Below are 72,089 nucleotides of genomic sequence, written 5' to 3'. Positions count from 1 at the left end.
CTGTGACGCATATCGCTTTCGTGATGGCCTTGCAATATAATTATTGCCCATATTGCACGTTGAACCTCTTTCGTACCGTGCGTAGCCAACCGTGCTGGGGAAGGACAACAAACTAAACACAAAAATCAGTTCTAAAGAAATTACTTTTCAATTGAGATTATTTCAAAGTTGCATAGCCCCAGCGGCTTCCTAACGTCGCATGGAAGAGCGTTCCAGACGGCCACAGAAGCGCATCCAAAAGGACGCACAATGTAGTGAGCGTCTTTGTTCGACGGCTCGCCAAAAGCTGCCGCGAGGATGACCGGAGTTCATGGGATGGTTTAAAATACCAAATGTACAAAATTTTTGTTAGTATTATTATTAAACAATGACCATTGTCGACACAGCATAGAGAGTCTCTAAGCCAGCAGTGGATGGAAAAGAGGCTCTTTCACGATAGTTATTCTATTTCAAGGTGGGAAATAGTTCTTTAGCAAGAGTGCAGGAATTACATTTTCATACAATTTCTTTGCTCGGTCGTACGTGCAGCAGGTCTTATGAATCTGTAAACAATTAGAGAGGGCTTGCGGAAGAATGGATGAATATTTTTCTTGGTAAAATGCAAGTGAGGGAAAAATCTTCACTTCCCAGCTCCAAAGTCACTTGACACGGCACGAAAGCTATAAAAATAATGCTGACATGGACGAAGGGGGGCGTGCGAGTTTGCAGTGTTTTTCACATCTCGCAGCAACTGATAATCCAAAATACACAGACACTTACCGCATCGTATAATGTGGGATCTTGTTAAAGAAGAATCGTGTTGCCTCCACCCAGAACATCCGCAGATGCGTATCTGCATCCCATTCTCGTAAAACTCGATATTCGCGATCATTTTCCATGTATTGTGCACACGTGGGACGAGGGCACTTGCTGAACTGATACTCTGGTTTTGGTATTAATAAGCATAGAGCATGGGTACTGCATGTATCCGTGTCGTAAAAAAAGAGAGAAATCACCAAATTAAGATGGATAACACTGGTCAACAAAAAAAAACATTTTTTTTCTGGCCTGGACTATTGCAGCTGTTTTAGACTAATTTCAGGGTGCTGATTCCAAATCTGATCTCAGATTTGCTCTATCACATCTCATTTTATCCTATTGGCATACCCCATTTTCATTGATTTTACCCGAAATTAACTCTGTCACTTATGATTGCAAGTTGTTGCGAGTCAGTGACTGCTTTAGTTTTAAAATATGGTGCTGTATTTTAGGATAGTGTGTTTATAATATCATTTTATGTAGATATCCACATTTATTTAATATTTTTCTTCTGCAGCTTTTATTGAAAATGCAATATTTGATATCTCAAAAACCTGATGTGATAGACAAAAACTGATGCCAGATTCGGAATCAGCACCCCACATATTACCTCAAAACCATTGGAATACCTTATGCCAGAAAAAGTGTGTTGACCAGTGTAATCATTCCGCTGTGCCAAGCGGGGCGGTTACGCTGGGACTGGAACTCGGTGGAGCGCTTTTGAGACGCGGCTTTGCCACGACGAAGCAGCGGCGTCAACCGAAGCTTGACGCCACTCTTACTGGACTGTGAATGACAACGACGGGCTGGAAAGATGTTTTTTGTTTTACATTTTCTCAACCCCACCCCTGCTTCTATTTGGATGCGATTCAGGACCGCGTCCATCGCGGCCAAGACGCAGCTGCAGTGAGGGCCCCCCTCCTAGGTCAAAGCCCTCGAACTCTGGGGCGGCTGAGTTATTAGCACACGCTCTCGCCTTTCAGGTGCACGGCTCCGCTATTGGAAGCAGATGAGCGACTTTCACTTCTTGAAAACAAACCCCCCCTAATTGCTCAACTGTCTCAAGTGCGCGAGCCGTCCGCGCTCCGTCGCTCGCTCCTCTGCGTGCGTAGAGACGGCCATGCTTTCCGTTAACGGTGTCGGCTCTGATGGGATTGGGCGGCTGCGATGCACAGCAAAATGCATCGGCGATTTTCCTGCACAGCCACTTTGATGTCTCGGAAAAGGGAGCTGTTTGGTGTTCGAACATCTTAACACCTGCTTCATTGCCAGAAAGGGAAAATTTAAACTTTTCTTACGTTTCATCACTTTGCTACCAATAAAATTATATGGCTATCACCACTATTGTGCACGAGCTCTGTATTGTATGCATGCGTGTGTGTGTGATGAACTTCTAAACTTTGATTCTGATTCAACCGTGCTGATCGGAGGTGTGGGAGAGAAACAACAAAGTACACAGAAAAAAGCCCAGTTCTAAAGAAATTAGTTTTCAATTTAAATTTAAAAGAGCGTAGCTACAGTGGCTTCCTCATATCGGAAGGGAGAGCGCGTTCCAGACGGCCGCTGAAGCAGCGCATCTGAAAAGCGTGCGATACACTCGCCGTCTTTGTTCAAGGAGCCCGTACCGTTGGCACGATCTCGACCCGTCCAATTCTTTTGGGATAAACAACATCAGCTGCCCACCGTAGCATTTGTCACTCCCACAGCCAGATTGTCCACCCGCTGCCGGATTAGAGGCTCCCCAACACCGGTGCAGGCAGCGAGCGCTATTTGACCATACTTCACTGCGTAAGTATACATGTGTCGCAACCCTCCACCACCCGAACACGGCCAATCAGTAAAAAAATGTGTCACGTTGACAAAAGACAAAATAGTTCACTGCTTTAGCCCACCGGTGTGTTGAAGAGTGAATCCACAACAGTACGCCGTTTCGCTGGTAATTACATCCAACATATTTGGGCGATTTTCCAGACTAGAGAAGCCACCCACGTGCTTCCGGTTTTAAATAGTGCAGGATGACGTCATCATTGAACCCAAACAGGTTTGGAGATCGGAGGCAGAAGTGGGGGGTGGGGGGGGGCTGTATTGTAATTATATAACAGATTAGTAATCAGTTAATTAGTATGTGATTCCTCTATAAGGAATTGTAATATGTACTGTGTATTACTTAATAATACGCTTCCAGGCTGCGCTAAGTCTGTAGCTATCAGTGGTTACAATTATTGGTATTTCTCTCAATTTCGATGGATTCTCTAATTAGTCTTGGCCAGTAATAGTTCGTTTTGCATGACACTTCAACGTTATCAAAATCAATTGAGTGTCCTTGTTGGCAAGCATGTTCTGCCACTGCCGACAGTTGTGTTTGAGATAATTTAATGTTCCTTTGGTGTTCTTTTAGTCTTACGCTAATGTTACGTCAAATATAGCATTTACAGCATTAGCACTTCATCCGATATACACCTTCTGTTGATAACTTAGGTAATGCATCTTCAGTACAAGACACTTACGCGATCTAACCCAAAAAACCTTTATGATGAAAAATAGTGGTCGCGAAAGCCTACGTGTTATACTTCACTGGTTCAGTGCGGGTTGTTGACGGGTGGGTGAGTGCAGAACAACGGATGTTGATGCCCTGCTCTATACTGCCCACAATTCAATAAAACTACCGGTTACATGCTTGTCTTGTGCAATGTGCAATGAACCAGCGACATGTTAGCATTTTACTTTTAGTATAAATTATTTTTTTTCACGAACATTTTTTATTTGTTGAAGGGTTTTGTACTCAACAGCTGTTATAAGGGAACTAAGTGCCAATTGAAAAACTTTTCATCAAAAACATTTTGAAATGTTAATCCTCACCAGGTCCCATTGTGCTAAGTGCAGTCTCTAACTCATATTATCCACTCTGGCCTCCATTTACGTTCTGTGAAATGTCACATGTTATATATTTTTGTCTTTTAAGGCTACGACGTTATTGATGAATGTTATTTGTTTTAAAATATATAATGCATGGAGATCACATATTCTGGCTTATTTGTTCAAAAGATATTCTCAGATACTCACACACAATCGTACGTGTGTATGCTGGGGTGCCAATCAAAAGTCACGTTTGGATATGTTCGAGGTCACGCTACCTGGTTTCATTCATTTTCCTGCTAGGAGGCTGAAGCCACGGCGAATTTAAAGGCAATCCGTCGATATTTACCGGTTGCTCCATAGAGTTGAAGAATGCATCACAGTCAGTCCACACAGAGAGCCACGGTGTAGAGAATTAGAGGAGATGGCGAGATGTTAACTACCTTGCCTAGGATACAGGAGGTCGTGGGTTCGATCTCGATCCTGACGCCTGCTGTATAATTGGAGTTTGCGTGTTCTCCCCGTGGTCGCATGGATCAACATGCACTTCGAGTGTTTGGCTGCTATAAATGTCCACTTGATAAGCCACTTCATTGAGCTATCATTTGTGTGCCAGGTCGCTATATAGCTCAGTGGGCCTTACCTGGTATAAAAAATAGCAGTAGTTTTTAGATAGATTAGAACGACATTCTCTTCAATTGTCCACACGCGGAGTGAGTGACACCCTTGTTGTAATACATAGATAACCATACAATAATGAATTGCATTCATTAAATGACATTTTACACATTCCTGCGGAGGGAGCTGGTAGGAACGTTGGGTTGCTCGGTCAATGGCCAGGGTCAACGGAGGCGTGGTGTATTCCGCAAATATGCCCGACTGTGAGTAGGTTAAACGTTGAGTTTTATATGAGCACCAAGGAGTGACCAGCCCCTCCCCACCCAGCCCCACCCCTCCCACCCCCCACCCAGCCCCACCCTCTCCACCCAGCCCTTCCCCACCCTCCCGACCCCGCCCCTCCCCACCCTCCCCTCCCCACCCAGTCCCTCCCCACCCTCCCCTCCCCTCCCCACCCAGCCCCTCCCTCCCCACCCAGCCCCTCTCTGCACGACGGACGGACACAATAATCCCCTGTGGGCTGGTGGAACCAGTGGGTTCCTACCAGTATTAACCATATGTGGAACCATTGAGATGCATTGGATTCGGTCATTGCTGATTTTTTTTATTGACTTACCTTTTGTCCGACTCCCGTCTTGTCAGTTTAACACGTAGGCATTTCATTGTCAGAATTAGATTAACAATTTTTGCCAGTTCTATGAGCAAATGCTTCAGTTACATCATCATCCTCACCAGTCGTACATGCACGTGGTGAGGACTATTCTGTCACGTGTAGACGGTAAGGCTACATAATTAAAATGCCGTTATTTCAACAACTGAGATATTCCAGGCCTTGCTAGCCCCTAATATGGCGTGCGTGCTCGTTTCTTTCGCAGCATTTTCTGGACCATCACACGAACGTCCGCATTAATTATTATTATGACAGCTTATTTTTCTTTCATTTCCCAGAGTTCGGGTGTGGAGAAATGCCCCCGCTTTTAAGAAACGAAAACTAGCAGCGATTGTGGTGCACGATAAAAATCTAAAGCAAATATGTTCAATATTTTGCGTAGCACAGAGAGCAGTCCAGGCGCTACGGGCATTTAACTCGTGGGCAATCGAGGTGTGGTGTAGAGCGGTGGTGCAACGGTTAGGGCCTCGTCCGATGGATCCGGTGACCAGAGTTTGATTCCCGGCCACAGCAATGGTAATATTCACAGAACCGGTCTTGCCCTCTCAACCTCACCAAACGCCAATTTTCACTGACCAGCGGGGTGAAGTTACGGTGCATGACGTGTGGATTGTAAATCGGGTGAACATTATTTTATGTTCTTATTGAGGCGTTCACCCGACCGCCGTTGCAATGCCTCTGTTTACATTCCTCAGACCCTCTTGTATTTAATGAAAGGCATTAGAATAGGGATGTGATGTTTGCTTCTATATATATTTTTTCATTACCAGGAAAACAATCTAACAGAAATGTTTAAAATTGTCTTTCCACGAGCCCCGAACTTCTGCATCAGCACAAGTCCTCCACTGATGCCTTCTTGTAATTCCCCTCCATCCTCCGTTCCATCAGTGTCCCTCTCTTTCTCGGTCACCCCCCCCCCCCGCCGCTGTTTCGCTCCGCTAAAGCGTTGCCGTCGCTCAAAAAACACAAACCCGAGGCTACAAGACAAGGAAATAAAAAAATCTGCCCGCTCTCGATAATTAATTATTAGTGTAAAATTTTCCCATAAAACAAATTTCCGCGCAGCGATGCCCCCGAGCCTTGATGGTGTCTGCAAATTTCACAACCCGCCACAGAAAGCAGAGCTCCGCTCGTTCTTATTATTGGTCTTATGTTTGCGGAGGGCCAGCTGACTTAGTCAATCTTCTTCCATGTGACACGCAGGAAGAACATACCTTTTGCCTGGTTCTCCTTAAATAAAATAACAACAACCGCATTGTACAGCGTGTGAAAGAGCACACGCGAATTGTCAACAAACTGTAAAATGTCGTCACTTTGACACGCAACGGAATACTTAAGTGCGGTGATGAATGGGGGGGGGGGAGGGGTACTAACCCCACTTAATTACTTGCGTGCGTGCGTGAATACAAGTGACAGATGATTGAATTGGCTTGCACCGCCTCTGCAGTAGGGCGAGCGCAACTGCATTGGCACGTGGGAAACGTCCGCTTTGAGAGCGATGGCCCAGAACGCATTACACAGAATCGTGAAGGTCAATACGAATTTGCAGCCGGTGCAGCAGTGGAGCGCGCACTGCTGTAACCACCCCCATGCGTTTCCCTTCCCGTGATTTTCGTCAAGCCGGCGCGTACCTCGACCCGGTCACGTCTCCTCCGCCGCGATCGGTGAGGCGCGCGAAAAAGGGCCGCTCGTCCGCTTTCGGTGAGTTTCCAAAGCAGTTTCTAGTCGTGGCAAATTAACCACGACGTAAGCAAGCCGTGGTGCCGTGAGATTTGCAGTCATTGCCCTCCCCCCACCGCTCCACCGCCGTAAATATTATTTCAATGATGTTTTTGGTAAACGCAGGCCAAGCTTTGGCCGAGGAGGATTTTCTGATTTTTTTTTCCCAGAATTGTTCGTTGCAATTAGCGCGTTGGAATGTCTTTGTGAGCGATTGCCCTTGATTCGATGGTAGCTCGAAGCGACGATATTGGGCCACTTAAAATAAACTGCTCCACGAACGCCGTGCTTTTCAATAGAAATGTGTCTCGCGTGGTTTTCGTTAATATTTTCCCCCGCTCAATGTCGGGCACGGATTTCAATTGCTGCGATTTCCTGCCACGGGTACGGAAATGTATCATCGTAATGGAATATCCCGTGTGCCCTCAGTGACATTCTGGTGTGCGTTACACCAAACAATGCAACATCGTTCATAAATTTATCGAAATGATATTTCGCAACAAGAATCCCCGAGGCCAAGTCGGCTTCCCGAAACATATCACTCGCCCCGAAGCATTTTTATTTTTACATCGCTTATTTTGCATTCCGACGTCCGTTCCGGACAAAACAGTGTCGATCGCAGTTTGGAAATTACGTAAGCTCCGTGCAAAGGAGCCGCAAACAGCCGTCCATCGATGCCATCATCTGCACGGCCGTAAGAGGGCCCACGTGCAAGCGGATTGCGTCAAGGCCGCGGTCGCCTGTTTTCTTTTCCATTCCACCCGGCTCTTCCTCTTGATCTGTTGCCTCATCTGGCAGGGAAGTGGGCATCCCCGCACCAGGATGCAGTGACAGAATTGGGCATCTGGCAAGGACAACAACTCTCAGGCACGTGTCTGCTAGACCGCTAATGGCCATCGTAGTATTGGTCACTCGGCATGAATATCTCGCACGGAGTTGCCTGTCCTCTGATTGAATATACTTAAGCGAGCTTCCGACCATGGCGTGCCATACCTCTTCTGTTTGCCTTCCCGTGAGAAGATTATTTTAAATAGTTTCAAAGGTCACCCCTTTTAAATGAACGATAATATCACGATGTCTTTCCGTCAAACATCGCAAGCTTTTGTCTTCTGTTGTTCGTTTCAAGGTCACTGCATTTCGATCAGATCTAACACAACATCTGAGCATCCCACCCCCGCCTCCCATCACCCGTGACTATTTAATGCAACCCCTTTATTAGTAATCAACTGGCCAAGTGCTTTATGCAACTGTTAATTGTTCTCTGTTGCATCACTGCCAACGCAGCATCACCAAATCGTTTTCTCAACTGTTGGTCGACTCCAAATCCACGTCTTCAATTAAAACATTAACGGCGAAGCCGCGGTACACACTTCAAACAAATAACACGATTCGAAGCGAACGTTCATTTCGCAATGATTGACGTTCCTGCCAAAAAAAGAAAATAATCATTGAATCACTGACAAGTTAAAACGTAGGGAGAAAAAAATCGTATTGTTTTTTGAACTTCTACATTTTTCAATGAAGAACTTTTTTTTTCTTTTCCACCCATGGCCAACCCGCAGAAATGCACTTGACAACAGCTTCAGTGAAACGGGTCGTCTCGCTGGGATTCTAACGACTGCAGAGGTTCAACGTCGCTCACATCATCGCCTCCTCACGCTTTGTTTATTGGCTGACAGCAGTCTCTTTCTCTCGCTCTCTCTCGAACAGTGCTGAGCAAAATCTATAGAGCAAGTGCCAGGCCTGAACATTTTAAAAATAATAAATATCTGCTCTTAAGTGTGGCTCCAGCTTGCTACACTAAACACTCCCGAAGGGGATGCGGGAATAAAAAATACCGAATTGCTGATTTCAACCACAGGACCACCAGGCCGCACTGCAGAAACGGATACTTGCGCGGTCATTTGGCGATCCCAAAAGCTGCATTACTCTGATTCCCCACAGCATCCAGTAATTTTAGCACCATCATCATAATAATCATCATCATCATCCTCATCATCATCAGCCACGGTCAATTCGCTGCTGGGCGAAGGCCGCCCCAGCCACCGTCACCTCTCGCGCTCCTGCCACACGACAACCCGCCTACCATTTGCACACGAGCTGATTTCATTACTCCATCTCCTCGTTGGCCACCCTCTACAAGACGTCCCATGCTGTCACGCCGTCGTAATGATTGACCGTCGGTCGAATGGCTCCTCGCGAATGATACATGCCTCCTCAGCAGCCTGTACGACTACATGCAAGTGGTTGAAATGAAAATGTAGAAGTCCTGGCAGAGGTGGGACAAAGTCATTGTTATGCAAGTCCAAGTCGAGTCGCAAGTCATCAAATTCATGACTCGAGTCCACACCTCTGAGTCCTGGTATGAGACCAATTCATCGTCGAGCCCATGAGAACTTATGTTGCCCTTCCGCAGCAACACCATCGTACAGGAACAGGAGCAGTTCCGAACGGTGCCCTCTAATATTTGCTGTTCTGAGAGGCGTGAGGTATGGTAAGCCGTGGACGTTTGCCAGCACATATTGGCCACTGGCTCTCGGGAGGCCTAGGTATGAACACAGCCACAAACTTATTTTTTTACGCCCTCCAGAAAACCACACTCGCCCACGTGCGACTCTGCCGAACGAGCGAACCGCTCTGTTGGACGAGCGACAAGAAACTCCGAATCCCGGCCCTAAACCAGATCTGACATCAGGAGCTCTTGCGCTACTCTGAGAGAGCAGAACACATGGACGCTTAACTGGTGGACAGATGGCACGTCCAGATGTTATGTGAGTGCTGGCAAATCACTTTATGCTTGCGTGTGCCAAGTGGCCGAGTGTATTGATAGCCCTTCCAATTGCCTCTTAATTCCATCACCTAATGCCCCGTGTGTTTCACTCCGGTAATGCGTTCCATATGGAGATACTCCTTTCTATAAATGTGCAAACCTTAATTTCGAATGCTTAATTATCCCTGGGTTCTGTGTTATTGTTTTATTATTCATGCCGAACCTTGTCGGAGCAAAACTGAAAACAAACATTGGCTGTTATGAGTTCAGCGCTGCGTGAAGACCACACTTTTCAAATAAAATCCTTTAGAGACCCGACGGGGCTCTAAAGTCTGCGTACGATGTTTGTAATTAAGTTAAAATCGTTTCTAATACAATGAAATACAATTCAGATGTATAACGGGGTCTGCAAGCAACTCCATCTCGAGATGCTCTACAAAGACCGCGAGCGTATTTTATTTTATAGAGAGAACGAGGCAGTCGATCAGAGGGGCAGAGAGGACAAAAAGAACGAACGTTCTTGAGCCGAGACCTGAAGAAATTCGACATCAAGACTGGCTGAGGGAAGGCAGTTCCAGACTCGAATGGCAGTAAAGGAGAGTGAGCGATCCCCCACTGAGCGAATATTCACTGGGGGGCTTGGGTAGAAAGCCTTTGTGGCTGGAGCTGAGAGTGTGTGGAGGGGAGTAGAGTGAGATGAGAGGGGAGAGGTAGGAGAGTGTATGGAAGGGAGTAGAGTTACATCAGAGGGGAGAGAGAGGTAGGAGAGTGCGTGGAGAGGAGTCGAGTGGAATAGGGGAGAAGTAGGAAAGTGCGTGGAGGGAAATCGCGTGTGACAGTAGGGAAGAGCTAGGCAGGGTTGGTGAGTCTGTGAAGGATCTTGAAGTCAAGTGTGAACTTGAAGTCGACTTCGGACTGGATCGTACTGGGAGCGAGTGGAGCGGTCGTGGTGTGGGGGTGATGCGGCCTCCTTTATGGGTGCGGGGCGAGGAGTCTGGCAGCAGACTTTTGGGATCATTGTTTTTCTGCTGAGACCGCATCGAGAATAATCCACAAGGTTGGAGGCTTGTGCAACGGACTGATGTGTGAGTGCGAAGGTCGCATCATTTCCCACGAACAATGTCACGCAATCGACGAAGTCGTCCCTAGAGCAGACGACTCCTGTTTGATCTTAATCCACTTCCTGTTCGATCTGAATCTGCTTCCTGTTCGAGCTTAAGCCACTTCCGGTTTGATCTCAATCTGTTTCATGTTCGATCTGAATCCACTTCTTTTTCGATCTCAATCCGCTTCCTGTTCGATCTTAATCCACTTCCTGTTCGATCTCAATCAGATTTTTGTTCGATCTCAATCTTGGCCAGCACCGGCGACATCGAGACCCATCCTGAGTGAACCCATAATACATTTCACGTAGTTATTTAACTTGCGTGTCGCCACCATTAGGTGTGTGTGTGTGCGAGAATTAACATCTGTTGTTAGAAAGTATAAATTCCAGACATTTTCAATCTACAATTGGATGAAGACATCCCCAACGCTAAGTCGGACACGGCGGACAGTTGGAGTGCGGTTTGACCATACTTCACCACCCCGGTCAGTGTGGGTTAGTGAAGGAGAGGTTGCAGGACTGGTTTTGATATCACTGATGTTAGCCGTGGCCAGGAATCGAACTGGAGTCATCGGGTCCATAGCACGGCACACTCATCCAGCACCACGCCCGGCTAAACCATTTGTTTATTGACGGCAAATCAATGAGCAGGGACGGCAGTTTGTAGGATGGCGTGCGCAGAGGCGCGCTGCTGATTGTTGTTGAAAGAGAATGTCCTTCCTCCCACGACTCCTTCCTCTTCCCTCCTACACCTTTGCGTGGCCGCATTCTTCCTGCAAACAAGCAACCAACGCGGCGGATGATGCTGCAAACACTTAAACAAAACATCGACCGTGAATGTCAAACGGTCGTACTCGGGGGAGGGGTGTGGGTTGAGAGGGCTAGCGCGAGTGGTGGTGGTGGTGGTGGAATTAATAGAACGCAGGGAGAATAAAACAGGATGTTTTTCCTTTTTTTTCACGGCCGGTCTCAAAACTATTTTGCATTCCTGATAGCGGATAAGGACGGTGCCTGCACGCACAGTGACAGCAGCTGGCTGGGCTGTCCACAACAATCCCTCCTATCTCACCGCATCGCGCCTCCGCTGTTGTTGTTGCTGCTGCTGCTGCTGGTGTTGTTGCTGCTGCTGTTTTCGTTCTCGACGACTTCTGCTCCGGCTCTCTCGCACTCGCGTCTGTGGACATTTTCCGCGACGTTGGCTCCTCTCGTGCCGCGTGTCGTTCGGCACGATGTCCGACGTTTCGCTCCGAGGGCTGGATGTGTTCTTGGTGGCTTCTTTTTTTGGGGGAACGTAATTATTCCTTGCACTTAGAGGAAGGCGACCTGACGATGCAGGCAGTGACGAGAAGGAAACTGGCACTGTTTGGACACACACGTGTAGGATGGACAACAACAGGCAAAATAAAAAAAAAAGTGTGTTGTTCGGCAAAAATGGAAGGAACAGGAAAGAGAGGAAGACCTAACAGAGGATAGCTTGACGATGGCATCACAAGAGATTGGTGCCAGAAAGCCAAGTCACTGCGAGTGGCTCTCTCGCCAACAACACCGACTTGGAGTATCTTTCCTTTTTTTTATACCCCTCGAGCCTTCGAGATTTCTCGAAAAAAAGTCACGTTCGTTTGAGCGTTGAGATATCTCACTATATAGGTACTAATAATAGGGTTTTTCCCCTTTTTTCTGCCAAGAAAACTGAAACCTTTTTACAAGGAATCATGTCTACATTAACCACAATACTTGTGGTCAAAATGCAAAAAAAAACACTGATAAATATGCATTGTCATTGAAACTGATTGGTCCACACCAGAGACAGCTTTCTTTTGAGCCTCGTCTCAATTGGTGCTAGACCAGAGGACGCCAAAAGGCGTACAGCTCAAAGACAATGCACTATCAAAGTTATGAGACCACAAGTATCGTGGTTAATGCACACATGATTCCTGGTAAAAAGGTTTCAGTTTTCTTGCCAGAAAAAGGGGAAAACCCCTATTATTATATTTTGGTACAGGCAAAGGAGGTCTAATGATATGTAGGTACTGTTTATCGGGAAACAATTCAAACACGTTCGGTAAAACTTAGAATTGTCAGCTGAAGAAGTCATCGCTCAACCCTGTTTATTTTCTCACCTGTGCGTGTTAGCTTATAGGAAAATATATTTTATTTTAAATGTACTTATTTACACGTATTGCATAATATGTGCCTGTGCATTGTTTCAAAAGCTACATTTACATCTGGGTCACAAATAACTCTATTAATCGTTCAATTTTTTTGTCCGTTTTGCACACGACGACGAGTTTCACGGTCCAGAAATGTGGAGTCGGGAGACCGGCGAAACGGAACAAGTCGAAAGTCAAGAGGCACCATTTATCCTGAAGTTATCTCGTTGTGTTGGGGTGGGGGGGTAGGGGGGGTAGTAGGGGAAGGGAAATGTGTCTGTGCGTCCTCTGTAAATACGTTTGCTATACCGATGACAGATCAATCACTGGAGCCTGGGTCGGGGCTCGCAAGGGTTTTGGCCGTGTCCAGCGCAAAAGCTTCGCCAGGGACACCCCACCCACCCATCAACCCCGAGAGCACGAGGTTTTGGTTCGACGTCTGCGCGACTGCGAATATTACTGCGGCTTTGCGAAAAAAGTAATCAAGGCAACCCACCGATAGAGAGCCCACGGCGAAACCCACGCGCGTGCCGCCGGCAAAAGTTTTTCGCGACGCAAATTCATCGCGGCAATAAAATAAATGCGCGTTTTTTTAAATTTCTCCTCCTCTAGAATTATTGAAAGAATTCCAAATGGGAGTAATACCGCTTGGAATATATTTCAACAACAGCTCGGGGGAAGTGTTTAAACGTTGTTTGTTTTTTTGTTGTTGTTGAACATTTACTTCTCCATAAATCGGAATTACAGAAAAAAAAAGTATTTGAACTTTAAAACGTCCCAGCGCCGTCGAGGTGGGAGCGGACGGACGTGACGGCAAACTCTGCCGACGCGATCCCTCGGCATCAATCTTCTGTCGCGCGTGCCAAGACAGGGCCGAGACAATGGTAACCGGCACCTCGGGTGATTGGCAAAAGGAAATAAATAGATTGGCAAAAATAAATAAAAGGGCTCAAGCGATCGCTGGAACCAACAAACTCCCGATCCAGGTGGTTTTGTTCTCGCGAGCAGCCTGTGAATGTGGACACTTTTTTTTTTCTCCACAATGAACGCCTTTGGCCAAACCTGTACCCCGGTCGTAAGGCTTGCCAAGGGGGCCTGTGCTTCGTTACCTCAGGGTGTCAGGCCTCGCAAACCCTCACCATCCATTAGACCGCCAGGTGTTGCGATGTACATTTTCTATCATCTGGTTGATGTAAAATAATACTTGGGGGGTTAGTCCATTATTTATTCATATTTCAGCAATGCTCCAGCTTCAATTTTGCCACGCAAAAAAAATTACCACATCTGGTTGCGGTATTCCTGTCCCCCTCGTTGATTTGTTTCGTGGCGAAATGAATAGATGGCTAGGAAGAACCTGCCACGACCAGCCAGAGTGGTGTCCCTCTCTCACTTACCCCCCGCGCTCGCTCTGTCGCGCAACACTCACATGCCTCGCATCGTTTCAAGCGACACTCAAATGTTTAATTGGGTTAAAGGTGCAGCCCTTGCAATTGCTTGCTCATTGCCACTGCTGGAGGAAGGGCCTCTCTCTCGAGAGAGAGGCGTACAGCCACTCGAGAGAGAGAGAGCTCTGGAGGATATTTTGGCCTACTCTTCCACGCTAGCCAGGGAATACCCACACTTTAGAAACATGCGGTAGAGTTGTTTTGTTCCCCCCTCCACATTTATAAATATGGGTTTCGAGTGTTTTGGTTGCGATAAATGTCCACATGATAAGCCACTTCGTTGAGCTATTAACTTGTGATAACCAGGTCGCTTCTGAAAAAAAAACTGCATAGCACAGTGTGGCCTTGCCTGGTCAAATAAATGTAGTTTAGTTAATCCCACCACACGTGACCTGCCGATCGACCTACCGTGGTGTACTCATTGATGCCGCTGGGATACACAGCGGTCGGGGGGGGGGGGCGGGTTTAAGACGTGCAACTGCCGCGCCAGGAGATCGAACCGGCGCGTCCTGGACTTGCAAGCCCGGTGCGCTAACGAGTGCCATCGACGGCGGCATTTCGCAACGTTCGACGTCGTGGAAAGCAAATTCACCGTTGAGAATTTGCGCCAACGGGGTGTTTTAAATTTGTAATTAAAATTGTATTTTATTATTTTATTTTTATTTTCTATCTACGTGACTTGACCAAAAGAACCGAGAATATTAATTCCTGCGGTCACGAAAGTTTTAAGTAAAAATATGTATATATATATATTTTTTATTCATTAAGAAATATTTATTTATGTATTGCGATGGGCTGGGCGTAAGAGCTGCGCGACCCAAGGGAACTCCAACAGTCGTCAACAGCCGGCCCAACGAAAGCGTGAGGCCGACAGAGCGATCGAAGGTGGGGGGGGGGGGTAGCAGGGGGCGGTGGATCCATCACGACCCCCGCCACCGCATTTCCGTCACGAACCGAGGGACCCCCCCAGCCCCGCCCCCCAGCCCCTCCGCTCATCGTCACTTCACGGTTGACGAGACATTTCCGAAGATGGTTTTTAGTATTTGTAGCTGTGTTAAAAAATAAAAAAATACAAAAAAAATGCGGAGATGGTTGAGTCGCGATTGTCCGACAGATTGCACGGGACGAGATCGGTGGGGGGTGATTTTTACAACGCGTCGCGCGGCGTCTCTCTCTCTTCCCTGCGCGCTTTGTGCGACCCGGGCTGGTGTGGCTCGATCAAAACGGAAATTAATTGGCATCGCGACAGACACTTTACATCGGCAGCCCGCGGCGGTGTTTGGATAACAAGCTAACAAAAAAGTGGCGGCTCTTTTCTTTTTCAGTTCTACGAAAGTCCTCCCGGCTGCCACATTCCTCGCGCGATTCTCCACGGTGACATCGCACGCGTTGCTCTCGTCGTTTAGCTCATCTTCGTCGTTATGAAGAGTGACGGAACACCGTAACTGCGTAATGTACTGGCGAATAGGTCATTGCAACGTGTACGGTATTGCTTTCTCTCGTGCGGTCCTGGAATTTGTGTACGTTCAAGGTTATGCGAACGGGCGTTGTGTAATGCTCAGGGTTTTTTTTTATTTCTCGAGTGCTTTCCGGCAAGCACGTCAACCCGCAGCCCAGCGGGTTTGGGATTTTCGGTGACCCACCAACCCTCGTATTAGACATGGGTGGGAATTGAACCGAGGTCAAACATGGGCCGGCTTTCATTAAACACCAGCACCAGCAGCAGCAGGCAACGCTCTATACTCGAGGTAGAACGTGAGCAATTCCGTTCACTTCCTGAATTGCTTTACGGGCACGTACATGTATGTATTTTGAACTTCTTTCGCACCGTACGTAGCCAACTGTGCTAATCGGAGGTGCAACGTTTATGTACTCTGCGACCGCTGAACTCAACTTTATTCCCTGCCACAGCTGACATCAGTGGGATGTGATATCTGAACCGATCCTGGGCATCCCTCCTTCACTGAATCGCAGTGGCCAGTGTGGTTAACGAGAGGCAAGGCACCCCCATAACTGACGCAGCATTAGGAAGCCTTCGTCCAGGTGTGAATCAACAAAGGTCTGTCATTGTTTATTGTTCTAACCACTTAAATGTATTTTTGCACCAGCACGATTTCGGACTTGCTGCCGTTACATGTCGTAATGTTTGGCTTTTGAGGTCACGATATAATTTGTGATGTAAATTAATCCCGAAGGGACGTTCATTAAGGCTTGTGTTCCTCGTTTTATGAGGTAGGGCTCCCAGAGGCACCCACGGTCATTTTGCGCCGCTACCACAACAGGGCTCCTCGGGATGATGAAAGCAATGGTCTCAAGACGAGACCAGGAGGGCATTACCACCCAGGGCCAAGCAAACACAGGTGGCGTGAAGTCACACGAGTTGGGCCCCAATCGGCCACGGGAATCCGATCCCTGAATGTTGTCACGAAGCTGCCCGTTGTGCATTTAGGCTTTTAGGGGCGGGTGGAAATGTTTTCTTTCCCCGACAAACATCGGCCCGATGACCACTCCTGTGAAACGTTGATTAAAAAAAAATAAGCATGGGAGTGACGAGGTGAAAAAGAAATTGCGCTTGCAAAGGGCTCCTATTATTCTAATTAACGTAATTAAATCATTACTTCAGCTACAGAAAAGTCAGGGACCAGTGGGCCGTTCAAAATTGTTTCCTGAAAGATGGCGGAAAACCTCCCACCCCCCCAAAATTCCAAATTTCAAAATGATCACGTGGCCAACAGAAAGTCGAGCTTCTGAAGCATTTGCCAGATATTATCGTAATTTTTTTTTATTAAGGTCATCGAGTCTTTCACAATAACACGAAGCCACTTTTCTCCCGTTTTTTTGTTGTTTTTCAAAATCTGATAAGAAAGCGCAGAACTTAAAAGATTTTGGCTCCGCATTATAAAAATTGTCAAAATACGTTTCTCTTGAAGAGAGCAAGGCCACGCTGCTAATTGGACACGGTGACGTATTGGCATTTCCGTCTCGCTTGGAAGCGAGCGAGCTTCGTTAGTTTTTTTCTAAATTGTTAAAGCTGAAATAAGGCAGAGCGCAACTCTGACAGCAACCGTTAGCGAGGCCGTTCCCCGTAAGTGGCTGTGCTCGATGCCGTTATTCATCTGACAGTATAAATACGGGCCGAGAAAATTGGCACGCAATATATTCTACGGGACATTTTTTTTTTTTGCCAGTATCAAAATGATGAAAAAGAAACGAGGAGAGGATTTGCCCTTTCTGGCAATAAAACAGGAGGTTTTGAGATGTTCAATCACCAAATGCATCAAGTCTACACTCACGAAATGCTTGTGGAAAGAAATGCTAACAAACATGCTCTGATAATATATGCATCCGTCATACTTGCATTGCCTTTTTACCGGTGGCCTTTTGGCGTCCTCTGGTCTAATGGTGAGACGAGGTCGTTAACAGAAGGCCGTCTCCGTTGTAGGCCAATCAGTTCCGAAGACAATGCAGATATCAATTCTAGATTTGAAGCTTTCGTGACTGCAAGGATTCATACTCTGAGGTTTTTTCGGTAAAGTCACGTAGGTAAAAAATAAAATAATAATAAAATATTTAAATCACGACGTTTCGGAGGCAACACAAGTCTCCGTCTTCAGGTGGGACCGTCACAGCTACATTTATACTGTAACAGCTCACTTGATACAGTAACAGCAAAATTTATACAGTAGCAAAAAATGTATACAGTAAATTTAGCTGTGACGGTCCCACCTGAAGACAGAGACTTGTGTTGCCTCCGAAACGTCGTGATTTAATTGATTTATTATTATTATTTTATTTCTATTATTATTTTTTCCTACGTGACTTTACCGAAAAAACCTTAGAGTATGAATGCAGATATCATCAGAGCGCGTTGGTTTGCGTGCCGGATGTATGCGTCACGAGACGGGATGATGGCGAGTGGTCGATTAAAAAGATGGGAGTGCGAGCCAGGAGAGTGAACGCGCTCAGCAGGACGTCCGCCGTGGAAATGGAGCGACGAAACCAGCTCGTGTGCGATGATCCGTGGATCGTTACACTGCGGGGCAGCGATTGACGGCGACGGCTTGGGGAAGACTTCACTCAGCGCGCATCGATCAGGGCTGCTAATTGATTGACGGCTCAACTCTAGATCTCAGGCAGGGTGGACACGTTTACACTTTTTCAACGTTCTCAAAACATAATCCCACACAAGTGACGCGTGGCGTTTGCCTTGCACGCGTCTAATATTTCTCTGTTTTTGCGTTTTTTTCTATTCTTTGCGCATGACGATGGCAGCAGTTTGGTTTGGGAGCTGAAATTGACACCATCGAGGTCTGCTCGCCACGACAAGAGGGCTTCAGGAGAGAGACTTCGCGTCGTTTTTCTGTTCCTCCTCCGTTGAAAGAGCGCAAACTACGGTGGCTTACAGCAGTAACTTGCCATCTGCATGCTCTATGTATATTGTATGCATGGTGTGCGTATGCATGTTGAACTTATTTCACACCGTACATAGCCGACCGTGCTAACCGGAGGTGCGGGGGGAAGGACAGCAAACTAAACACAAAAATAAGTTCTAAAGAAATGAGTTTTAAATATAGATTTAAAAGTGCATCGCTCCAGTGGATCCCTAATATCGGACGGAAGAGCGTTCTCGGTGGCAGTAGAGGCGCATCTGAAAGCGCGCGATGCAGTGACCGTCTTTGTTTGGTGGCAAGCAGCCACAAGCCGCTGCTGCTGCTGCAGCTGCAGCGAGGATGACCGCAGTTGGCGTGGTGGTATTTTGTGCTCCTTGACACACATCCTCGGCGTGTGTCTCCTAGAAGGCGACGGTGTGAATGGTAGTGTTTGTGTGTGTGTGTCATCTCGGTCAGTCGACCCGTGGCACCTGGGTCTGCCCCGTGACTTCCTGCCAGCGGGCGTTCGACACTTCACGTGGCCTCAAGGTGCACATGGCCTGGCACAAGCGTCGTGGTGACGTCACCGCCACTTAGTGGCGAATGGCGCTTGTTGTTGTTTTTTTTAAGTATAACAGTCACTGTGCACTGTGTAGAACACAACGTGTTTTCCAGTTCATATTTATTGTGTATCAGAATACGCACATTCTTCCTTTAAAATATAAAACGGTATAAAAGAAAATGTTAATATATAACTATTATATACAAAGGGCTCATATATATATGTCAAGATGATGTTAAAATGTAATCACCACACGCCGCGAAGTGATTTTACATGATAGCAATATAACGGTATTACGCACATATATATATAACGTCTGTAATCTTTTCGAGACTTACTTTTAAAAAAACAAAGTGCTTCTGCACTTGTAGTGAGAGCGGCTTTAGGAAATCAGCCGTCCAGCAATAAAAGCAGGCATTGTCATGATTGAAGCATCTGGGCTGAAATTTGTTTGGAGAAAATGAATCACATCCCCTGTGAAATGTAATGAATTATCACCATTCGGGGTTCTGATCCCATTCAAGAATTGATTCTTCCGTGTCGCCGTTTTCACCATCTTATTTCTACTAAGCTTTTATTTTTTCCACCTTATGTTGACATTTGTGCCCGTGCCATTAGCCCTATCGGCACCTTTAGCATTTCACCTACACGTGCTTTTAATTCGTTAAAACCATCGATGGGTGCATCGTGGGAATTGTCAATTGATAAACGGATGCATCGTTACACCCCTAATATCTGTGATCAAACATTAATCATTTATATAAATAAAAAAAACTCAACACATTCGTCAATATAACACTGCCTTTAAAATAAAAATATGTATTATAAAGAGAAGGTCCATTACCCAAAATGTCGCCTCATATACGTTTTTATTCTTTTAAGGCCACAGTGTTATTTACAAATGTGTTGAGTGATTTTTTTGTTATTTGTGCTTGTGTATAACTGCCTATGCAGCAGCATCAGCAAAAAATAACTCGCTAAATAATTTATCTGTCAGTTAAAAACCGTTTGCCTTTCAGAAAACTGTCAAGAATGTCACGTGACTTAAACAAAGTTACATTGATAAATGTTAACAAATAACGTGCATGTATAGATGTGTTAATGAATAACTCGTACGTTTGTACGTTGAACTTCTAATTATTATCGTTAATAGTATAGCCCTGGTATTTTCATAACAACGAATTGGATGCGTAGCTTTGGAAACGCACGTGGATCGTCAGCATAAAAAAAAAAGAAATGCGTCGATGAAATAACGCGAAAATAAATCGGATGGAAGTGGCCGTACAACCGCTTTGAGTCCATTTTAAATACTACCGCCGGATCGCATATCGTGCCATGTGGCCCAGGCGCACGCGTTTAAGGCGCTCTTGCCGCGTGCACATAACCGCGGCGGGAAAACACAAAAAAAGCACACACAACCTCAGAGCGGGGTTTTACTGCCAAGCTCGTGTGCGCAATAAAAACCCAGCATCTGAACATCTGCAGCTTTTAATAAACGCAGGAAGTCTCGGTGGCGGATGTAAAGACGGAGAGGGGGGGGGTGTTTGTCGTACGCTAAATAATTGTTGCAAAAACAAAACGGAGATCGTCACAAGTCGCAGTCGCCCAAACCCTCACCCACAATCCCCCGCGCCGCCCTGGCAACCCCGTACGAGCTGGTTGTGATCAGTCACCGCGGCCGTACGCCTTCAGTAACTGAGCGGTTATTTGGATGTTTAAGCCATCTTACCGGTGGCAGATTCGAGGGGAGGTAACAAGCGGGGATATTCGTCTCGGGCCCCAAGACTCCAGGGGTATCCATGATAAAAAAATATATATATATTTGAAGAAAAGTTGGACTGTTCATTAATATCATAGCTCTAATATTAACACTATAAACAATGGAGTTATACTTTTACTGGAGTGCGGTGACGGTTGGGCATTGTGTGTGTGTGTCAATATCAGGGTTGCCACCTCTGAACCACAAAAAACCAGGACATGTCATGGGATTAAGAATGCCTTTCACAGCACTGGAAGCGGGGGCGAAACTACATTGTAATGCACCGTGTTAAGCGTAAGGGCATTGTTGCACAGCTGACTTACAGATGCCCCAGGACCGCTATCTCACTCAAACAGAGGACGATCCTGGGAAAAAGACCAGGACAGGTGGCAACTTTAGCCTCTTGAGTGTAAGAGATTGGGTGCGGGGGAGGGGGCGTGAGCACGGGCGGTTTGAGGAGCAGCGGTTAATTTCTGCTCCGATGCCCCGCTCATGAAGATAACTTAAATCATCTGACCCTACTCTCTCTACCCATACGTCTACCACCAGAGCAAGCGTCGCCACCGTTAACCAGCAGCGGCAGCTGCAGCGAGTCGCGAGACGCGCGACAAATCGACGTTTGTCGCGTCAGGAGTCGAAGTCGGCGGGGCGGATCTTCATGGTGGTGGTGCGCAGGGAGTAGCTGGAGCCCTTCCAGTAGTGCCACTTGACGCCGTTGAATTTGCCCGTGTGCTGCCCCCCCGAGTAGTGGCGGCCGTTGAGATTGGACGCCCCACACGCGTCGAACCACCAGCCTGAAAGCAATTTTACGGGCGGAACGATTATTCTTATTCTTACTTTTTTTGGGTTAAATGTTTCACGCGTGCGAGTTTCCGCGGCTTCAAAACCCAGCCGAGGGCGGGCGTGCGACCGCTCGCCAATTGTGTGCCAGGACAGAAAACAAGGGAAGAGGTGGGTAAAGAACACAGACACAGCTCTCTCTCTCTCTTTCTCTGTTAAGCTCATGTGGCATTGCGTTGTGTGCCAGCACAGCGTGCGGTTTGTTGTGCTTCGGGGGATTGTTGTGGCAAGCATGCTGGGGAGAAAAGCCAGGGAGCGTTACGTCGACTTAGTCGTGCTCAGCTGCGGTTGGCGCGTGAATACCCTGGCCAGCCGTAGACAAAGGGGGGCTCTGTGCCCGCACTCCGGAATCGAGCGGAGCACGCGAATCCAATCGCAGCGTTTAGCCGGCGCGTGAATGGAGAGCTGCGATGGGTAGTCCAGTAAATACAGCGGGAGAGACGGGGTTTCTTTCTCCTCCCCACCCCCCCCCCCCCAAACTATTTTCACTTCAATTCGATGGATGAAGGAGCAGCCCCTGCAATTGCTTGTTAATGCCCCACTTCCGGCGGAAGTAACTCCACCAGAGGGAGCTCTAGAGCCCCTCTAGAGGGCAATGCAGTTAAAAACGGGAAGGCATCATGGAAGAGGTGGAAGTACCCACACTTTACCCCACCACGCGCGGCCTTTCAGTCAACAAACTTGGTGCACACATTGATACACGGCTGGGTCGACAGACGCGGGAGGAGGGTTTAAGAAACCTGCAAAGCGTCAACACCAGCGCAGCAACCATCGTCGGATAATTGAGTGAGTTAATCGATGACTTTGACAAACGGATAGCCCAGACCCTACACGTGAATCACGACAGCCCGGCATTTGCTGGGGGTGATTGGCTCCTCTTCTCACCTCCGGTCGCCATCTGTGAGCAGCGGCAGCCGCAGTTGTCGTTGTCGGCATCCTTGGTGCTGAAGCTGACGCCACTCTGACTCAGGCTGCTGAAGCGTCCGGCTGTGCCGCCAAAGCCCTTCAGCAACAGCCTACGATGCGCACGCGTGCACGTGTGTAGGTATGTGAGATTTATACAGGCGGTTCTCGACTTAGGAACACCCGTACTTACGAACGCCCGCAGTTACGAACACCCCTACTTATGAACACCCCCACTTACGAACACCCCCACTTACGAACACCCGCACTTACGAACACCCCCACTTACGAACACCCCCACTTACGAAAACCCCCACTTACGAACACCCACACTTACGAACACCCACACTTACGAACACCCACACTTACGAACACCCCCACTTACGAAAACCCCCACTTACGAAAACCCCCACTTATGAACACCCCCACTTACGAACACCCCCACTTACGAACACCCCCACTTACGAACACCCACACTTACGAACACCCACACTTACGAACACCCACACTTACGAACTCTCGCACTTACGAACACCCACACTTACGAACACCCCCACTTACGAACACCTCCACTTACGAACACCCGCACTTTACGAACACCCCCACTTACGAACACCCGCACTTAACGAACCAGCTTCCATACATTTTTTGCATTGACTTAAAACGCGAACTCACAGTTGCAAACTGAACCACGGAAATATTTTGTTCAGCAAGGCGATCCTCTGCGAGATGTAATGAGTCAGTCTCGCGTTGGGAGTGAGTGTTTGAGTGTGTGCGCGTGTGCACATTGTGTGTGTGAATGTGAGTGTGGGGAGCGGTAGCGTAGCGGTTAGCGCACTGTGCTATGAACCCGGCGACCCGAGTTGGATTCCCGCTCACGACCAACACCAGTGGCAATTATCTGAACGAGGTCGACTCAGCCTCAAATGAGTACCTTGTGTGGTATGTAAACATCACCACAAAGGCGTGGTGTTGATCACACATCCCCTCTTGTGCAATGCCGGCCTTCATAGGTGCTACTCGGTAACAACACTTGTCCCGACAGCACTGTTAAGGAGATATATATTCTTGTTTGCTCACGTATTAGTACAGTACTGTGGTCACCCTTTATCTGTTTAATGTTCGCGTTTCTGTGACTTAGTTTTGTAATGCGTGCCACGTACAATCTGGAGGTAATCTGCCTGGGCCGATTTGCGCTGCGGGGAATTTAATACTTTACTTTGATTTTGCATTGATTTATGCTTGTGCACTATTTGGAATTCCTCAAGCGAATGGGGTTGTGGTATTTTTTTTTTTTGGTACGATGTCTGCTTACTTCACCGCTGGACTTATTTTGTTTGTTTTGCTTTTGTTAATTTTGAGTGACCCGGTTACTCTCTGCAAATGCGGCTGCTCTGGTCCCATGAGTTCCCGCCCAGTTAGACAGGACAAAGCTCGAACGTGCACAGCCAACTTGCAGGACAACAGACCCTTAATATTCGCGGGGCTTCTCCAATTGCGGTTTTACTTATTCGCGGCAAATTTAGAGTTGTATGTTTAATGTGCAAGGCCACAGTGTGCCACTTCCCAACAAGAAATCGCGAGGCATGGAAGATTTTCTTTACAAATGATTTTTTTGCGTCACTTTGTTGTCCTTCCCCCGCGGCTCAGATAACCACGGTTGGCTACGTACGGTGCGAAAAAAGTTCAACGTACATGCGGATGGAGAGAGCGCAAAGGTTGCTCCCCAGCTCAGTTTGCCTTTGTTTGCTGCACCGTTTGCACCGTGAGTTTTTTCCTTTATAATATTTTGAAATTTGGTACCGTATAATATAAATTTATATGATAATTGGTTCTTTACCCTTCTATCTGGCAACAAAACTGACACCTTTTTTACAAGGAGTCATGTTTGCATAGACCGCAATACCTGCAGTCATAATACAAACAAAAGAACATAACTCTGATAATGTGCAATGTCCTTAAAGTTGATTGATCCACACCCGAGACAGCTTTCCTTAGAGCCCATATGAGACTAGGCTCTAAGGAAAGCTGTCTCGGGTGTGGATCAATCAACTTCAAGGACAGTGCACATTATCAGAGTTATGTTCTTTTGTTTGTATTATGACTGCAGGTATTGCGGTCTATGCAAACATGACTCCTTGTAAAAAGGTGTCAGTTTTGTTGCCAGATAGAAGGGTAAAGAACCAATTATCATATTTTTACTGGCAAATGAGGTTCCCATAGTATAAATTTATATGTTTCTATGAATTATTTTTAAAGGTGACTTAAATAACACAACGATGCTGTACAATATATATGTAGGCATTAGTATACATGGACAGATGATGTGTTTATATTCAAATCTAATACATGTTTATGCCCCTCCATAACCCTATTTTTTGCGGATTTAATGTTCACGAAGTTCTTCAGGAACGTACCACCGCGAATATTAAGGGTCTGCAATCTAGCAAACTCATTGCAAGCCTGTACTACTCGTTACACTCTAAGTATGCACATAGTCACTTTAAGATGTTTTCTTGTTCATGTTTTTTTGTTTGTTGCGGTTGCACCCGATTCAAGAGCCGAATGGCTCACAGGACTATACCTAATAAATGAACTTTGATGTACTATGCTGAACATCTTTCGCACCGTACGTAGCCAATTGTGCTGATCGGAGTCGACTGGCACTGGGCTCCCTCTGTGTTCAGACAAATGCTGGTTTTGTGCTGCCACTTTCTGCATGTCCCATTTGTCACTCCACCGCTAGACGAAGGCTCTCTTCCAGGTCATGGCGGGGATTACACTGTGGAACACAATTTCTGTTCCTGGGTAGTAAGTGTTGTTTCGCAATTGCTTATGCATAAAAAGTCTAGAAAATGCCTATTATTGCACACAAACTTTGCTTTTGACCAGGACAGTGATCAAATGTACCTATTTTCAATAAGAAAACGGGCGAATTTGTGTCTTTTCGTTCACATAACATGAATCAAAATTAACATGTATTTATACTAAAGTAATATAAAAAAATTACTACAAAAGATTTAGAAGTGAGTAGTTTTTCGAGATTTACGATTATGCTGTAAATCACTTTCACGAATCAGCCCCAAATGTAGTGTCCCATCATGTTCTTGTCATACTGTCCTTGGTAGCGGCATTCAAAGTCCAATATATCCTGGTGGAAGCGCTCGCCTTGCTCCTCCGAGTACGCTCCCATGTTCTCCTTGAATTTATCAAGATGAGCATCAAGGATGTTGACTTCGGGGGATCTTTGTATATACATATCTCCCATGGGGCGTAAATGCAACGAATCCCTGGGGCCACCTCTAACCCCGCGAGCTGCCGAATCCCCAGCCCTGCGGTAGTGCAGCGGTTAGCGCGCTGCGCTATGAACCTAGCGACCCGGGTTCGATTCCCGCTCACGGCCAACACCAGTGACGATTATCTGAACCGGTCCTGGGCCTCTCCTAGGTCGACTCAGCCTGAAATGAGTACTTGGTGTGGTGTGTAAACATCGCCACTGGGGAGACAAAAGGCGGTCGGGCGTGGTGCTGGCCACCCACCCCCTCGTGTACCGTTCCGGCCTTCATAGGTGCTCGCTATAACAGCACTTGCCCCTAGAGTCTGTTAAGGCTATACGGGGGATCTTTGTATATACATATCTCCCATGGGCCGTAAATGCACCGAATCCCTGGGGCCACCTCTAACCCCGCGAGCTGCCGCGTCCCCAGCCAGCCCTGCCCACGACGTCGTGTTTTTTGGGGTTCTCAGCGGTGGCGGTGACGCTGCCCCCCCCCCCCCACCGGTAGTGCTGCTTCTCGGAGGCGACGGAGAAGCGCTCGTAGAGGGAGAAGGCGCGGTGGCCCTCCCAGTCGCCCAGCTCCACGCGCAGCACGTGCGCCTGCTGGCTGCTCAGCTGGTGCACGTGCTCGTTCCCCAGCCAGTGCTCTCCCGCCGGCTCGCCGAACCCCTGCGGGGCACGCGCACGTTGCAACACACACGGATAAAGGGGCGAAGGTCGTCCACCACCCCCCCCCCCCCCACCACCTCGTGTAGACTGTTAACAGGCTTTTCGATTTAAAGCTTTCGTGACTGCAGGGATTCATCTTCTTGGTTCTTTCGGTAAAGTCACGTGGAAGGGAAATAATAATTAAAAAAAAAATATAACAATTTTATTATTTCCCTTCCACGTGACTTTACCGAAAGAACCAAGAATATATTAACAGGCCGTTAGCGAGCGCCGATTTGACGGCAGGCACAGCGACACTGCCCTGCAGCCTTTGTTTCCCCAGTGCCGATGCGTACATTACCACACCAGCTATTCATTTAATGCACAGACCACCTAGGAGAGGCCCAGGACCTGTTCAGACAATTGCCACTGATGTTAGCCGTGGTGGGGAAACAAACTCACGTCGCCGCATTATCATCGCCAGTGCGCTAACCACTGCGTCACCGCTCCCCACAAAACACATCCGCGCGCACGAGCGCACATACATACACACATGTACACGCGCACGCAGGCTGATCATCGGACCCACCACATTTTAACTGAGCGCTTTGAGGAGCTTTTATAAACATTATAACCGGCCCACAAATCTTGATGGCATTTTTCAAATGCTCTCAGCGAAAGCCAAGGGCACCTGGTCGCCGTCCCAACTTAGCCAGTCAATCGCACTCACGTGTTTACGTTACCTTTGAAATAATTTTTGTCACCTGTTCTATCGCAGCCACGTGAAACAACTTGATGGAACTTAGATTTTTGTGTAAATGCTAAAGAGATCCAGTTGTGACAATGTTTTGGCAGCTTTGTTCAATAAAACCCAAACCACCCTCCTCTCCAACCTCTTCTACACATTATGCAAGATTTGGCTGCATAACCGTCTGTTAGGTCGAGTGAGAGGGCATGTGGTGCAACAGCTACGAACCCGGCGACCCGGGTTCGATTTTCCCCACTCACGGCCAACACCAGCGACGATTATATTATCTGAACCGGTCCTGGGCCTCCCCTAGGTGGACTCAGCCTCGGATGTTTACTTGGTGCTGGCCACCCGCCCCCCTCTTGTGCCATGCCGGCGTTCATAGGTGCTCGCTAACAACACTTGCCCCAACAGTCTGTTAGGGCTATACGGGGGATCTTTTTGTGCGGGCAGAAGCTGTCGGGAAACGATGACAGTGCGGGGCATGCGATAACTGGATCCATGCTGCCAACACCAAAGTTACACTAAATAATCGTGGCAAAGAAAAAAAACTCCACGCATTCACTAACAACACGGTGTGTGTGTGGCAGAACAGGGGCGCAACATACAAACTCCGCACGGAAAAATGCACCCGAGTTCGGAATCGAACCCAGACATTTCTTTATGTGGGGTCACAAGCGTTACCACTGCACCACCCAGCCGCCCCCAGACGAGTGGTATACGAATATTATTATTATTGTTTTAACTCAACACATTTGTTAATAACACTGCCTGAAAAAGAAAACACAAATACGTATACAACATATCTATGATAGATTGTGTTGTTGACGAACGTGTTGAGTTTGTTGTTGTTGTTGTTGTTATTTTTGCACCACTGCCCACGTAGCAGCAGCAGCAATAATTGGCAACACAAACAAAAACAAAGGATTTAGTTGCGTAGCTGTGACCTAAGCCAGGACAGGGTAAGAGAAGACGGAGACGAGAGCGTGACAGGCGGAGAGTGCGCAATCGGTGAAGGGGACCCAAGCCGCCAAGCGAGGCACGACGACTCGAGCAGCACCACCCACGCCGTGCCGAATGCAACGCGTTCGAAAGAAATTGTTCAACGCGCGCCGCGTGCGTCTAACTAATTCGGGCTGACTCGTGGCATCGCTTCTAAGAGCGCAGGGGGAATTGACGATGACAAAGCCTTGCCAAAAAAAACCTCTTATTATCGTTTGAAGCTCACAGCGGAAGGGGCGTGTTTTCTCGATTTAGAGAACTCTACGTTTAATTCTCCGTGCTCGGCTGTCCGTGGAACGTCAATACTCGCGCCTCGAGAGCTCGGGGGTTTGAGCGTGACATAGTCAATTATATTTAGGCAAAGTACCAGGTACGCGTGTTTATTTAACGGCGAGCGTCAGTGCGTGTGCGCAGGTGAACGGTGTTGCTGCAAGGGCACCGAGCTGAGTGATTGTAAGCGTCCTCGAAAAGGAAATGAGTATTGGCTCATACAGCGCTATTTTAAAATAAAATTCTCTCACCCCCTGGAGTTTCATTATTTTATGTAATTTCGGGCGTTATGAATGTGGCGGCGGTTTTTTTTTACCCTGGCGTTTTTTGTTTTACGGATGCGTTTAATCATAATTTTGTCAGATGTATGAAAACATTCCATGATATCATCAGCGACAGCCATGATCAATCCACTGCTAGATTAAAGCCTCCCCAAGCCGCCTCCGTCTCTCACAATCCAATGCATTAATCCACCTAGCACGTTCACATCATGCGAATTTATTTCATCGCTCCATAGTCCCCGGTGAACACACTCTCCGACGCGTTCCATTCCTTGGCTGCCACTCCATTGTTATTCTTGTCCTTTGGCCACCAACCCTTCACGCCATTCCTCCAACCTTCTACGCAACGATAGCCGGGTGGGTTTAAGAATCATGGCGGAGTGACGGCCAACAAATAATTTCACCATTGGAACCTCCTTTGCCAGTAGCAAAATATGATAGTTGTTTTTTTACCATTTTATCTGGCAGCAAAACTGACACTTTTTTTCGACGAAAATTCTGGATACATTTCCAATGGTAATTTCTTCATGCCCAGTTGCCCTCTCAGCACGAAAGTTACACCGAGAATCCAGTAAGGGGAAGCTCAAGAGAGAAGGGCACGTGTGCTCACATCATCGATGCCCACGCTCGCAAGAGCCCACGTGCCGCACGACGAAATAATGGTGTCACTATGGCGAGATGTTAACTCCCTCGCCTGGTATGCAAGGAGGGCATGGGTTCGATCTCGACCCTGACGCCTGCTGTATATTTTAAGTTTGCGTGTCTCTCTCCCCGTGGTCGCGTGGATTTTTCTCCGGGTCCTCCGGTTTTCCCTTCCACATTTATCAACGCGTGTTTAGAGTATTTGGCTGCTATACATTTTTTCGTGATGAGCCACTTTGTTGAACTATCATTTATGGCCACGTCGCTTCTGCAAAAGAGCTATATAATTCAGTGGGCTTTACCTGGTAAAATAAAAATGGTTTAGTTGAGTTTATAGTAGTTTCGTTTGGTGTCCGTGCGTACAATATTCTCCAATACGCACGGCTCATTTCAGCCAGGCCTTTCCGGATCGGTGACTTGCAAAAAATATTGGCGCACCCGGCATGCCGCATCCATCATACCTCTTCGTTATGGCTTTAGCTACGAGTCGGGAACCACCTCCTCCAGTCTACCAGGCACCCGAGAAATATTAAAGTGACAAATTAAGCTCCGCAGGTTTTTGCGCGGCCGTGCTCCATCTGCGCCGGCACGGTCCTTTCGGCCTTGCGCCGCGCGCCACTCGGTCTCGACGTCGCGCAGACACGTGGTGGGACCTTCGTCTGGAATGAGGCCAAGTCTACGGCCACAATGAGCCAGGGCGCTGGTGGCTCCGCTGTTGCACGTGGCCGCTGTCTGTAATCCGGCGCCGTGGAAGCAGCGGCGAGGGTTGGTGAATCGCCGCACAAATGTTGTGAAACTCCCCTTCTTCCCGTGGGCGTCGAGGAGGTGCAGTAACCCTGGCTCGCCAGAAGCCAGTACAGCAAGTGGGTTAATCGCCATCTGTTTGCATCTGTATGGGGTTAGAGTGTTGTCCCCCCCCCTCACGCGCGTGGGTTTACTCCCGGTCGCTCCGGTTTCCTGACACGTGTGTGAACCCTCCATATATCGGCTGAAAACATCATAAAATATAAACCCAATGTAGCGGGGACCCTCCACAATTGAAATTCCGTTCTGTGAAAAAAAATAAAGCCCCCGCATCTCCAATTGCCACGGCTGGCTACGTACGGCGCGAGAGAAGTTCAACGCACGGTGCGTTCATACGAGTGGAGCGAAACGGCGACCACCGTGGCAAATGCCTCGCGCGGTCCGGTTAGCGTAACGAGTCGCGGAGCCGTTGACTTACGGCTTGCACGCGGTGCGTGCGTGCGGTGCGTGGGGTGCGTGCACGCTCGGTGCGTTCATCTCCCTGGCGGCCGGCGCGCTCTCACCAGCTTGTACTCCGCCCAGGTGCGGTGGAAATCCAGGCCGCCGTCGTCCCGCCGCTGGATCACGGTCCAGCCGCCCCCGTTCGTCTCCATGTCGCACCACACCTGAGCAACGGATGCAACCAATTTACAATTGCCGCAGCTGATAATTCGTTGCACGCACAGTGTACTCGTTCACTGGTAGGGAGGGAGAGAGATGTATTCAGATGCGTGGGTTACCACGGCGAAGTGGGGAGACAGCCAGAACCGGCGCCAATAATTGCCCAAGCTCTGTTATCCTACATTGGGATGTTTGGCCAACTCCAGTCAGACCAGTACAGTCACATGCATACAAAGATCCCCTACATAGTCATACAGATTGATGGGGCAAGTGCTGTGTTGAGCACCTGTTAAAGAAGACAACACACGAGGCGCGGTGTGATCAGAACCACGCTCTTCACACGTCAAGACAAAGAGAGCGTTTGTGTAGTAATTCGACTGTCGGGGCCACGGGGTAAAGCGAGCAAACATCAGTGCAGCATTAGGGTGTGGTGTGGCTAGCACCACACCCAGCAACCTCGGTCTCCCCAGCATCAACATTCACAAAACTGCATCGGGTACACATTTGAGGCTGGGTCAACCTTGGGGAGACACAAGATAGGCACTTATACTGGTAGGAACCTCCTGGTTACACCAGCCCACAGGAGATTATTGTGTCCGTCCGTCCGTCGTGTAGGGAGGGGCTGAATGGGGAGGGAGGGGCTGGGTGAGGAGGGGAGGGTGGGGAGGGGCTGGGTGGGGAGGGGAGGGTGGGGAGGGGCTGGGTGGGGAGGGTGGGGAGGGGCTGGGTGGGGAGGGTGGGGCTGGGTGGGGGGTGGGAGGGGTGTGGCTGGGTAGAGAGGGGCTGGTCACCCCGTGGTGCCCTTATAAAACTCAACGTTTAACCTACTCACGCCGGCTTGTGCCCACCCTCACAGTCGGCCATATTTGTGGAATACACCACGCCGCCGCTGACGCTGGCCATTGACCGAGCAATCCAACGTTCCTTCCAGCTACCTCCACAGCATGAATGTGTTTTGTCTTTCGCACAGCTGATGTGGATGCAGAGCAGCAACCACAATTTCACGTCCAGGTGGTCAAGCCAGCAGATAACCGCGTCAGGAGTAGCCGAGAAGTCGTCGAGTATCGTCGCTGTGTGATGTCTCCTTCGTATTTGTGCACAAGCTCCGACCCGCAATGATGTTCGCTGTGGTTGTGACTAGAACTACATCTGCTAACGTGTGGCGACGCCGTCTCGTGCCAGCCTGAGTGTGTGCTCAGTTGCTTGGCCATTAATAGACATGTTTTTGCATGTCAGCTAGCCTGCCTGCTTGCCGATTAGCACGATTATCTATGTACGGTGCGAAAGAAGTTCAACACACGTGCCTACTGCCCATGGACAGTTTCCATGCTTGGGACAGGTGTGTTTTATTACAACGGCGGGATTTTTTCATTTGAGAATAATTTGTTTACTCGGCGTTTACGTATATATTTATATATGTGTTTTTAAGATAGCGTGAATATATAGCCTAACTTTTATTAGCTCATTTGCGCACATTTAGACGCGCGCGTGTGTGCGTGTGTGCGTGTGTGTGCGTGTGTACGTGTGTATGTGTGCGTGCGTGTATGCGAGCGAGCGTGTGTGTGTACGCGCCGCGTATTTATTTACAGCGCACACGCGTGTGCCAAAACGATGATTAATTGAATTTTTATTTTTAAGCGTATTTATACAACGTAATTTAATTTAGCTGTGTACAGCTTATTTCTGATAATAATAATAGTAATAACACCCCACGGTCAATGTTGTTGTAGATTCGCCCGTGGCTGACGCCGAGTCTGGGGGCCTGGGAGGCACATTCATTTGCGCGTGTTTGTATTAATTATCGCTGGTGTGCATTGGTCTGTAAGCGTAAGGGGCTGGTTTGGATAAAAAAAAAAGTGTGGGTTCTGTGATTTTGCAAAACGTTAAAAACATTCCTCGATCCTGATTCCCCATCGGGGGAAACTTGATTTGTGCTTTTGAGAATTGAACGAAAAAAATCGTATTAATAATGAGCCACCTGGTCCGTTAGCATTGTTAGCGTTCTAAGAAATGAATGATTATGCCAGAGACTTAACTACTCGGGGCATCCTAGCGAGGAGATGATGTGACCTGTACAAGTTCTGTACAATTGCGAGCTCACGGCAACGCCAGTTGGCTCAGCGGCAGAGCCATCGGCTCGCAGTTGGAAGGATGCGAGTTCAAATGCTGCTTTGGGGCGGGTGTGTTGGGGACGGGGGTTCTCACTCAGCCCATCATCCTTCCTGCGGTGCTAAAATAGGTACCGATCTGCGTGCAAGTAACCGGTTGGCTGTGCGAGGCGTAGGCTCGTCATCCCGATAGGAGAGTGGAACTGCCAACGGTGGCTCATGGCTGCGAACAAGAGGCGAGGCTACTGCGCCGTTGTTCGCTTGAGCAGGAGATCTACGCGGCTCGGGCAAGACACCGACAGACACCCGCGCGCGTTTCGACCTCCCCCTCTGCCAAGGGGCGGCCTCTTTTCAATGCCATCACTGCCGCCGCCGCCGCTGCAGCTGCGATGGGCCATGCGAGGCGATCGCAGTGGACACTCTAATCAGCTTCGGCCGGTTTCTCCATACGCCTGGATCCGCGCCCGAAGTCACTCCAAGACAAACAACGTTTGCTCAAATCGGTCATCTCTGCCATCTCCACCCTTGTCAACTCTAATTTAGTTTTCCTTCTGCGGAGCCAACTTAATGTGACCGAGTATCGCGAGCAGCTTGGCATCGGGAGAAGCGATGGAGGCCCGCTGACCTGCGCGTTGTAAGTTATTACCCGAAGCAGCGACTATCTCGGCCAACATGGTTCATCACTGGGGCAACAATCCTGCCACCTGGGTTTGGCATATATGACGAAATTCTGTCTTTGAGAAAAATGTCACTTGTGGATATATATAGAGATTGGATGAAGGCCTCGCCCCACCTGTATCGGTCGCGGGGGTTGTTTGACCATACTTCACCACGCTGGTAAAGAAAGAGGTGGGGTGGGAGGCCCAGGACCAGTTCAGATTAAAGGCCGCCAATTTTAGCCGGGAATCAATCTCGGGTCGTGGGGTTCTTAGCCTCGCGCACTAACCACCGCGCCACTGCTCCACGGCTATACACAAATCATATTGAAATAACAAAACAGACTGCAACATTTCATTTTTATGAACTGAATTGTATCCTCCGCCCTCCGGGCAATGTTGCAGCGTTATTGTAACGTTCGGACCTCGTGGCCCTACTGGGCATCTGTTAAAAAGAGCTTCATAGCTCATCGGATTTCTCCTCCACTCCACATTAAGCAGCGAGCACCCTCCCTGCCGAGTTTCCGCTCCTCCGTCAAGACCTCCACCTCTTCGTCTCCCTGGCCCATCCTTACCTCCATCCCTAGGTACCCACCGTAATTCCCGTACCCACGAAGCCTCCCTCCCCATACCCCCTCCCTATTCACCGTATCACCTTTAGTTACCCTCATTGTACCACTCATAACCCTTGTAAAGCGCCTCGGTTTTAAAGGGCTATGAAAATATTGAAGATAAGATTCTGATTCTGTTCATCTCCACGCCGAACGTCTTCTCTCTGCGCCGAGGTCTCTGCCCTGACTCTGCACCCCAAGGACACACGGAGGGTTCCGTGCTAGGCAATCCCAAGACGAGATTGGGGGGTGGGGGGGTTACGGAGGGGGCCGTGGGGTGCGGGTGGGGGGGCAAGGGGTGGGGGGTGTGGCCATGCCTTGACGGGCTGGCTCGAGTTGAACGCCCGCACGGCGTAGACTCCGCTCTTGGTGACTCCGGCTTGACGAGCGTGAGCGCAATCTCGGAACGGGGGCTTCTTCCCATCCTCCGCCTCTTCCTCGTCCTCCTCCAGCTCCTCATCGTCCCCGCCCGTTGACCCTCCGTGGCTGCTCTCTGTGGCTGCGGGGCAAAGAGGGTGGTGGCACGGGTGAACGATGTGGCACGGGTGTACTGCAGCTCTGTGGCGTGACCTTGTTTAGAGGGAAGAGGAGGAGGGTCACGTGGCCCGACTCCAGCGGGGAGCAGGGCACAGACAAAGCGCAAACGGCCAACGCCAGCGACCGGCTGTCGTCGAAACAATAAAACGAAACAGTTTTTATTTATGGCCCGCTGAGCTATTTAGAATCAACGTGTGTTTAGAGTATTTGGCTACATTTCCACGCGGTAAGCCACTTCGTTGAGATATCATTTGTGGCCAGGTTGCTGCTGAAAAAGAGCTATATACCTCAGTGGGCCTTACTTGGAAAAATAAAAACATATTTTAGTTTTAGTTCAGTTAAAATATTTATATATGCTCACCACGATAAATATAACAGTGACTTTGGATTGGCCTCCACTAAGACAGAGCCCTATAGAGTTCCTCTGGAGGGGAATTTGACCAACTGCTACACGCTGGCCAAAAGTCTTGGAAGGAGTTTGGAGCACCCATACTTTACCCCCCCCCCCCCCACCGCATGAAACGTAGCGATCGGCTGGTGAACTTTAATTCATACTTGTGGGTTTGATAGAGTGGTGCTTGATTTTGGCTCGCGGTTTTGACGCTGTTCACAACACACAATGGTCCTCGGGGTGGTTTTAAACAACCGTATCACGCTTTCCGGATCTCCCAGCAAAAAAATGAAAAGATCTACGAACAGCGAGGAGTCCGCTTAGGGCCAATTAACACGTTAACATTTTATTTTTATTGAAGTTTTTTTCAGTAGGAAAGTGTTCTTGGCAAATGAAGCAACAACAAAATATATATATACTTTGGCAACAGGCGTCTGGTCTTGTGGCCTGGCACGAGAAGTAGAATACAGCCCTAGTGAGCAGCAATTGGTTCACTGAGCACAAAGTTAGTGCTGCTATTGTGAAGGCATGGGCACCTGTGTGGTGTGTGTGTGTTTGATGCCACGCTTTTGGGTTCCAAATGGGGGACCAGATTCCAACTGTGGCTCTCCCGACGTGTCGTCGGGCGGCACCGCCGCGTTGTCCGACGTTTTGCTGCGCAACGTGGGGAGCTCCTTCAGGGACTGAACTCGCAACCGCCCGACTGCGAGCCGCTCGCTCTGCCACTGAACAACCCGGCGGGCCAAGTTTGTATTGTAACATTCGAATCTTTATTTGCTAAGTACGAATTAAAACATTTAGCAAGGTACATTAGCGTTACATTTACATGTATTGGGGTTTGTTTTTTATGATATAATGTCTTAATCGTTTTCGCAGAATATACGCAATGGTGTTTTTTTCTTTTGCTGTGGATAGTGTGAAAAAGTAGGCCAAAGATACCCTCCGTAGTGGATATCTGTACAACTCCCTGTACCGGAGACCCTTCAGCCAGCTGTGGAGTGAGCAAGCCATAGCAGGGCTGCACCTTAACCTAAAGTGGGGATACCCAGTTGCCTCGACTGCCTGGCGAGCGTTCCTTTTGTTTCTGCCGTATGTATGTACGTTGAACTTCTTTCGCGCCGTACATAGCCAACCGTGCTAATTGGAGAGGCGGGGGAAGGACAACAAACTAAACACAAAACGCAGTTCTAACGAAGTGCCATTTTCAATCGACATTTAAAAGTGCACGGCTCCAGTGGCTTGCTAATATCGAGAAGGAAGAGCGTTCCAGACGGCCACGGAAGCGCATCCGAAAGCGCGCGACGCTGTGGCCGCCGTCTTTGTTCGATGGCTGAGCGGCGAGGACGAGCGGAGTTCGCGTGGCCCATGGATTCGCGCTCCACGTGGGCCCCAAGCTGCCTAACGCGGCCACTCTCTCTGCCGTGCCAATGCGGACGAGAAGTCGCGGTGACGCTGACAGCCCTCGGCACGCAACAACTCGGCCGTTCGTTTTGTTTTGTTTTTGAAGCCTTTATATTAAGTTCACTTGCTTGCTTGCTTGCGTGCTTACGACCGTGCAAATCTTTCGGTCGTTTTTTAACCCACTTCCCGTGATCCAATCGAGCTGACATTTTGCACACACTCGTTGTGCGTGACAATTTATTTTCGTGAATTTTTTTTCCCAAAATTTTCCACTTTTTAGGATTTTTTTTTTTCATATTTAATTTAAAATACCAATGTGATAAAAATGAAACTCTTACTCAAGAAAAACAGAAATTAATAATAAAATAAAACCTATGCCACGCATATAAAGGATTTATAGTGAAAAACTTTGTTTTAACGGGTTAATTTTTTTCCCACCCAACTCGGGCGTGACAGCGGCTACTTTTGTCCAAGCCCGTGCCTCTCAACTGAACGAGCCGCTTGATTCGCTTGCGCGAATATAATGAGACCGAAAGATTGCCAGTTGTGGTTCACCTGCTTTTGTATCTGTGTGTTTAATCTTCCACCGCAAAATGTAAATACATTGGAGGCCAATTGCTCTTTTCCCATTAGGTGTACAATTACCGCGTTTATGAGCACTTTGCTGTAATATAAATATCACAGTGGGGTTTTTGTGTGTTCTCTCACAATTCTCTCAGCGCCAAGTGCTCTCCCGATTCATTGTGTTGTCATCAACATTAGTCATGATCTATCCACTGCTAGGTAAAGGCCACCACGTGCCGTGTTGCAACAACCCATTTGGCTCCTGTGCACGAGCCGATATTTCGATGCTCCATCTCCACTGTGGACGTACTACCATGGCTGCCATTCTGTCGCCGGTCTCGTCCACCAACCATCATCTTTTATAATTTTTGTTGGGCTGCTACAAAAAAAATCCACATCGTGATAAGCCACTTGGTTGAGCTATCATTTGTGGCCAGGTGGTTTCTCAAAAAGAGCTACGTAGCTCAGTGGGCCGGACCTGGCAAAATAAAATAAATAAAAACCATCGTCGCCCACTTTTCTTCACAGTCAACACGATGTCTCCGGCGTGCGTATCACGAGTTTGTTGTCCTTCCCCTTGCACCTCCGATCAGCACGGTTAGCTACGCACGGTGCGAAAGCAGTTCAACATACATCACGTACGGGGTCCTACGTGATGATCTTGAATCCTTCGCCACTCACTGGGATCCTGATCGAGCAGCATCTGCCAACTTTAGCCGGAACGCTGCGTTGTACCAAACACCCCCCACCCCCCACACCTCCTCGCTCGAGCCGCTCGCCACCCAAAAAGAAACCGAGTTCCCACTTCACAGCGTGGCGTTGAGATGACGGAGAGCGCACAGGCGGTGCAACTGCACCCGACCCCGTTGGGGCTGAAGGGGCCCTGGACGCCGAAGGGAAACGTCACAGAGGCCCCCTCCTTGAGCCCAGGGCCCACGCCAATGGCACACGACGCCGCATGAGAAGGGCCGCTGGGTTTGCGCGATAACAACTCGGAGTAATCTCTCCGCGTTGGAAGATGCAGCGTCGAAAAGAATGCGCGCGATATAACTCGTGTCGGTTACAAGTCGGCTGCCAAAACACATATATATACGGGAGGGGAAAGCGACGTGGCTGCTTTGGGTTATGGCCCCTCGCCCGAGTGGGTGGGAGAAACGTTGCTTGGGTTGTACTGGACAAGATGACATTCAATCTGTGGCGGTGAGGCTGGGGTGTTTTTTATCAAATTGTACGAGTGGCTCAACGTGGATTCGTTGCACGCTTACACGCGCATTACATTCGTGTTTGTGCGAGGTGTAAAGTTCTCTGGGCGCAAGTGTTGCTCTTAAGCCCGGGCATACGAGTGAGGGCCGGTGGAAACAATTTCATTTTGCCGACAGGATATTAAAAGAACACACACGCGCACTCGGACTCCTCGCCTCCTAAGATATAGCGCCCTCAATTAAAGTATTGCGTTGCGGGGATATAATTATACAATTAAGACGCTGCTTTAAATTAAGCCAAACATTATTGCGGGTGAGACCTTGTCAGGATCTTGTTCTCAAACCCGTCTCATCACACGTCTCGCACGGACTGCGTATAATTCTGTGTGAACTCAAAAGTTTAGACTGTGAACAAAAGTTACGGGGGCTTGGGCAAGAGGCGTCGCCGGGTGGATCGAGTCTCATGGTGGAGCCACTGGAGCGTCAGCCAAAGAAGAAGAACCCACGCCCAAGAGAACGAGCCATCGGCCTGCCACCCAGCAAGCTTCACACGTCAGATTCGGCATTGGCAGCGACCTCAACAAGAGGGCGACCCCACAGATGACGCCAACGGTAAGCAGTGGCTGTGGTGATGGCGGTTGTAGTGGAGGTGGTGACGGTGGTTGTCGTGGAGGTGGTGATTGTGGTTGTAGTGGCTGTGATGAAGGTAGATGTAAGTGGCTGTTGATGTAGTGGCGATGGTCATGGTGACTGTGGTGATGGTGACTGTGGTGACAGTCGCTGCAGTGACTGTAGTGACTGTAGTGACAGTGGTTGTAGTGGTGGTGACTGCGGTGATGGTGGCTGTAGTGGTGGTGACTGTGGTGGTGGTGATGGTGGCTGTAGTGGTGGTGACTGTAGTGACACTGGCTGTAGTGGTGGTGACTGTGGTGATGGTGGCTGTGGTGATGGTGACTGTGGTGATGGTGGCTGTGGTGATGGTGGCTGTAGTGGTGGTGACTGTGGTGATGGTGGCTGTAGTGGTGGTGACTGTGGTGATGGTGGCTCGAGGCGGCAGTGGCCGTAGCGGCTGCAGTGGCCGTGGATTTCAGTGGCGGCACGGCGCGCACGGCGCCCGGGTGACGCCGTCGCGTGCGCCGCTCACCCTGCGCGTACTGCGGCAGCAGGGCGAGCAGGGAGCGCACGCTCTCCGTCAGCTCCTGCTGCTGCCGCTGCAGCCTCGAGTTGTTGGCGGTGGCGGCTCCGAGCTGGCGCTCGAGCGCGCCCACCGCCTGGCTCTGCCTCCCCACCAGTCGCTCCAGCTCGGCCTTCTCCTCGCGCAGAGCGCGCAGCTCCGCGTGGTGCTTGTCACCCAGCTCCCACAGCCGCACCTCCAGCTCCCTGCGGGCAGCGGAGGGGGGCAGGGGAGGGAGGAGTGGGCAGGGGAGAAAGAGAGGGGGGCAGGGGACGGAGGGAGGGGAGTGGGCAGGGGAGTGGGCAGGTGAGGGGGAGCAGGGGAGGGGGGGCAGAGGAGGGGGGGAGGGGGCCAGTAGAGGGGGCCAGGGGTGGGGGAGTGGGCAGGGGGGGCCAGGGGAAGGGGGTAGGGGCGGGGGGGGCAGAGGAGGGGGCCAGGGGTGGGGGGCAGGGTAGGGGGGTCACACGCACGACGCGTGTTGGCGGCGTCTCTCGGCCACGGCTAAACAAGTTGGGGGGGGGGGGGGGAGTCCGGACCCTCCCTGTACCCACGGCGGTCGCGCCACTGAGGAGCTGCCGGCAATCGTCTCGACCCGACGGCCGCGCGGTGCGACGCGGCGGCCTCCTCACTTGTTCTTCTGCGCTAGGCGTCCGATGTCCTGGGTCTGCAGCAGCAGCTGCTTCTCCAGCTTGTGGGTGGACAGCGAGTTCTCCAGCAGCTGGATCTCCAGCCGCGACGTCTGGTTCAGCACCTGCCACGGCGCGACGCGCGGTCACCCTTAGTCACCCGTAGTCACCCTTAGTCACCCTTAGTCACCCTTAATCAACCGTAGTCACCCTTAGTCACCGTTAGTCACCCACCTGTGTCTCCATGTGGGTGAGCCCCCCCCCCCCCACCTGTGTCTCCACGTGGGTGAGCCCCCCCCCCCCACCTGTGTCTCCACGTGGGTGAGCCCCCCCCCCCACCTGTGTCTCCATGTGGGTGAGCTTGCGCGTCTGCTCGGCCGTCTGACTCAGCAGGCTGGTGCCCATCTCCAGCATGGCGGCGGCCGCGTGCTCCTGCTGCTGTTGCTGCTGCTGTTGCTGCTGCTGCCGCTGCTGCTGTTGCTGCTGCTGCTCCTGCTGCCGCTGCTGCTGCTGCGACAGCGCCACCTCCACCCTCACCGAGTCCTCCAGCTGCGTGCGGCACCAACCATGACCGTGCCGATCGAGGTCGTGACCACGACGCCACGGGGCAGGGCGAGTAACTCAACACACGTGTTTTTAAAGGTCCACTGAGCTGCACAGATCTTTTTCAGAAGTGACCTGGCCACACACGATGGCTCAACGAGGTGGCTTATCATCACGTGGACATTTATAGCAGCAGCCGAATACTTTGCAACGCGTGACGTTGATTCTAAATGTGGAGGGAAAAACCGTAGGACCCGGAGAAAAATCCACTTGACCACGGGGAAAAAGAACATACAAATACACAGCAGCAGGCGTCAGGGTTGGGATCGAACCCACGACCTCCTGCATATCAGGCGAGGTTGTTAAAATCTCATAGCCACCGTGATGATGATGAGAGAGAGAGAGACACGCAAACTCCAAATATACAGCAGGCATTAGAGTCGGGATCGAACCCACGACCTCCTGTGTACCAGGCGAAGTTGTTAACATCTCCTAGCCACTGTGATGATGATGAGTAGGGGTATGGGGTGAGGGGTTTGCGGTCGTGCCGAGTTTTCTGGTTGTACGGCCAGGCCCGGATTCACCCACGGTCCGATGAGGAGCGAAGGGAAGTCGGTTTGACGTTTTGATATCCGTTTGACATTCGCAACGAAAGCACTTAGCCAGCCCTTTCCAACTGGAATAAGATGGAAAGGGTTTTGTGAAAATGCGTGGCACCACTGGTTTTGCTGTGAATCCCATAAAAACATCAGATAGCGCACTATAACGGTTTTTTTTGTTATCCCATAAAAACCATCCTATAACAAACTATAACGCTTACCACACATTTTGGAGGCGAAACGCAAGGGCATTGTGAGAAGACGGTGAGCCCAAAAGACAGTCACATCAGAGAGAGAGAGAGCTGCTTTCGCCTGACGTGATAGCGAACGATATGTCGTGCACGGCGTTTGTGTCGCGCCGATTCCCGCACGAATATCGATCGTCAACGTCCTCCTCCCCTCGTGGATTGACAGCGATAGCGCGTTCAGGAAAAAAAGTAACCGAGAAAAAATGCAAAACAGCAACAACAACAACAAAAGAATACCAATAGAAGCGAGAGAGTGAGCGAGAGAGTGAACGAGAGAGTGAGCGAGAGAGCGAGCGAGAGGTAGGGGTTTACATAAAGCAAAGTTTAAAAATGTTAATTTAATTAAAAAAAAATTACGAAATGATGAACGAAGCAAAGTGCCGAATACACCGAGCATCTTCTTGTTTCCACTGATCTAAAAAAAATTAACCAGTCGAGAAGTGTTGTAACTGCCGGCTGTGGTACTCTTGACAAACATGCAAGAACTACATTCACCTGCCTGGAAAACGTCCAATAATCACAATGAGGCTATGTTTTTTACTTCTTAGGTGGCAACTTGACACACACACGCACACGCGATCATGCATGCTCTCTGTTGTGTCCTGTGCGATATCGGCAAAGGTGCAGCCCTGCAATTGCCTGCTCACGCCACTGCTGGTGAAAGGGTCTCCACTGGAGGGAGCTCTCTCTCTCTCTCTCGAGAGCCTCGTGCAGAGGTTATTTTGGCCTCGTCTCCCACGCCGGCCGGATGTTTTTGACGAGTTGCGAGTACCGACACTTTACCCCATCTGCCGATCAACGGACGGTGGAGTTCCCACGTACACTGCCTGGATGGACAGAGGCCCTGGGTGTGTGGCGGGCGCGCGGGCGAGTTAAGAAACTCGCCCCAATGTTTTAACTGCCACGCCGGGAGATCAGCTCGGCAACTCGTGGCTCGCAAGTCGCGTGCGCTGACCGTGGCACCGTTGCAGCACGCAGACATCCGTCTGGACTCTCCAGGGGGCCTTTGACCACGGCGAAACCGATTCACTTCGCCCACCCAACTTATTCCTGTCCCAAAAAATTGTTAGACGTTTAATTCTTTTTTAATAAAATATATTTGAATAAATATTTTCGACAGAGCCGTTCCCCCCCCCCACGCCCCCACTTCTTAGGGCATGAGAACAAAGCGATACCTTGTGATATATATATAAACTAACCGGGTCTCGGGCGAGAGGCCCTGTTATTCCAGCAAAACGCTTCGTCCATCGCCCCAGTCGCCTTCCCCATAATTAACGGAACTACATCAAGGGGACGCGGCGCAGCACGGGGGCAGTCAGGGATTTGGCTCGCTCTGGGAGATTTTTTTTCGTCTTCTCTTTTGCACCAGATTCATACAAACTCCCCCCCCCCATGGGCGCAGAGACTGTGCACAGCTTACAAAGCGCAGGCTGAGATGGAAGCTGCTTACCCGTCCCACCCAACCCACCCGCCTATTCACTATAGTCAATCGGTCAATATCCTTTATTTAACCAGGAGATGGAATAAACCCGTTGAGACTCGTGGAACAACAGCGTTGCCTCCCTGGCCAGGGCGACAATCTATGCATGTGATGTATGTTGCACTTCTTGCGCACCGCACGTAGCTAACCGGTGCTACTCGGAGTTGCTGGTGGGTAAATGTCGAGACGATTGAATTGCACAATGTTGTCATTGTTTGTTTTACCAATCTGGACAAAACATTGAATGATAATTTAACACGAATTCACGTGAGGTTAAGTACCACAGAGAGGAGCGATTTTCAACCTTCCGTTCATCGTGTATCAACTACGAGTCCTACGAACTGTCCCAGTGCCCAAATCAGCACGGAAATCTGTTAAAAAGAGCTTTATATACAATCGGATTCCTCCAGTATAAATATACATTCTGATTCTGAGCATGCCCTGTATTATATTTTACCGATCCAGATTTTTTTTTCAATTACTGACCGATTGGATTTCGGCAAAACGTTTGAAAAATTCCCAAACTCTATTTACATTTCCACGTAGTTCCTAATGTGAATCCGCTGCCAAAGACGCGTAAGCCAGGCAACAAAACATAACCCCGCCGTAAATTAAAATACGGCGCAACGTTACATATCCAACTCGCTGGGGACACGTGCAAAAGTTCAGACACGACACGTGACCACCTCCAGACGACGACTCTGACACTCCGTACACCGCGTGGGTGTCGGAGGCGCATCATGAAATGGCCACGTGGGATAAGTGGCGGTGGGACACGTGACGTCGCTTGCCGCTGCGTTTAATCCACGCGCTGTTTTCGTGCCACGGGCATGTGAAGGGTGCCGTTGCTCGGTGCTCGAATGAATAACTTCAGAGCTCGCATACACCGACATACTCACGCTACAGGGCAGATATCCCCACCACCCACCCGCGCTGCCTATTTGTATTCGTAACTTGACTCTGCAATCCGCTACCGCCTCTTTTTTTCCTCTTCATGAGCGCCCTCCTCGCCATCTCTCCCCACCCCCCCTTCTCTGCTCATCCCCATGGCAGCATCAAATCGCAGGGGGTGCCAGCACCGTCACACAAAGATCTGAGTCATTGTTGGTGCCTCGTGAAACAAAAAAAAAACATTGAGCTGTATACCGGGCACGGATTCGATTAAAGACGGCGGGGAAGCCAGGAACCGAGGATACAACCGCTCCGTTTTAACTGATCTGTCGGATCAAAGTTTTGCGTCGCTGCTGCACTTGGAATGTGTATCTAGTTTTCTCAACACGGTGGCGAGATGTTACCTACCTCGCCTCGTATGCAGGAGTTCGTGGGTTCGATCCCGACGCTGACACTCGTAAATTTGGAGTTTGCATGTTCCCCCCGTGATCGCGTGAAATCCCCTCCACATTTAAAATCAACATTCGTTAAGAATATTTGGTTGATAGAAATGTCCACATGCTAAGCCACTTCGTTGAACTATTATGTGTGGCCAAGTCGCTTCTGGAAAAGAGCTATTTGGCTCAGTGGGCCTTACCTGGTAAAATAAAAATAGTAATTAAAAAATACAAATTTCTCACTCAAGGCGACGCGCTCAAAATTAAAATGCCATTAGTGGCTACGGAGCTGTAGGGCGTCTGGCTTGTTATGCGTGGGTTTGTCACAATGAAAACACAGTTTTCGAGTTTATATTTCATCCTTAATGCAGTACTCGTCTATACTGCATGTGTCTGCGCTATGTTCAGGAGATAAATGCCAATGTCGAGGTCTGCTAGCCACGACGAGAGGGCTTCAGGAGAGATTTTGTGTAAATCTTCGAATCTTCCTCCTCCTCCGTCGAAGGTGGGTGATGGTAGCATTCTCATAGGCCGGCCCTGTCACGTGTTTCGTGTCACGTTGAACACAACTAATACCGCCATCAAGGCGAAATGTACGTCGCTAATGCATGGCAAAGAACCAAAAACCTGACAAACCCCCTCTAAATTACGGTGTTTTCACGAACTCATGTGCTGTAAGTGCAGCATTACGGGTCATGGAATACATTAATTCCTCTGCGTTTTGCACCTCCGCGTTGATTACAATTAAATATATTTAAGGCCATCAACCAATTGCCAATTGCTCCATCTAACAAACCCTCGGCGGGTTTCAATCTCCTGTGGTCTCACCAGCAGAAGGCGGCTTGCTGAACAAAGGGAGGCGTTCGAGGCACCCTATCGGTAAGGAGGGCTCCCTCTAAACGACGCAGGCCCATCCGAGTGCTGTCCAGGCTCAAAACCTGCTTAGCTCTCAAGAAACTGAAGAGATCGTGGCACATTCCAGGTGATTTTGGTCAACGCAGCATCAATAATCAGTGCGAAGTGGTGGTGTTGACGTGCATTAAAAAAATGCATTCTTATTAACCGACTGTGTAATCATTCGGGGGCATAGCTGCTAGAAAGTTACTTATTGACGTGGACGCTTAGAGTATTCATATATTGAATTCCTCTAGTCTATATGCTATTACCAACGTGTCTGAAGTGTGTTACATTGCTGTACGTTCTCGACTGTGACATGTGGCTCGCAAACTTGGCAAAAGGCACATTTTTAAAATATAAAAAATAAACAATAGCTGGAAATTGCACAAATATGCGTGGAGGGGTTCACTCCGTCGAATCGCACTGAGAGACAGAAAGCAGAGCAAAGTGGATTTGAGAATGTGCGCAAGTTCGTTGCATCGCGTAAGCCGCCGAAGCGGGTTTGGGCAGGACACGTCGCCTCGAAAAGATGCTGAACTTGCGTTGAACTTCTTTCGCATCGTACGCAGCCAACCGTGCTAATCGGAGGTGCGGGGAAGAACAACAAACGAAAGACAGAAGAGTTTGACGATGACCGTGAGCGCCAAGGATGCTGACGCGGTGTAACGGTTAGTGGCGAGCTGGACTTGCAATCCTGGCCACGTGCATAATCCAGCGAGGGTTGGTGGATGACCGCGCGGATGGTGTGAGCTTCCTTTCCCGTGGGCGTCGAGGTGCCATACCCTCGCCCGCCAGGAGAAGGCGGTACAGCGAGTGGACTAATCGCCATCAGTTTCCATCCGTACGGGGATAGAGTGTTGCCCCCTCGCACGCGTGGGTTTTCTGTGGCTGCTCCGGTTTCATCCTGTTTATATAACAATCACTCGTTGTTAATTGTCTGAAAGCATCTTGAAACACCCCCCACCCCACCCAATGTAGCAGCAAGACCCTCCTGAAAAAGAGTCCAATGACTAAAGTGCAGCTCTTCAAAAGTAATAAAAAAAATATTTTAAGTAAATTGCAGAGGTCTGCACATTTACCTTCTCATTCCTCCACGAGGAGACCCCCGGTCCAAACGCTGCGGCTGCATTTCACAAGTTCGATGACCCCGCAGGGAGCGCACGTTGAGCAGCAGTCGACAGTGGAGGGGCGATTGCCTCCGTCAGGTCGGTGCGGAGTGCCTCTCCGAGCCTTCAACTCTAGGGGGGAGGTTTCAGCCAGCCTGAAGTGCTTCGCGTTTAAAGCTTTCGTGACTGCAGGGATTCGTCTTCTTGGTTCTTTCGGTAAAGTCACGTAGAAGGGAAATAATAAAATAATCAAAATAAAACATAATAAAATAATTCTCACGACGTTTCGGCCACAACGCAAGCAGCCGTCCTCAGGTGAGAGAACCAAGAAGATGCTTCGCGTTCTCACGAAAGGAATCGCTCCTTGCACTCTCTCGGCGTCAACTCTTCAGAGGCCGCACCGCCTGACCCTGAGGGGCAGGCGGTTGGCAAGGGGTGGAGGGAGCGGCCGAGCAACGCACGTGCCGGTGTTGCTTCAGCTGACGACTCCGTCGACATTGTTGCGTCAGTGGTCGTCGCGTTAATGCCGAAGAACTCTTTCTTTGGAGCAGATTGTCGAGAATCGGCGCAAAACGAAACTGCAGATAAGTGAATTAGCCGGCACGCAGCTGCTGCTGCTGCCGCCGCTTGCGAATTCATATTCGGTGCCAAATCACAGCTGCTGTGGATGAAGAATTACCTGATCGATGGATAAATAATTACCGGATCGATATGGGATTTCTCCAAACGTGAACAATGTTTTACTCATCCATTGAGGGGGGAGGGGGAGAGGGGCACCCTAAGCAGACACATTATTTCGGGGGCCCGGCCTTTCACAATTTTGAAATCCTGAGAGAGATGACAAAATAAATATCGGCACGGGATATGGATCTCGTGTTCGAAGATAAATATCGACAAACACAGAGATGCGGTGAGATGGATGAGAGATGCAAACGAGATAGAGATGAGAGATTTACAAGATCACACTCATTACTTACGAGTTCGAACTAATTACGCGTAAAGTGCATGCCAAATGAACCCAAACACCTCGCTGATCTCATCAATAAGCTCGAAGCCATCACGCGACACTCCGGTCATCCTCGCAGCAGCACCGGCGGCTTTTGGCTGCTGGCCATCGAACAAAGACGGCCACCGCATCGCGCGGCGCTCTCAGATGCGCTCCTGCGGCCGTCTGGAACGTTCCTCCTTCCGATATCAGGAAGCCACTGGGAGCTGTGCTCCATCGGGGCACCAAAGCGTTTTGCTCGATCTGCTTGAGCCTGGCGCTGCAACCAACAGGAATTGATTGTCGTCTTGTTTTGACAGCGACAGTAAAACGTTGATCTGAACGTCGGGAAAGCCTTCCTGTCGCTGCCGTGTCAATCTCCCTCGCCCTCTCGTGGCCGCGCGTTTGCTGACCACTTCCGAGCGCTGCGGCTACAAAGCCCCGCGGCTCGCGGCTCGCGTCGACGGGGACTCCGTTCGTCGGATCGGTCCGCGGTGTTCGCGGTTGAACCCGACCGCTACGTGCTCAAAGTCACGGCTCTGACACAAAAAAAGCACAAACCTCATGACGCGCGCCCCCTCCTCCTCCTCCACCTCCTCCTCCTCCTACCCCCCTCGTGATCATTGAGGCGCTCATTCTTACACCGAGGGGTTTTTTTCTTTACAAAGCCGCGCGGGTGGTGGGGGGAGGGGGGAACGCCGCTCCGTGCATTAAAAACCAAAAACATCTTAACCCGACGACGGTCTGAGCCCCACTCTGGGGCCTGTCGACTGCTCCGCCGCGATCTACATCATCTGGCCCATTCTTGCGAGAGTCGGGGGGGGGGGTTGTTTTACCGTGCCCAGAGATTTTAAACGACACGGTTACATGCCTCTTTGGCAACGGTACAATACGCCGGCTTTTATTTTTCCGATGTACGCTTCTTCCTCTTCTTGTTCTTCGTCTTCGTTCGCTTTCCACATCTAACACTCGATATGTTTTAGCGATGTCTCAGAAAGTCCCCCCCCCCACCGCACCACCCCATGGCCCCGCGCCCTGTGTATCGCGAAGACAATTCGCGCTGCCAGAGAGCGCGTGCAGTCAACGCCTTTTGTGGCCCCGTCAACTCGCCCCCAATTCCCTTGCCGAACGCCGTTGTCAGCACGCCGTGGGATGACAGCGCTATCCAATTCGAGGATGTTGGGTGAAGTTATCGCGTTCTGCTCCGCAGCAATGAACCGCGATGGGTAAATAAACTCACTTTTAGACCCTCTTTGAGCACGCAATGTTATTCATAATAAAAGTTATTTTGGGTTAGAGCGCTTAAATATACCCACGACATTTTTATTGTAAAATGTTGTTTGGTTTACTCTTCAACACACCGGGGTGCTGAAGTAGTAACTGATTGGCACGTTTTGTTTAGGTGACAGACCGTACCGATTGGCCGTGTCGGGTGGTGGTGGGTTAACGACACATTTAACCCAAAATAACTTTTATTATGCATCACTTTGGACCACGGATGAGTGTGGCCTCCGATGTGATCTCGGGCTGCACCTCGTGTTGTCCAGCAATCATCTTCTGACGTTCATCGCTTCACGTCCTGGGAGCTGCTTTCACTTCCCCAGGAATCTTTCAGCAGATTAAACTTCGTTTATTAAACCACCACGATTCCTAAGCACACAGTGCCAAAGGCCCAAAAAAGCCAAGCGGTCAGCAACAAGCAGCACCGTTGAAGTTGTGACAGATAAGAGCTAATACGTGTTCTTGATTTGAGCGAGGTTGTGAGAACTTGGGGAAAGAGACGATGGGAGGGGAATTCCAAAGCGGAGCCGTGCGAGAGAGGAAGCAGAAAGAGAAGCAATGTGACCTGCAGTGTGGTGAGTGGGTGAGTGGATGAGTGAGTGAGTGAGTAGGTAGGTGAGTGGGTGAGTGAGCAAGTGGGTGAGTGAGTGGGTGAGTGAGTGTGCTTGTGACCTGCAGTGTGGTGAGTGGGTGAGTGGATGAGTGAGTGAGTAGGTAGGTGAGTGGGTGAGTGAGCAAGTGGGTGAGTGAGTGGGTGAGTGAGTGTGCTTGTGACCTGCAGTGTGGTGAGTGGGTGAGTGGATGAGTGAGTGAGTGAGTAGGTAGGTGAGTGGGTGAGTGAGTGAGCAAGTGGGTGAGTGAGCGGGTGAATGAGTGTGCTTATTGTGACCTGCAGTGTGGTGAGTGGGTGAGTGAGCAAGTGGGTGAGCGAGTGGGTGAGTGAGTGTGCTGTTGTGACCTGCAGTGTGGTGAGTGGGTGAGTGAGCAAGTGGGTGAGTGAGTGGGTGAGTGAGTGTGCTGTTGTGACCTGCAGTGTGGTGAGTGGGTGAGTGAGTGGGTGAGTGAGCGAGTGGGTGAGTGAGTGTGCTGTTGTGACCTGCAGTGTGGTGAGTGGGTGAGTGAGTGGGTGAGTGAGCGAGTGGGTGAGTGAGTGTGCTGTTGTGACCTGCAGTGTGGTGAGTGGGTGAGTGAGTGGGTGAGTGAGCGAGTGGGTGAGTGAGTGTGCTGTTGTGACCTGCAGTGTGGTGAGTGGGTGAGTGAGTGGGTGAGTGAGCGAGTGGGTGAGTGAGTGTGCTGTTGTGACCTGCAGTGTGGTGAGTGGGTGAGTGAGTGGGTGAGTGAGCGAGTGGGTGAGTGAGTGTGCTGTTGTGACCTGCAGTGTGGTGAGTGGGTGAGTGAGTGGGTGAGTGAGCGAGTGGGTGAGTGAGTGTGCTGTTGTGACCTGCAGTGTGGTGAGTGGGTGAGTGAGTGGGTGAGTGAGCGAGTGGGTGAGTGAGTGTGCTGTTGTGACCTGCAGTGTGGTGAGTGGGTGAGTGAGTGGGTGAGTGAGCGAGTGGGTGAGTGAGTGTGCTGTTGTGACCTGCAGTGTGGTGAGTGGGTGAGTGAGCAAGTGGGTGAGTGAGCGAGTGGGTGAGTGAGTGTGCTGTTGTGACCTGCAGTGTGGTGAGTGGGTGAGTGAGCAAGTGGGTGAGTGAGCGAGTGGGTGAGTGAGTGTGCTGTTGTGACCTGCAGTGTGGTGAGTGGGTGAGTGAGTGGGTGAGTGAGCGAGTGGGTGAGTGAGTGTGCTGTTGTGACCTGCAGTGTGGTGGTGGTGGTGGTGGTTGAACACAGCGTGGATGAGACGAAGTAGCCAATCCGACTGCCCGAGTCCTCAACGCGCGTGGAGGAATCAAGCAGTGCACAAGCTGCCAGCGCGTGCGGCAAAACGTCGGACTTTGTGCTGAACAAGACGCGGCACAGGCCAGACAAGGCATCGGAGAGCCAGCAAAGCACATCCGCGAAAAACTTGCGCAGATTAAGCGCCTGTTCATTGAAATGGCCTGGGCTCTTTGGCGATGGGAAGAGGGCATTGTGCCAGTCTCTCAGTGCTTCCGTTATCCTCGGTGGGACAGGCTCTGTGGCGAGTCGGGGGGCATTGTGTCAGTCACTCAGTGCGCCCGTTATCCTCAGGTCCTGTGGGGGTCCGTAGCTGCCAAAGTCGACTCACGGCCGTGACTCGCCCGCTGATGGGAATGCATCAAAGCGAACGGAGGCTGGTGCAGGCCACTCCCTCCCCCGCCCCCCGCCAGACAGAACAAGATCCTGAATAAGATCCTGAGTAAGATACTGAATAAGATATAGTGCGAGAAGTGAGAGAGTCTGCGACCAAAACTACGGAGGGTTTTTTTTCTCTTCGCGGTTTCGCCGTTGTGCTGTGTAACCCAGCAAAGTGTGAGCTGGCACAACGCGGAGACCTTCACAGCTCATCGGATTCCCCTAAGATAAATACGTGATTTCTGATTCAAAACGCCGAGCAGTCGGAGTCACGTTCATTTAACACGTAGGCTTTCGCGACCAATATAATTACAATACCCCCCCTCTCCTTGCCTCGAATCACTGCACCAGATTTAATTGAATTAAATGATGACGTCACCCTGAGGCTGCTTTATTTAAGAACGGAAGCAACAGGAGAACTTCACCATTCTTGCCCGATGAAGCTGATTGTAATTATCAGCGAAACGTCGTACTCAAATTTTAAAATGCTGTTCATCCTCTCTTCAGCACACCGGTGGGCTAAAGAAGTGAATTATTCTGTCCTTTGAAAACGTGACACATTTTTTACTGTTTGGCCGTGTCGGGTGGTGGAGGGTTACGACACATTTATAAATAACGCGATCTGACCCAAAAATCTATATTATGAATGACGTTCATTTCACGAAACCTCCGAGTTTCACAACAGCGGAGCATTTTGTGTTGTTGTTGCAATTTCTATTCTCGCATTTTATGCGAGTTTCATTCCCGCCCCTGCTTCAGCCTAGAAAGGTCGCGTGCGTTGTTGCGTCTCGTCGGCATGCAACGAGCGATTTCATCGAATTAGCACGCGCGCGATGATGTCACACTGCCTCCTGGGTCTGAGGTCACCCCTGGAACGTTGAGCGAGGGACCTCTGCACGTGACTTCCCCCGCCTCGCCTCGCATCGCTTGACTCAACTGGTGGCCCTCGTCGGCACCGCCGTCGCTAATACAGCCAGTGGGGGCTGGGGAAGGTAGCGAATCGGGCGGTGTTCTTCATTGCTAAGGCTCCGTGGGCTTCTTGACGGCCCCTGGTGGTCGTCAGTGGGGGGGGGGGGCTGACGTGCCCCCCACGACAAAACACAAATGGTGAAAACGGCCCCCATCATCGTCGTCATCTTGCTGCTGTCAAAGCCCCAATGGTTTCAAATGGTGTGGAGGCCCCTTCCGAAAGTTCGGGAAGGCCCCCACCGGTGCAGGGGGATAATCACTCTTCGTGAGGTGTAACCCTTTGATTTTCTGAACATCATCGGTCATGATCAATCCACTGCTGGATGAAAGTCCGGTGATGGAATGGTACGAAAAAACGGGGAGACTTTAGGCGAGAGGGCAACCAGCGCGGAGATGGAGCAGTGAAGATTCGTCCCTGTGCTGGAGTGAAGATGGACGTTGACATCACAGGACCATGGGGCATTGAGGCATCGAGGAGGTCTTCATCCAGCATCAGGTAGACCATGGCCCATCGTGATGGACGTGAAGGACAGAGGGAGTGGCGTGCTAACGAATATCCTCCTCACCCGCACGATACCACTGGGATAAAAGCCACATCGTGACGCATTATTCCGTAACTGGAGCCCCCCCCCCCCATAAAGTGAAAGGTGAAGAGGCAAAGGTGCATCCCTTCCACTGCTGGATCACGCCACTGGGTGGTTAAGTGAGTAAGTGGTTGAGTGAATGAGTGAGTGGTTGGTTGAGTGTGTGGTTGAGTGAATGAGTGGGTGGTTGGTTGAGTGTGTGGTTGAGTGAATGAGTGGGTGGTTGGTTGAGTTGGTGGGTGGTTGGGCGAGTGGGTGGTTGAGTGAATGAGTGGGTGGTTGGTTGAGTTGGTGGGTGGTTGGGCGAGTGTGTGGTTGAGTGAATGAGTGGGTGGTTGGTTGAGTTGGTGGGTGGTTGGGCGAGTGGGTGGTTGAGTGAATGAGTGAGTGGTTGGTTGAGTTGGTGGGTAGTTGGGCGAGTGTGTGGTTGAGTGAGTGAGTGTGTGGTTGTTTGAGTGGTTTGGTGGGGGGTTGGTTCAGTGAGTGAGTGGGTGGTTGATTGACTGGGTGGGTGAGTGAGTGGTTACGTGGGTGAGTAGTTGATTGAGTGGGTGGTTGATTGACTGGGTGGTTGGTTGAGTGAATGAGTGGTTGGTTGAGTGAGTGGGTGGTTGACTGACTGGGTGTGTGAATGAGTGAGAAGTCCCCTATGGAGAAGCACCGAGTAACAGGTTTGTGTGTGAGGATCTGACCGTTCAAGGATGGGGCTGCTCAGCCATCACTACCATCATCATCGAATGAAATGGACAGCGACGATGACGTTAAAAGCCCCACTTTCTAAACTTCGCGTCCATGTTTATTTTTGCGCTTTACATTTTTTTGCGATCGTTTGGAACAGAATTCTGTCACTTCTTTGCTTTGAGCTTCAGAAGGCAACTTTGAGCTTCAGAAGGCAAGGGCCCACGCAAGCACTTGCTCACTTTGACCGCTGTCGCTGATTAATGAGCGCGTGTTAGTTTGCGAGCGTATGGCACGCTGAGGAGCGGTGGCGCAGCGGTTAGCGCAACGCCGCACCACGAACCTGCTGGCTCCGAGTTCGATTCCCGCTCACGGGCCAACACCAGCGATGATTATTTGCAACGGTCAAGCGCCTCCCCTAAGGTCGATTCAGCCTCAAATGAGTACCTGGTGTGGTGTGTAAACATCGCCACTTGGGAGACAAAGGCGGCCGGGCGTGGTGCTGGCCACCCACCCCCTCGTGTGCCGCATCAGCCCGCATAGGTGCTACTCACTAACAGCACTTTCCCCAAATGTCTGTAAAGGCTATACGGGGGGTCTTCGTATTTGTATGGTGCTATAACACTTCCGCTCGACCATATGCGCTTTCTCACAAAAAAAACAAGGCAGCTTTCATCAACTGACAACCCTATCGAGCTTACACACGCATGCACATATATACACACACACAAGTGAACACACACAAACACACGTGCACTGCACATACCAACTCTGCATGCAACGTTGGACCGATGTTGGTTACGTGGTTGGAAATGTTGGAGCAAAGTTGGCCCAATTCTGGCCCAACATTCCACACAAACTGGGTAATATGCATGTGCACACACACGTGCCCTTGTGTATGTATACGTCCACACGTAGACAAGTCGTGGCTTTGTTGTTGTATATACACATTTACACACATACAACAACCGCCACTCGCCACGAAGTGACGTCACCACAGCGCTAGTGCCAGGCTAGGTGCACTTTGTGGCCACGTCAATTGTCGAAGGCTCGCTGGTGGCAGGAGGTCAGGGGTCAGATCCAGGTGTTAGGGTTAACTGAGATGACTGACATATCCACCACCTGTGCTCCCCACTGTGTCACACACACACACAAGGCATATTTTGCAACTGCAAACCCCATCAAGCGCGTACACACACATGCACATGTGTGTGTGTATGCGCACACACATACACACACGTGAAACTCATACCCACACATACGCACACGTGAAACTCATACCCACGCATACACACACGTGAAACTCATACCCACACATACACACACACGTGAAACTCATACCCACACATACACACACGTGAAACTCATACCCACACATACACACACGTGAAACTCATACCCACGCATACACACACGTGAAACTCATACCCACACATACACACACGTGAAACTCATACCCACGCATACACACACGTGAAACTCATACCCACACATACACACACGTGAAACTCATACCCACGCATACACACACGTGAAACTCATACCCACACATACACACACACGTGAAACTCATACCCACACATACACACACGTGAAACTCATACCCACACATACACACACGTGAAACTCATACCCACGCATACACACACGTGAAACTCATACCCACACATACACACACACGTGAAACTCATACCCACACACACACACACGTGAAACTCATACCCACACATACACACACGTGAAACTCATACCCACGCATACACACACGTGAAACTCATACCCACACATACACACACACGTGAAACTCATACCCACACACACACACACGTGAAACTCATACCCACACATACACACACGTGAAACTCATACCCACACATACACACACGTGAAACTCATACCCACACATACACAAATGACAGAGATTCCCCTGGACAGTATAGCCTTCGCAAGCTGTTGGGGCAATAGCTTGTAAGCAAGTACACAAAGACAAAGATCTCCCGGATAGGCTACACAGACTCTTGGGGCAAGTGCTGTAAATGAGCGCCTATGATGGTTGGCACGGCACACGAGGGGGTGGGCGGTCAGCACCACGCCCGGCCGCCTTTGTCTTGCCCGTGGCAACATTTTACACACCGGACCAGGTACGAATTTAAGGCTGAGCCGACCTAGAGGAGGCCCAGAACCGGTTCAGATATAATTAATCATCACTATTGTTGGCCATGAGTGGGACTCTAACACACACGTGCGCACACGCACGCGCGTGTGGTATTATTATTATTATACAAACATAGTCAAGACTGCTTACTAAGCAAGCACATGGGGCACTTGCAAAGCTCAGAGAGCCACGGGGAAGAGACGGGAGTGAGTTCCCCACCCCCCCCCCCCCCTTCTGCGTGTTCATAACCCCGTTGCCTTCTAAAGTCCGTGGAGGGCGCGTTAGTGAATAACCTATACGCCGGGGACAGCCTCGCTGACAAAGCCCGTGGCGGTCAAGCGGTGCGTGCTGTCTGTCGCCGCCACTCGCGGGCTACGGCGGAATGAATCTGGCCAGATGGCCTCATATTCTCGCACTTTGGGTGAAGGGGGGGGGGGGGCTCGAGTGTGGCCTCCTCCCCCCCACCCCCACACTCGGGGGTCATCTCGGTCTTGCGTCAGCCGTTGAGTCTGCGCAGACAGCGGCTCGCTGCAACAAGCCCTAATTTCTCAGTTGTTTCTGCAAGAGGCGCTGTAAAAGCGGTATCGAACGAGGGCCGTGGAAATCACGTCGAGGCGGGGGTCGATCACGGTAGCGTGGTGCAGGTGTGGTCGGTGTTCGCTCACCCCGTGCGTGGAGTTACGGAACGGGGATCGATAGAAACGAAGAGCGATTTCCATTCCACGCTCAACCCCGGCAGTGCCTGAGCATATTGACACTTACAAGTCGGAGAGGAAAGTGGAAAAAAACGACGAAATGCGCGGTGGACACCTAGAGTAAGAGGGGGCTATCTGCCCCATGGATCGTGATGACGATGATGATGACGATGATGCTTAACCCCATGCTAGATCGCATGCTTCAAAATCCGCGACGGCTCATTGGCTACGAAATGACTCGTGCACGCGGTGACCCCTCCATCTATCCCGGACTCGATCTGTGGGGGTCCACAGCTCCGCCTTGTAAGTTAAAATCTCCCGAAAGATTAGTCGGTCAATCTGACCGGCTCGATGGACTTCCTCCTGCTGCGATGACCGGTACCCAACAAACTTCGTCAGTCTTGCCGCTTGCGTTTAATTTAGTGCGTTATTCATGATAAAGGTTTTTCTTGGGTTAGATCGCGTAAGTATAAATGTGTCGTAAACCTCCACCACCCGACACAGCGAGTATGGTTTGTCATGTAAACAACGCGCCAGTTCGTCTACTACTTCAGCCCAGCGGTGTGTTGGAGAGTAAATCCACAACATTTACAATTTGAGTAGTACGACGAGTTATGTAAGACAAGCGTTAATGATGAACGGATGCTGCCACGGTGCGTAACGATTAGCTCACGACACTTGCAAATCCCCTAGGTCGACTCAGCCTCAAATGGAGCGATGTGTAAACATCGCCAATAGGGAGACAAAGGCGGCCGGGCGTGATGCTAGCTTACCCACCCGCTTCATATGTGCTCGCCATCAGCACTTGCCCCAGGAGTCTGTTAAGGCTACACGGTGGCTATTGTGCATTGGTCTCTATGTAAGGGTAGTGGGTGGAAGAAGCACATCATCGACGTGATGCCGACCCCCGCACTCGGACCGGTCTTCTTGGCTCAAAAGACGAACGCCTTGACGTCTGGGTTTGCTCATCGTTCAAAAAACTACCGGAGACGTCTCTTGTGTCGGCATTTCAGAGTAACTCCGTCGTCATCGTCAGATGTGTCCGTAGGTGTCCCTTCGGTTGGCCGAGTCGCATTTGGATGTAATTTCCTGCACTAAGAAAGCGAAAAGACCCCACTTATTTTTAGAATTCGCGTTTTTATACATTCTCGTCTCGTTCCACGTGTTTGTGATTTTTGCGGCTCACGCTGCGGTATTTATATAAAGTGCTTCCAAAAAAGCGCCGCGATTGAGCAGATTTTTTTCTATGTTTTTTACGCACTAAATGTTGGGTTGAAATAAAACATTTTGTGCGTTTGCGGAGAAAATAAAGTTTTTTTTTTACGAACATAACTATCGTGACATTTCACGGAAGCCAAGAGACAAAATCAAGGAGCTACAAAGTGGTCGTTTGTTTGTAATGAAACAGGAGAAATAACTCAAACCATCTCCAAGCGAAATCGCCCTTTTTTATTTCAATAACTCTTTCATGTCCGTTCGGTTTGTGCGGCATGTCGCCAGGCATGACGTTCCGATGGTGCCGTTCCCTCTCGCGGGGAGCTTCCGCAGCAACTGTTCCCCTTTGCCGAGCATGCTCTCGGCACGAGGAACGAAACGTCGGACCACATCGTGCGGACGCAAACCCGAAAACGCATCGGAAAGACGTACGGCACAACCGTTTTGTTTGAGTAAGTTGAGTAACTTTACATTTTACGAGGTGGGGTCGTTACGCTGCAACGACCACTACTGGAGCAGTGTGCTGTGATTTGTGCTTTCGACTTCATTCTACAAAAAAAGAGACGAAGAGGCCGTGTAACATTTCCAGAGGTGGGACAAAGTCATTGTTATGCAAGTCCAAGTCGAGTCGCAAGTCATCAAATTCATGACTCGAGTCTGACTCGAGTCCAAGTCACATGACTCGAGTCCACATCTCATAGGTGGGACAAAGTCATTGTTATGCAAGTCCAAGTCGAGTCGCAAGTCATCAAATTCATGACTCGAGTCTGACTCGAGTCCAAGTCACATGACTCGAGTCCACACCTCTGAACATTTCGTGTCGATCGTGAGTGCGATAACAGAGACGCCGCTTTATGTAAATTAAACATTTACATTGTCCTTCGGGGAAATGTAATTAATGGGACGCAGTGGCACCTCTAGTCCACACTTTGATCGATAGCCATCTCTGCTGGACTGCCGAGATCTCTCCAGGACCTTCGATTATCACGGTTGGCTACGTACGGTGGCGAACGGAGTTCAACACACACACACTGACATCTAGATTGACACTGACAGCTGTTCATCATGTCCCGTCGCAGAAGGAAGTTGCCACGTAGCGGCACTTAATTTGAATAAAAATTAGGGAATCGGAAAAATCCGTTTAGTGGATGGCTGCGTGCGCCTTCCACATTCCACGGTCAACGGGGGGTTTTGCTTTTAGAAAAGTGACCACGATTAATAAATTACGCCGGACCTCGAGCGATACGCTTACGTAAACCCCATTACAGTGCCGCACGCCTGACTTGGTGACGCGTATGTCACAACTCGAGTAAACTGTGAACGAGTATCGACTTTCGCGCTTCCATTGGGTCACGATATCCTCGCCGTGACTTGCGATGCGTTCCTCCGAAAATGACAGTAAGCGAAGTAGTGTTAGAATTAATAAAATATATGTATCGGTTGCCCTGAAAATGTATTCCCACCGGTGGTGCATTTGTTCCGCTCTACTTATTTGTGCCGCTTGAGGAGAGGGGATCAATGCAAGGGCCACGTGCTACACTGGTGGAGACAAAGTTGAGACCGAGCACAGAGAGTGAGTGGCAAGCGAATTGCTGCACTTAAAATTGAGCAACAGCTTTACCATGAAGTTTGGAGAGTGGGTCTTAAACTTAACGTTTTTGTTGCGTCGAAAATTCACGGCTATAGACTTACACGCACACGAAGACATTATTTGAGACAAAATCTTAAGGAGGGTACAGATATTTAAAGGGGCAAGGTAATGTTCCTGAATGTTGGTTCCTAGAGGGTAATGAATATTCAGTGAAGAACAAATATTGTATGGCTTATCCGCTGCTAGATGAAGCCCTATCCACGTGATCGCCATCTGTCATCAGTCTCAGAATGCAACAATCAATCCATCTCGTGGTTGCTGGATGGCACATGTTTGTGAAACTCCCAGCAATGATGCGCTGCAGAGTGACATCGACATGACAGTCACAGACGATGGATTCTGAAATCGTTCCGTGATGGGTATGTGAGTGTTGTCCCTCCACGTGCCGTGGGGCATCTCCAGACACTCCAGTGGCTTCCTGCTTGCCAAACGCAGCCCACGCGGCAGAGGCCTCCTGAAAAAATGTCTCTTAAGACTCGGGTGAGATTTTCTCAGCCGTATTATGAAGTGCATCTTTTACTTGTAATTCTCCTAAACAGCACCTACACAGAATATAATTCAATACGGTATATCGGTGATTAGTGAACATCGTTGAAAGGAAGGACAATTTTGCACCTCCCCGGACGTTTAACTGTCTGCAACAACACTGCAATGTTTCGATTTAAAGCTTTCGTGACTGCAGGGATTCATCTTCTTGGTTCTTTCGGTAAAGTCACGTAGAAGGGAAGTAATAAAATAATAAAAATAAAACATAATAAAATAATTATCATGACGTTTCGGCCACAACGCAAGCAGCCGTCCTCAGGTGAAGACCAGGTCTGAGGACGTGACTTTACCGAAAGAACCAAGAAGATGAACACTGCAATGCTTTTCCCGAAACGTCACCTATTATATATATTTCCCTTGCACGACCACGCGGTGTTATTGATGAATGTGTTCGTGTTTTGTTTTGTTAAGCGTGCCTTGTGCACCACTGCCAACGCAGCAGCAGCAGCAACATAATTCGTTTTAACTTCCTGGGCTGCTTTTTCCGAGTGCCAAGTATAATTGATCTCTCAAAGGCAACACACTCGCACGCACACATGGAAAATATACAACTTTTAAATGCACGCAAATGCACAGGATCCGAGTAGTTAGGCTTGTGGTGTATTATTATCTTTTAAGTGTGGCCGCTTGTTTGAGTGGTTAATTGTGGTGGTGGTGGTGGTCGAGACGGAGTGACAACCAATGGAGGGCATAGACACGTGACTGAGCACGTGCGCCAAGGAGATGGAGCTGTGAAATGAGATCGCGCGCAGCAGCTCGTCGGATTATCGCGTCGCGACACCACGAGAGATGGCGACAGCTTCGGGTTGGGTGGGGGAGGCCTTCATCTAGCAGCGGATAGATTAAGGCTCACATTGATTGTGATGATGATGATGATGATCAAGATGAGTGGGTGGTGCAGTTCTATAACATAGCCTCGGCGCCTTGAAACCATTTGGTCAGCCTCACTGAAGAGCACACATTCCTTAAAATCATCGCATAATATGTTTATGCATTCAAAAATATGCAGGGTTGCCATGAAAAGCAAATCAGAAGTTCAAAGAAAATTGCTTGGCAGATGTTTACGGCGCGTGTACTCTTCCAACCCCCTTCCGTCTGTGCGTTCAGAGGCAACAGACGCGCAGCTGTTTGCCTCGATCCCGATGAAGTGTTAATTTGGAAGAGGCAGGGGGACGGTGTCGCTGTGAACCCGCTCGTGACCGATATCCCTTTGGTCGGCGGAGCTCCGTCAATTACGTTGCAAACAGTTAAAGCAACGTCGACATTTTCTGCGGGTGGGGGGTGGGGGGTCTTTTTGAAGAACCACCATTTCTGTGAAATTATGCACGCGCAAAAAAAAAATCCGCTGCCAAAAACAAAAAATGCAGCCTAAACTAAACAAGAGGGGAAGTGAAACATCGCAGGCGTTATTAACGTCGCACTTAATTCTATCGGCGACTTAATGACCGTTCGCGAAATGCCCGAATTGTCGCTTTCAGCCATTTGGCGGTTTTTGGCCGATCACCTTGATGATGGTGATCACTCCAACAACAACGGAGGGCGGAGGAGCGACGCTCACAACAACGAGCGGAGCGCCGGGTGGATAAAGCACAGCAAGTTGGTACTGTAGGGGGCACAGGTGGTGCATCAGCCAGTCATCTCGGTCATCTCGGTCAGTCGACCCGTGGCACCTGGGTCTGCCCCGTGACCTCCTGCCAGCGGGCGTTCGACACTTCACGTGGCCTCAAGGTGCACATGGCCTGGCACAAGTGTCGTGGTGACGTCACCGCCACTTAGTGGCGAATGGCGGTTGTTGTTGTTGGTGGTGGTGCAGAAAGCTGCGTCGCGCGAGACGGATCGCCGTCGGACAGGAAAGAAAATAAGGAAGAAAGCAAGGGGGGTGGTGGGGGGTGATGGTGGGGGTGGTGGGGGTGGTGGGGGGTGATGGGGGTGGTGGGGGGGGGCAACCTCCCACGGACAGGGAGCCGGGCGACTTGGAGAGAGTGGCATTTCAGCGCCGCGAGCCGCACGTCCGTGGCGGTGGTGGGCCCTCGTCCCGCGGGCTCACCAATTACACACATCGTTAGCTGCTGCAGCTGTTAGGTGCCTGGGGTAGGTGGCGGGGGAGGGTTGGCTGCTCCCGTGCCAGGGGCGCGTGCCGCGTGCATGTGCAGCCAGAGGTTAATGCGGGATGAGGCCGGCACGGGCCAGCCTCAGCCAGCGGTTGTGGATTTAGATTTTTTTCTATGTAGATTTGAAGCTTTTTTGACTGCAAGAATTCATATTCTTGGGTTTTTTCGGTAAAGTCACGTAGATACGAAATTAAAATAAAAAAAAGTAAAATAAAAATAAAATAAAAATCACGACGTTTTTCGGAGGCAACACAAGCCTCCGTCTTCAGGTGGAACCGTCACAGCACGCTCGCTGTATCAAGTAAATGATACAGCTATCGTGCTGTGACGGTTCCACCTGAAGACGGAGGCTTGTGCTGCCTCCGAAAAACGTCGTGATTTTTATTTTATTTTTATTTTACTTTTTTTAATTTTAATTTTAATTTCTTATCTACGTGACTTTACCGAAAAAACCAAGAATATTCCTCCTACGTGTGTGTGCGCGCGTGTGTCTAATTGACGCCGGCTGACATTATTGCTTGAGTCGACTTTCAACGGCGACGGCGTTCCACGGGGGCCTTGTGCTCATCACGAAGACCGATTTTGCCGAGTCCAAGAGACTCCACAAATTAAGTGACAGGGTTCACCCCTGTTCCCTACAGAGGGCTGCAAGGCTCTCACACTCTGCATCGCTGCTCCTGGAAAGACCTCGGCTGGCCAGCAGAGATGACCAGTGGTCGCAGTATGGGCTAGAGGCGCGCTGCTCCCAGTTGAATTGGAATTTCCCCGAAGCTCAATGTGTAATCATGTCTATGAAATGAATTAACGAAACGCATATGGAGAAATGCCACTGCGTAGTCGTGCGTGCGTAGCTCTGCTACCTGCCCGAGGTTTCACTCTACACGGTCCGGAGCTGAATGTTAATCTCCGAGCACCTGGGGCGAAACGTCGGACTAATCGGGCAGAACAACACGTGACTCAATCCGACAACTCACCGGAGAGCGTTATGACGTGTGATCGTGATCGTTGCCCAGTCAGCTAACTCCGCAGGTAGGGGGGGAGTGTGGGCGAACGTCTACAACAGATGGGAGGCTCTCAGTTCAGTGCGGGATGCAGCCCAACAGCAGGTCGAGCGCGCGCGCGCGCCAGCAGTTGGGGGGGGGGGGGGTGGTGGCGAGCGCGAGCCCCGTATGAGCCGCCTACCTTGCGCAGCCAGTGCGTGTTGTTCTCCATCGCCACCTCCAGCTGCTGCAGGCGCTGCAGCGCCCAGTCGGGCTCGGCGGCGGCGGGGGGCGGGGGCGCGTCGCGCTGCAGGGCGTTGCCGCTGAGCGACGGCGACGGGAAGGGGGGGCCGCCCCCAGCCGCCGGGGCCGCCCTGCAGCCGGAGCCGGAGCCGTCCGCCGCCCCCACGAGCTCGGGCAGCAGGAAGGTGTAGGTGCAGGCGCCGTGCTGCAGCCGGTGGTAGCGCCGGCCCGAAGCGTCCACGCCTCCCGACGGGGAAGAGGCCGAGCCGATGGAGCGGCCGCCGCCGCCGGCGCGTGCCGAGGAGGCCCCCACGCCGACCTGGGCCCGCGCTCGGCACGCGCTCATCCCCAGCAGCAGCAGCAGGCAGCAGCTGGACAGCCGCGGCCCGTCCGGCACGGCCATGTGTCCTCGACGCGTCGTCCCGGCGGACGAGGAGGAGGCCCTCTGGATGAGCAGCGTTGGGCAGCGAACGCTGCTCCCGTGGCTCCGCTGTCTGCGTCGGTGTCTCTCTTTTCGTTCGTCCTACAAATCTGGCTGCTTCAGGTCCGCTAAACTAATGGCAGCACTTCTGGAAGAGGTGCTTGCTTCTTAGATTGTTGGCTTTTGTTCGCCAGTGGCACTGCACAAATATCAAACGAAAAAAATAAACCGTGAAGAGCTCGTTTCGCACTAGTTGTTCAAAAGGTTAAATTCCGCGTGAATGCAAACGATGTAAGATGAAGATTTACAACAGCAGGAGTATTTTTCTGACCGTGGTCCTTCATAAAGCGTTGACAAGTCTGCATTGTATTTCCCTATCGCCAGCATCCAACAAGGTAATTAGGGTTGACCGTTTGTTTGCGTATAAGTCGTTGTTCGGGCACAGCTCTATCTTAATTAAACTTTGGCACCAAAAAAAAACGAATGTTGGGTACGCATTTTCCTTTCTAAGTGCCGGTGGAACAGAATGTTCACTGAAATGTCCTAACCGCAACGCTAAAACGCAGATGTGTTATCACACATTACGCAATGCCAGACAGGCGAGTGCTGACTGCAACCTCGAACGATCTGAGTGGCACAGGAAAAAGCAGAAAAATAAATCGATGCCCAGACGCAGACTTTGTTTTCTTGAGGCCCTCTCTGGCACCACGGAGAATAACGGAACGTCTTCCTCGCACCAAGGTGCAACCACACTGCGAATAATTGTCAACCCCCTGGAATGCTTGCCTCGTCTCGGTACGCAGCAGTCGATAACAAAAAAAAACGGGAACGCGTTCACAGAATACCGGCTTGATTAAGCAAACATCTACTGTTTCGTCTACATTCAGCCACAGATTAGCTGCAAAAACGTAATGCCATTTACTTCTCTCTCCCGGCATCTGCCCACCCCACCCACGTAAAAGAAGAAGAAAAATTCTACACGCGATTAAAAAAAACCGTACTCTCAAACAGAGGCGAGCCAATCGCAGCCGACAGAGTGCTCCCCGCTACAAGTCCCGGCAGAAAACAGCGAGCCAAGAAAATTGGTCCCAAATCAGGGGAGCCGCTGTGGCATGCGGAGGAGCTTGCCAGTCTTGTGCCCACACAGAGAGGCAGCCCTCCCCTCTCTGCGCTGCCCAGCACTCCTGAAATACCCTGGCCCGGCACGGAAACTCTCCGAACGCTGTCACCGCCGCGGTGGGGAGAGGTTGGGCGCAGGCACCAGGGGGAGGAGGGGGGTGGTGGAGCCGCCCACATTCGCATTGACCGTAGCGCTGGACAACGCGGGGTCTGGGACCCAACCACAGAACGCCCCCACCGACCCTGCCTCGCTGAACCTCGCGTTGGCTCGCAGCCAGGGCCGGATTACGTCTGATGGGGAGGGGGGCGATGCGGTGGCGAGATGTTAATTACCTTGCCTGGTATACAGGAGGTTCGATCACAACCCTGACGCCTGCTCTATATTTGGAGTTTGCATGTCTCTCTCCTCTAGTTGGGGTGGATTTTTTCCCCCTACACATTTGGAATCAACATCACGCGTTTGGGATATTAGGCTGCTGCTATACATTTCCACGTGATGATGATAAGCCACTTCGTTGAGCTATCATTTGTGGGCAGGTCGCTTCTGAAAAAGAGCTACATAGCTCAGTGGGCCTTTACCTTGGTAACATTTTAAAAAATGTGCTGATAGTTTGTGGGGGGGGGAGAGGGAGTCCCCTCCGTGTCTGTTACATCCATTCCCTTGACTCTTCTACCACCACCCATACCCGATATTGCCACACACTTTGTTATTAATCCTTGGTGATTTCAGTTTCGGATTTTACGTGCGATGCACGAATTGTAAAGCCAACGGAAAGTAAAAAGAAATTGTCTGTAAATCATATATTTAGTGGCACGTAACTGGTGCTAACATGCACAGCGATTGCACAGCTGGAACAATTGACCTGTGGGGATTCATCATCGTGCTGCAATCTTGTGTTTTAACCACTAAAAGGCACTTTATATATTTATATATATATTTGGGGGGCCTTGGGATGCAGCCCCCTAAACCCCCACCCCCCTCCCCCCAAGATGATCTGGCACTGCTAGCGGCAGCGGTGCCGCTAACCCAGAATCAGAATATTCATCTATTGACATTTTCTTAGGTTTTTTCGGTAAAGTCACGTAGGTAAAAACATTAAAATTAATAAAAGTAAAATAACATAAAAATCACGACGTTTATATATAAACGGAGTGGTAGCTCCTGCAATCTCTCATTTACTTGATACAGCTGTCGTGGCTGTGACGGTTCCACCTGAAGACGGAAGCTTGTGTTGCCTCCGAAACGTCGTGATTTTTATTTTATTTTACTTTTATTAATTTTAATGTTTTTACCTACGTGACTTTACCGAAATAACCTAAGAATATGAATCCTTGCAGTCACGAAAGCTTCAAATCTAGAATCATCTATTGAAATTTAGTCATAGTGGAGGAATCCGGTGAGCCATCAAGCTCTTTCTCACACACACGTGCCCGGCGTTGTTCGCAGATGTGTCGGGGGCGAACTCGCACATTGGGCTGACCGGAGGAAGTCGAGGGGGGGGGGGGCAGGCAAATTGATGAGGTGGACGAATGTGTTGCTGTATCTTCGCTGAGCCTTGCGATGAGGTCCGTATTTAATTAACTCTTTCGTTTTGATAACTGCTCAGAAATGCTGACACGGCAACTGGAAACGCGACCCGTGCAAGCTATGCACCCTTGGCTCGCGAGGGGTTTGTGCAGCTTTTGTTAATTACTCTTTGATGTTGCACTTCGTAGTTTCTTTTTTTGCGTTGCTCCACCCTTTCAGGCTGGCCGTGTCCCGCTTCCTTCGCGTGCTGCGGCCGTCGCGACGATCATACAAAGCGTGTCGAGGAGGTGCAGTGGTGAGCCCACCGCACGGGCAACGCGGAGTTCGCCGGTTCGACTTCCTGGTGCGGCAGTTGAAACAACGCTGCAGGTTTCTTCCATCTCACCCCACCCCCCTCCCTGCTACTGCATCTGTCCACCCAGCAGTATAGACGAGCAGAGCGCAGTCAGTCGATCGGCAGCTCGCGTGTGAGCAGTCACATCTTTTACAAGACGTTTGACCAGCGTGGAAGAGTCGGCGGTCCGTGGGGGGGGGGAGGTGGGAATACGCTCGCCAGCTCGATGTGGTGGAGGCCTCTTTGCCAGCAGCGGTGTGGGCGAGCGATTTGCGGGGTAGCGCCTTTTGCCGCTCGCGTGTCGAGAAGGCGAGCGAGGGTGACACGTGACGGCGGGACGTGGGGTCTGTGCAGACTCTGTGATTGAGATGGTAGAGAGACGCACGCTGGGAGTGACACTGAGAGACAGCAGCGAGAGGAGGCCACGTGGACGGCGAGTTGCAGGTGGCACGGAAGCCTTGCGCGAGTTAATAAATGGGGAGACCGATGGGGAGGGAATGGAATTCACGTTTCAGATTTTGACACGGAATTAATCACACGGCTCTTTAGTGTCTTCCTTTGTCCAACAGCGATTATAATTCATCACAGTTCTGATGAGTCCAGCAATGGGTTACCGACTACCGGGCTTGAGCAAGTTCAAAAGTAGAAAACGCCAACCAATTATGGGGCTTTTAATAGTTCTCCCATGTGTTTTAGGGTTGTGCCTCCTGGTGCTCAGCAGGATATCCGACTTTTTGCTCCACGTGCTGGGAGCTGCTTCCGGCGCGAAACGTCGGAAATTGTGCCGAACGACACGCGGAATGACCTGAAAGCAACCCGCGAACCACTGGCGAAAGAAATAAAATAAAACAAAACTCCTACGCAGCACAGAGGAATTCAAATGAACGGCTTAAGATTTGAGGGAGGATTTGCAATATTGAAAAAAACAACGCGTTGCCAATTCGTAGAAAATTCGTTTGATTTTATTGCGTCCCTACAGAGCTGGGAATTTGGTAAACATCATTGGGTTGCTGAGGAGAGAGAGAGAGAAGCTCGTTTTCATTTATTTTGTTATTTATTTGAAAGCAACTCCCAAGCCTCCTCCTGCGGGTTTGACGACAGAGATTGGCACTGTGGCCTGGCAGCTCTCAACTGTGGCCTGACAGTCCTCACTCCACACAGCCCTCACTCCACACATCCCTCACTCCACACAGCGCTCACTGCACACAGCGCTCACTTGGCCTGACAGCTCTCACTCCACACAGCGGCACTGTTGCCTGGCTCCCTCTAGTGGGACTAAACATAACCCCCCCTCCTCCTCTCGCTACCTCGGGCTACAAACTCAACGGCATCTTCGGTGCTAATTCAGGCAATCGGTGTCAAATGCTCGCTAGGTTATTGTCTCCATTGTGCAGTTGGCCGCCGAATCGAAACAACAACAACAACAAGAAGAAGAGCCGTTGTCTTCGAATGATGTAATAATAATTTTAAAAAAAATCTCAAATATTTCAAGAGAGCCGCAATGCACTGCGTGTGGTGAACACGAGACGCGGTGGGTCCCGAATAAATCACGGTCACGTGTCTGTCCTTAATAAATCACGGTCACGTGGCCTCGGATCCGCAGGTTGCCCCCCCCTCCCCTCGTATTTAGTGTGATCCATTTACAGACACCCACTCACATAATTCACAGGAATCACATTAAGAAGTATAGGCAATACCGGAAGTTTAAATATGATAGTAGTAGTAATGAGGTGGAGCAGTGGTGCAGCGGTTAGCGCACTAACACGATGAACCCGGCTACCTGAGTTCGATTCCCGACCACGGCTAACACCAGTGGGAAGAGATTTATAAATCCGCAAACTATGGGCCCTCACTCCACCAAACTCCTATGATGAGTGCCACGGTATGGGGAGGTGTTCATCCAGCAGTGGACTGACAGAGTAGCCGTGAGTTTTGTTGGACTTTACCGGATTCTCCACATTATAAGACACTCCGGAAAGTAAGACGCACCCCAGATGTTGTGTTAATAAAGTTATACAAATTTGGTCCCACACACGCACCGGACGATAAAACACACACACACCGCAAATCATTGCTTTAACGCACCAAGGGAGGGGAAAAAATGTGTGCATTCTATTCCGGAGAATATGGTAATAATATTAATGATAGTTATAATCTCCCATCGCGCCTGTCCCAGAGTGAACTCAGCTCTTGCTATCCAATTCGTATCACAGGTCTACAGAGTTAGAATTCATACATCATCCCAGAGGTCATTGTAGTGGTCTCAGATGTTTGAAGGGGTCTGGCACTTCAGGTCACCCCGCCTCGTAAATAAACGCCTGATGTGGCTTTATTTTTGGTTTGGGGGGGGGCTGGGTGTTTCACGTCCTACTCACTCTCTACTCATTTTCTGTTGGAATACGCCGCCTGGGGCTGGAGGGGAACGTGATTTATAAACGCAGCAGAGTTGGAGCGGTTTGCATAGAGCGCGTTGTTGACCCAAGCTCAATATAGTCGTGTAATTGTGGGAAATAAATGTGCTGGGAATTGAAATATAAAAAAAAACAGTGGACGGAGCCTCCTTTGGCTTGTTTAAACATTACATTGGGGTTTTATTTTTGTTCATTTCCATCCGCTTGCTATTCCACAAAGAGCACTTTAACTACTTTTATGAGGTGGCTATTTCACGTTCGCTCTTTAACATAGGAATAGCAATGTGGCACGAACTCTCTCTCTTTCTCTCCTCAAGCTCTCTCGTGGCGAGCAGACCTTAAGATTGGCATCTAACTCCCGAGCGGATCACTGCCACGCAAGAAGAGAATATCAGCTTCAAATGTTCATTCTCCATTCATCAGCTGGTGCTTGTCAATCCATGACTGGATGTTGAACTTTTTTCGCACCGCTCGTTTGCAGAGGTCCGTGGTTCGAATCAGGCGGCCGCCGCGGTTATTACTGCTGACTGACCACAATGATGCCACGCGCCGTCTGGAATTAAAAGATCCCGTGACGTCGTTCGCAAGAGCGGGGCGATCGTGCGAATTTTCCAAATTCGAAAGTTGCTCTCAAATTTCTCAATTGGGAGTATGCGTACAAAAATCATTGCCCTTCCCCCCCCAGCTACTCGGATAACTTGGCAGGATCCTCCTGACAAAAAGTCATTAGACTCAGTGGGGCTGTCCTGGATGATCAAGAGGAATAAATAAACAAACCTATAAACGTTCTCCCCAGGTCACTGTTGCACATGAAGCTACCCCAGTTTCTTTAAGTTTTTACCTGGTTAACAAACAAACTAACTTAAAAATGATGGTAGTGGCCTGTACTTACACACCGTTGCTAATCCTATTCATAGAATGTTTATTTTTTCTATTTCATCATCAGTACCATTGTTTAGTTTGTGCCCTTCCCTCGCGCCTCTGATTATCACGGTTGGCTACATACGTTGCGAAAGAAGTCCAACATACATACATACCTGGAAACACTTAATCTGATCTCTCACATTCAACGTTCCTTCCTCTGCACTGTGCACGAATTCTCTGGCGCTTCCCCTCCTTTTGCTGCCACTCCGTAGTGGGTCTCGACCACTTTTAGAGACACCGTCAAAATCATTTTCTGGAAAAAACTGCGTTTGTTCTCGAGCCTACGTTTCCACTTTCTGTGACTCGCCATCATTCCAATGGTTGCGCCTATCCGCGGTTCTCCGCACGCTCTTTATCATTTATTTCGTATTTTTTGCCGTTGAGTGTTCATGCTTCTGATCCGCGTGTCATAACACATCCAATGCCTACTTCTCCATGCCCATTACTCCGTGACTGGTCACAGTCAAGGTCAACTTTACACAAAGGCGTTCCAACCTGCTCTCGCCCGCCTCAAAATTGCGTCGTTTTCATTTCGGCTGGTCAAATTCACGGCTGTCCCTGCAGGTACACACACTGCGCTGCCATTTCCCAGTTGCGTTCCTCCCACAGATGCCTCCACTTGCTTAGCGAGCCTCTTGCCCCGTGACCTTGTCTCTCAGATGAAGGGCAGTTTGTTCCAGATGTCAAACGTTGAAGACTTAACTCCGCCTGCCCCTTACGGCGTGATAAACAGGGAGAACTCCCAGGCCACGTGCGTCCATAGTTACCGTTGTTTTTATTATTATTCGACGAAGACGCAGCACCGTTTTGCCCTGTATGTGTGTGTGTGCGTGCGCTTGAACAGTCGGGGCACTGTGTGAGCTGGTTAGCGCGCTGCACTATGAACCCGGCGACCCGAGTTCGATTCCGCTCACGGACAATACCAGCGATGATTCTCTGAACCGGCCCTGATGCCTCCCCTCGGTCGACTCAGCCTCAAATGAGTACCTGGCGCGGTGTGTAAACATCGCTGCTTGGGAGACAAAGGCAGCCGGGCGTGGTGCTGGCCACCCAACCCCCCCCCCCTCGCGTGCTGTGCCGGCCTTCATAGGTGCTGCTACTCGCTACGACACTTGCCCCAACAGTCTGTCGAGGCTATACGGGGGGTCTTTGTCTTTGTTGTTTTCATGGACGTGGTCAAGAGAAGATGTGGGGGGGGCAGCCGGGGCGTGCTACTGCACTGTGGGAGCCGTTGATCGTGGCACCTCCCACAAGGATGTCAGCCGCGCATGAACAAATCTGCTCACAGCTAATGGCTCAAGTGATAACAGCGACATTTTTTTGGCTCGGGCGCTCTTAAATTTTAAGTGTAAAATGTTTTTAATATAAAAAAAATATGAAGCTGACTCGCTGCAAGAGTGAGGCGTGCTTATAATAATAATCGAATATGGCAGAACACTTCGACAGTGTTTGCTATGTTACTAAGAGAAAAAGTGACAACTTTATCTGACAACAACAATAAATTATTTTTTTTCGGTTAGTCCTCTTGGTTTTAAAAGTGACACAGATGCAATCGCGCTCCGTGAAATATCGCGAAATGGATGATGAATGACCCCATTAAAAAAAATGTTTCAAATTAAAGTGGCGACGAAAAAAGCCATTGTCCAAACATTCAATACCGCGAAACAATGTGTAAGCAAAAGAAACTCGAAAATATTATTTCAGGATTAATTTTTTTTCCTCCAGCCGCGGCGAGCTCCGTGGTGTAAGAGCTCGAAGTGCAAAGAGGCCCTCTCATTCTGAAAAGTCTCATGAAATTTTGTTTATTTTCGTTTAATACCGCCGATACCGACTTGGCAGATATAAACAAACATTGCCACCATTTACAAACAATTTTGCGGGGGAGGGGGGGGAGGGGTGGAAATGCGTTTAACCCTTACAAATAATTATCTTCACAAAAATGTGTAAACTGTTACCTCGGTGGGCCTGAGTGGACTATTTTCATTTTTTTTCGATGACAAAATGCCCGCTTCGTGAATGTAATCGCCGCGGCGGTTGGGCACAGCGGCGACATTCGAGGACGTAGGAGCACCGCTTGACGGCGAACGGCACCGCTTGAGATCAGTCACGAAGTCCAAAACGTTTCCCAAAGCAGGAGTTCCTTTTTAAAGTGAAGTCGATCTGCCACAAGTTGCGCCACAACTCAATTCTCGACGACAACAACAACAAATATACGTTCCACGTGACCGCGGCTACCGCCAAGCGGTCGAACGAGAGTTTCGCAATCGGAAAGGTTGCGAGGTTCAAATCCTGGTTGGTGGGTGGGGGGTTAACTCAGCCTATCATCCCGCCATGATCGATAAAATACGAAAGTCAACAGTAGTTTATCCTAACGGAGATACACTCGCATCTCGCCATATGAACGTGGAATTTCCACCACTCCCTGGGGCCTGTAAACGGGCGAGGAGCAACGGCTTAATGTTCATTTAAGAAAGGAAATCACTTTGACTTATTTTAGGGAATTAAAAAAACTCTCGCTTGAGACCACATTGCACGCAGGAATTCTGTGAATATGTGTTCACAGGTTTACAACCGCCACGAATTTCCATGGAACTCGGCCATGAGATATGCGGTCTTTTTTTTTGTTCTATTCGGAGTTGCGATTCCAAAAATCACTTTCCCTCACTCACCCCCCCCCCAAAAGGAAACAGCCTGAGAC

The 72,089-nt window shown here is 49.8% G+C and overlaps 1 protein-coding gene across 1 annotated transcript; it reads right to left on the bottom strand.

Moving 5' to 3' along the window:
• Positions 1-19,172: 19,172 nt before the first annotated feature.
• On the bottom strand, positions 19,173-64,291 carry LOC144946193 (angiopoietin-2-like). The gene is made up of 9 exons (XM_078875031.1): positions 62,614-64,291; positions 40,447-40,656; positions 40,111-40,232; positions 39,452-39,687; positions 34,530-34,711; positions 30,741-30,842; positions 26,345-26,511; positions 22,548-22,678; positions 19,173-21,616 (listed from the first exon to the last, which is right to left on the bottom strand). The coding sequence occupies exons 1-9, from the start codon at positions 63,055-63,057 to the stop codon at positions 21,450-21,452; spliced, it is 1,761 nt and encodes a 586-aa protein (XP_078731157.1). The 5' UTR covers positions 63,058-64,291; the 3' UTR covers positions 19,173-21,449.
• Positions 64,292-72,089: the final 7,798 nt, after the last annotated feature.

The sequence above is a fragment of the Lampetra fluviatilis genome, chromosome 2 (assembly GCF_964198595.1).
Source record: "Lampetra fluviatilis chromosome 2, kcLamFluv1.1, whole genome shotgun sequence".
NCBI classification, from domain to species: Eukaryota; Metazoa; Chordata; class Hyperoartia; order Petromyzontiformes; family Petromyzontidae; genus Lampetra; species Lampetra fluviatilis.
Note: the sequence above shows the minus strand (reverse complement) of the source record. Positions and strands in the feature narration are given on the sequence as shown.

Bases quoted from the DNA above. Each gene is read 5' to 3' on its own strand.
- LOC144946193 (XM_078875031.1), bottom strand. From the start codon at position 63,057: ATGGCCGTGCCGGACGGGCCGCGGCTGTCCAGCTGCTGCCTGCTGCTG. The intron at 26,512-30,740 runs GTGAGAGCGCGC...CGTGCCCCGCAG, and splicing joins CCTGGGCGGAGTACAAGCTG to GGGTTCGGCGAGCCGGCGGG. The intron at 21,617-22,547 runs GTGAGAAGAGGA...AATTGCTTTCAG, and splicing joins CTCACAGATGGCGACCGGAG to GCTGGTGGTTCGACGCGTGT.